General features: G+C 30.7%; 6 protein-coding genes across 7 annotated transcripts; 3 read left to right on the forward strand and 3 right to left on the reverse strand.

Moving 5' to 3' along the window:
- The first annotated feature begins 11859 nt into the window (after positions 1–11859).
- Positions 11860–17120, forward strand: LOC101255954 (uncharacterized). The gene is made up of 6 exons (XM_004250830.5): positions 11860–12593; positions 12687–12826; positions 13919–14271; positions 15248–15344; positions 15433–15720; positions 15873–17120. Exons 1-6 carry the CDS (start codon positions 12455–12457, stop codon positions 16848–16850), a joined length of 1995 nt encoding a protein of 664 aa, XP_004250878.2. The 5' UTR covers positions 11860–12454; the 3' UTR covers positions 16851–17120.
- Positions 17121–31741: 14621 nt separating this feature from the next.
- On the forward strand, positions 31742–37103 carry LOC101256249 (uncharacterized). Its single transcript, XM_069291174.1, has 3 exons — positions 31742–32048; positions 36108–36240; positions 36670–37103. Exons 1-3 carry the CDS (start codon positions 31888–31890, stop codon positions 36724–36726), a joined length of 351 nt encoding a protein of 116 aa, XP_069147275.1. The 5' UTR covers positions 31742–31887; the 3' UTR covers positions 36727–37103.
- Positions 37104–37773: 670 nt separating this feature from the next.
- LOC101256551 (protein NLP3) lies at positions 37774–40395 on the reverse strand. The gene is made up of 2 exons (XM_069291177.1): positions 39826–40395; positions 37774–38379 (listed from the first exon to the last, which is right to left on the reverse strand). The coding sequence occupies exons 1-2, from the start codon at positions 40199–40201 to the stop codon at positions 38006–38008; spliced, it is 750 nt and encodes a 249-aa protein (XP_069147278.1). The 5' UTR covers positions 40202–40395; the 3' UTR covers positions 37774–38005.
- On the forward strand, positions 40379–43551 carry LOC138339513 (uncharacterized). Of its 2 annotated transcripts, XM_069291176.1 has the most exons (5): positions 40379–40959; positions 41253–41356; positions 41747–42296; positions 42369–42979; positions 43098–43551. In XM_069291176.1, the coding sequence occupies exons 4-5, from the start codon at positions 42473–42475 to the stop codon at positions 43536–43538; spliced, it is 948 nt and encodes a 315-aa protein (XP_069147277.1). In that variant the 5' UTR covers positions 40379–40959; positions 41253–41356; positions 41747–42296; positions 42369–42472; the 3' UTR covers positions 43539–43551. The 2 variants fall into 2 exon arrangements, with proteins under 2 accessions (XP_069147277.1, XP_069147276.1); XM_069291175.1 differs by lacking the exons at positions 40379–40959; positions 41253–41356 and having other exon boundaries at positions 42174–42296; positions 42443–42979.
- Positions 43552–44458: 907 nt separating this feature from the next.
- Positions 44459–46544, reverse strand: LOC138339471 (uncharacterized). Its single transcript, XM_069291072.1, has 4 exons — positions 46467–46544; positions 45959–46383; positions 44867–45328; positions 44459–44790 (listed from the first exon to the last, which is right to left on the reverse strand). Exons 1-4 carry the CDS (start codon positions 46542–46544, stop codon positions 44562–44564), a joined length of 1194 nt encoding a protein of 397 aa, XP_069147173.1. The 3' UTR covers positions 44459–44561.
- Positions 46545–46725: 181 nt separating this feature from the next.
- On the reverse strand, positions 46726–48116 carry LOC138339624 (uncharacterized). The gene is made up of 3 exons (XM_069291474.1): positions 47786–48116; positions 47160–47673; positions 46726–47092 (listed from the first exon to the last, which is right to left on the reverse strand). The coding sequence occupies exons 2-3, from the start codon at positions 47364–47366 to the stop codon at positions 46754–46756; spliced, it is 546 nt and encodes a 181-aa protein (XP_069147575.1). The 5' UTR covers positions 47367–47673; positions 47786–48116; the 3' UTR covers positions 46726–46753.
- Between the last annotated feature and the right edge of the window lie 12832 nt (positions 48117–60948).

Below are 60948 nucleotides of genomic sequence, written 5' to 3' on the forward strand. Positions count from 1 at the left end.
AAATGACATTATTTATATATAAAATTTAGTAATCCATTAAAATATATTAATTGAGCACCCATTCTCTGGAGCAATTTTTGGGCTAAAAATACTTGAGCACCCATGATATTAAATTCTGGATCGGTCACGGATCATTGATAAAAATTTTACTCTTGACCATAGGTTTTACAAGAAATTCTAATTCAAGAATATCAAGAAAGAATTTCTAGCTAATCGTTCTTTATCAAGTTAGGATTTTTTATTAAAATTTGTGTAACGTTTAAAGTATATAAGGCTATCATAGTGAGGAACTTTGTTCTCTCTCACGCCTTACATCTACAATTTTAGTTAGTAAAATTAAAACTATGATTTCTATCCCAAAATCTGTGAATCTGAATTCCTTTATCTTTTTTTCGTTGATTTTTTATTTTATCATCAAAATTATGGTACTTCATATAATTAATGATCTTTGATTTATGATTTATGCATATTATACCACATGGACCCTTTCTAGCCAAAGTTATTTGAAAGTCTTGTCATGATATTTCATAAGTATTATTTTCATGAGAAAAGTAAGTTTTAAGATTTTCAAGAAGTATTTCAAGAAAAAAAAAATTGATTTCTAGTGCATTATTTCATGAAAGAAGTTTAAGAAATTATATTTTGCATTAAGTGCAAATTTTCAAGAGGAAAGCATAAAAAGATTTTTAGAAAGTTTACAGTTTAGTCTCAGACCAGATATAATTATATAGAAAAGACTAAATTCACTATATTCATAGATAGAAGTCGCATATATCAATTTTTTATAACTAGTATATTAAGTATATGATTTATGATTAGTATGACAATCGAATATTCATCAATGCTTAAGCAGTGCGACATCTAAATATGTCATCAATGTTTATGCAGTGTGACTTCTCAATTTGTCATCAATGAATAAATCTCAGTATATTTTCTATAGTTGTGAGCTTAGTCTTACCAACAGTACAATATACAAATTTGATCAAAGATTCACAGTATGATTTCAGTTACGATTTTCATGATATATTATAAGTATATATAGATTATTTGAAAGGATTATTTAGCACTGAGTGAATGAGGTCCTGAACAGCTCAAGTTCCAAAACTACGTATTACCATAGGATTATTCAATGCCTTAATAATGGTCCTCTAAATATTTTTGTTGTTAAAACTATACCGGATAACTATTTTCTCCATCTAAAATTTTAATTTAAATGCATTTTCTTCTTTGTATTCAATAAGTATTGCATGACCGAATAATTCAAGGAAGGGCGGACTGCGGGGAGGGTCCTTTTAAGTAGATGACTCGTCGGGCGGTCGGAGCGGGATGTTCATTCCATTCGACATCCCAATGCATGATATTTATCCACAAATGCTTAAAGAAATAATCTCAATTTATTTTTTCAGCCATTTAATCGAAAAATGCATGTTTGACGAAAGAAATTGTTCGTGTTTGTATAAGAGAACTATATTATAGAGTAGTACACACATCTCATGATCAATTTCACTTTTTACTGAATTAAAGCTATAACACTTAATAACTATCGCGTTTTTTCAGAATGACCATGTAATGTTATATTATATTTTGTTATGGATTTTTTTGCTCATTTCGTAAAATTGTATAAGAATTGAAAACTTTTTACAGTTTTCATAATTCGTGAGATTTTTTATATTTATAAAATATAAGTTACATGCTCAAATAAATTTTTAATTTTATATCAATGTGATTTCATATCACACGTTCGTAAAAATCATTAATTAAATTGCCTTTTTGAGAATTTTCCAATATATACTTTTAATTCATTTGTTTTCTCATGAGTCATGATGATTGAAAGACAAACATTGATCCACTCACACATAGCGTGTGAAGGCTGACATCTTTGTGTAGGACATAACACAAGGCATGCAAACTCCGTTGCTCATCACGTAAAAAGAAACTAATCATGCACAACTTTGTATGTCCGATTAAATTAAATTTGATTAGATTAAAATTAATAAATAAGTGAATTATTGACTCGTTCAATATCTTTTATTATATTTTTAATAGAATTATTTATAATTATTTTAAACTATAATTTCAAAAATCTCTCCTTTATCGTTAAATTTTATATTCAATCAAACATCTTTATCGAAGGAAATAAGTAGTAATGCATCGCAAAAGTAGATACCCTACTTCACTATATTTTATAGTAGCAAAAGAAAAAAAAAAGTAGAAAAAGGCAATAATTGGTTTCTTGTTCTTTACTTCTTCATTTTATAATGGGATTCATCTTAGCTTTATAATGGCTTTGCCTTTACGGTTTGTCTAATTTATTTTATAATATATAAAATAGGAAGGTCGGATTTGAATACTGAATATAAGAAAAATCTTGTTAAGTATTAAAATATTTTTCGTTTAAATGGATCTTACGTAATGTGAATCCTGATAAATCAAGATCCTAATTAATTTAAATAATATGAATAGCAAATACTAAGCGGAAACTAAAAAATAAAATAATTTAAGAGTACTATTTTGGTTTTGGACCACAATAAATTAAATCCTAGGATTCGAATAGAAGTAGTTGGCTTATTTGTAGATGGATAATATGGTAGAATAGGAAGATAACCAAAGAAAGATTCTTGGTCTAAAGAAAGTTAACAATTGGTTATGGTTTGTTAAGAATTTTGCCCCACATAAACTCTAAACCTTTAATCAATTTGAAGGGGATCTTTCCATACAATTAGTTGTAACTAATCTCCTAATTAAAGTGATCTTGTCCTTAATTTCTACATAGTGATGAGGAGCAAATTATTATGTTAAAGAAATACTTAAAAACTAACAATATATCATGTAAATTTATTTTGATAGAAAATGTGAAAATATGCCAAAGTAATATAGGTAAATAAATGTATATATCCTTTGAATAGTTTGTAACTTAATTAGATGAGAGGGATAATGCACAAATACCCCTTCAACCTATGCCCGAAATCTCACAGACACACTTATACTATACTAAGGTCTTATTACCATCCTGAATTTATTTTATTAATAATTTTCTACCTCATTTCGGCATACGTGACACTATCTTGTGGGTCCAACGTTGGTTGACTTTTTTTTTCAAGCTAGTGCCACGTAGGGTAAAAAGGGATAGAAAATTACTAATAAAATAAATTCAGGAGGGAAATAGAACCTTAGTATAGTATAATTGTGTCTGTGAAATTTCGGACATAGATTGAGGGGGTACTTGTGAATTTTCCCTAAATTATATGTTGGATATTTAACGTGTTTTGAGTATATCAAATTACAATGAACATGATCCATTTTTGGCATTTCTATTTATTGTGAAATGTGAAATGATTAAGAATTGTTTGACAATCATTAGATGATGAGATGGACTTTTGATGGTTACTATTTAGGTAAGAACTCATAATTTAAAAAATAAATAAATTTTGCAATAGCCTATTTGCTAGCAATCGTGGTCATAAAAACTACCATAATCCTAATTCATAGAATTTATATTAGTTTAGGAAAGAAGGAAGCTAAAATGAAGATAGTATTAGTAAGAAAGAAAATAAAATTTAAAAACTTTGTGAAAAGTGTTACAAAGTACTAAACGCTGTTAATTTTACTCTTAGTGGTATTTGGTCATATATTTTTTAATTTTTTTTTTTTTAAATAATCATCTGGTTATGAAATTTGATAAGATTTTAAAATTTGATCTTTAAATATTTTCATGCCAGCTTTTTGGACTTCCACTCATAAGAGTTCAAATTATTTACGAATAAAATACATGTCCAAACACAAATTCAAATTCCGAAATCACAACTTCAGAAGCTTTAGTTGTTCAACTTTAGAAGTTCAAAATTTATGAGAGAGCTTATTAAGTATTTAATTTGAAACTTAGAATTACCTTCTTTGACCTCTCTCTTTATTACCTTGTCATTGCTTTATTTCTATTTACATGAGTAATTTCATGCATCAACATTGCATGCTTCTTGCAACTATTAAAAAAAAAACCTTTTATAAAACACACCATTTTTTAAATTTATTTTTAAGAAATGGTTTAACAAGGAAATGATATAGAAACATGCTCCTAGTTTTCATGTTTTTAATTTATTCCATAGAAATGTTCAATAACACTTCTAGGAGAAAAGATTACTAAATGCAATCTTTTGTACTAGATGAAATAAATTAAGAGTATGTTTGGATTGATTTAAAAAAAGTAATTTTTAAAAAGTATTTTTGAAAGTGTTGAAACTTATTTTTAAAATAAATAGTTATTTATTTGAATAAAAGTGTTGCAGTTGGGAAAAAAAATTGTTGATGTGCTTGGCCCTTCAAGTTGTTAACATGATAAAAAGTTGATTAATTTAATTTTTTTTTACTTAAATTAAAAAAATAAAAAAAATATATTTTACATCCATAAAAAATAATAATAATAATATTTATACTAATACTAATAACAATAACAATAACAATAACAATAACAATAACAATAACAATAACAATAACAATAATAATAATAATAATAATAATAATAATAATAATAATAATAATAATTAAAAAAAAAAAAATTAAGGGCAAAAAGGTAATGTATCTTGTCAACATAAAATGACTTTTAAGCTGGAAAAAAAATACCCTCACTTAGTTTTTAGCCTTTGACTTAAAATAAATTATTTTTGACTTAAAATAAGTCACTTTTATAATTATCAAACACTCTAATAAGTCAAAAACTAACTTTTAAGTCAGTTTGACTAGTTTTTAAGTTAATCCAAACAGGCTCTAATTAAATGCAGTGTTCAAGATCAGATGTTCTATTTTGAAGAGAAAAAAATAACATTTATACTGGTCTTTATATCCAATCATGTGAATTTACTTTAGTTAAATGATAAATTAATTACAGTAATAATCTATTATTAACTAATCATATGATAAAGACATTTAATTTATTATAAATAGACACGAGCTATAGCCTATATATACAATTAATAATTGATTTGTAAAAACATAGTACAAACACAATTATTCTTCCATCGATTAGTCATTGATTTATCACTTGATTTTTTTTTTGCTTTTACAAAGAAATTAAAACTGGCATGACAAAAAGATATATACAAATTGAGTTATAAGATCTGGTCTAACAAAAACATAGGGTAGGAATGCTGTACATGAAATATCAGTAATTCTTAGGAAAATCAAACTTATTTTTTAAAAAAAATTGATCATCGAAACATGAAAAAAATTAGAAAATACGGAAAATCACCCTTACTGCTGAAATTATTTGTTTCTTATCGATTTTGCTTAGGTGCATGTAGCACATAGCCAGGTCAGCAGATAGTAAAGTCAGAATTTTTATTAATAAATATAAAAATGTATAATAAAGTAAATTCACGAAAAAGCCAAGGAATCAGGGGCAGAGCCAGCATAGTATTCTTAGGAAGTCAAGAAAAATATTACCAGTGACAGAACATACTATTAACTACAAAAAATATATACTTTTAGAGATACACATTTAATAACGAATTATTTTTCGTCACACTAGATTTCTAGTGACGAAGTATGATTTATTAATAACAAAATTATTTGTGCCTGGTAATCAAATTTGTTGTTGTGAATATTGACATGTAATATATACACATAAAAAATATATTTTAGTCTAACTACATAATGTAATTTATTAACGAAAAGATATCATAAACACAACTCAAGTGTGTGTGTGTATATATATCTCGCTCCGCCACTAAACTAGATATATCGAAAATGAAAAATGAAAAAAAGGCAATCGAAAAAGTGAATGATTGTGAGTGTGGAAGAGAACAAAAATTGTCGTGCAATGCGCGCAAGGAATGTTAATTAGTCATGTCAATATATTCCCTCAATTCCTTTTGTCACTAAACATGGCATGAACTACTCATCTACATATAATCATATAATATAAAAAAGACCCCACACCACTTATATTCTCTATATCTATACTTTGGCATGTCTTGCTACTTTTTTCTCACTTTAATTATAATTCTATGATTTAGAAATGAACAAGGAGAGGACAAATTGATTGCATAAACAATGGTTTAAATTGTACTATATGTATTTCTTAGGTGTTTTTTCCCTATAAATATGTGTCTTACACCAAATCATGTGTATATATATGATTAACTCTTTATTATTTAAGGGCCGAACTCACAAATAGATTTTTAAATTTATTGGATTTTTTCTTTCAGGTACCTTAACTATGTCATTTTTCTATTGAATCATTGAACCATCCATAATTTGTTTCTTTTAAACACGATTGACTGATTTTGATCGATTTTTCTATTGTAAATGTCTTCAATTGTGTTCGTATTGTAATGATTTTGATTGAAGTAATGAAGACAAACTGTGTGTTAATCTCATTTGTATTCTAATGTGTTCGAACGACTTGAAGTAAAACACAATTATTCTCGAATAGTTTCACTATTAATTGAACTAATGAGTTTCGGAACAACATATGTATCCTCTATCAATATCTCCACACCAGTCAATGGTGTTTAAAAGGAACAAATTTGGGTGGTTTAACGATTCAATAGGAAAATAGCATAGCTGAGGTACCTGGAAAAGGTCTCAACAAGTTTAGAGATCTATTTATGTATTTGGTCTTATTTAAGTAACGCATTAATGTTTATGTTTCAAAATTTAAATGTTTTTTGTAAATTCACTTTTTTCCTTGTTGTTTTGAGTGTCGTCTTTTTCTCTCATAATTAATTTCTAATGAATGATGTTTGTAGTGCTTTTGATATAGTCCTCACAAAATTTGATACAAGTGTCATTATAAGTTCAATTTTTGCATTAGACATGGCTTAATTCTGAGAATTAGCTGAGCAATTTTATTAGTTATTTGCAATATTAATTTGTTTTAAATATTTGAAATGCCAATATTGTCTATGAAGTTGTATTCACTACAATAGAAATAACTTTTAGCGGTATGAAACATTGACACTAATAAAGAATGGTAAAATCTTTACCGACATTAGTTAAGTATTATTAGAACCAATGTCGCTAAAGGCTTTAGAAACATATACAAAGAATGACAATTACTGCTAAAATACATATTTAGCGACAATTAAGAATTAAATGTCGCTAATAATCATTTTTATTATAGTAACTTTTGCATCAATATATCTACAAATGTATATATTTATGTTAATTAATGTATCTTTTTAACGTAAGTATTTCATCTCTAAATGACTATGCAAAACATTAATAAAAAATAACAGCCTTTCGTAATCAAGCCATGCCCTTATAATTATTTTTTTCATAAAAAGTAGAAGTTGCAGCCCATTGAAAATTGTTGGGTTGAATTGACCAAGTGGATATATTGATTTTGAGTCCTTTAGAGCTATTTTGGATCAATTTTGAAGTAAGATTTGTGGGAAATCTTATTAAAAATATCTTTTCGATAAACACTTATGGAAATTTTTATAACTTGACGTGTGTCAAAAATACTGTTTTTAAAATTCAATAAAAAAAAAACATACCACTAACTCAATACTCTCTCCGTTTCAAAAAGGATGACCTACTTTGACTTGGAACGAAGTTTAAGAAAAGAAAGACGACTTTTTAATCTTGCGGTTCCAAATTAAAGTTATGTCATGTGGAAAGTTAAAGTTAACTTTTACAAAAAAAAAAAAAAGTCATTCTTTTTTAAACAAACTAAAAAAGAAATAGAAATATTCTTCTTATATTTTATGAAAAAAAAGATGTATATATCTATTCTCTTATCCACTCTGATGAGAGGACTTCTAGATTATGTATGTCTTCTCCTTCTCTTAATCAGAATGATACATGGAAAATACCATATATGTAACCAGAAAACAACTGTCAACCATAATTTTATCATTTTGACCAATCATTCAAACATAACAGGAATAATGACTAATTAAGGCTAATTAAAGGATGCATTATAATTGGTAATAATGATTATTAATCATGTATAGTAAGGAGTAATATATGGCAGTGATGGATTGCTGCTATTAAGACTATCAAATCCATATACAATATGAACCAGACCTAGATAAAACAGATATTGGTGAAAGTTTTAAATTTAATGAACCAAAATCTCTTTTGTAAGCTCAAAATTTTATTCTATTGCATCATACTCGCATAATCTCTGTCGTTTGAGTTTGGATTCCTAAAAGGACCAAGTATGGGTTCATAGTTCTATTAGTGAACCCTGACTTCTTCTTCATAATATAATTGTTGCATATTGGATTTTGAACGGTCCAGATTATTTAAAAGGTGAGTCGATCTCAGGTATGACTTATATATGATCGTGTGAGACATGGTTCATGTGTTGTAAGACAGGGTAAGGACTGAGAGTCCGGGCTATGCATTCCATGTAATGTTTGAGGAATTATTATTTGTTGTTGACAACTTAGTTCTTAGGGATTTATTTCCGCATAATTGTTACAAATATTGAATTGAGTTTATGGAAGCTCAACTCTTAATTGTTTCCAAACTGTGTTCTCCATTTGTCCAGATGAACTTGATTTTATAAATAGTGTTGATTTTAGTTCTGGTATGGATGAGTTGATCTAAAACGTCAGTTTCATTTATTGGTTCAAAAAGGGTCGATCAGGGAGTTGATATGACAAGTTGAGAAAAATAGTAGGTTGATAGGGCTAGTGATGGCCAAGTGTTTGTTAAATATTAATGTGGCAGAAGAGTTGGACTATGATTTGACACTATCATACTCTTGTATTCATGAATATTAATATGGTATAGCAGAGTTAGGTTATGATTTGATATTATGATGACGCGTAACATAAAGGTATGAGATCAAGGTGCATTAGTTATGACATTTATCCGAGGAGGGTATGTGGGTAAAGACTTAGGGTGATATAGCTTTTTTATTGCATGTTTTCTTCTGATTGACTATATTATATTCTGAAGTAGGTTTGGGTCGACCGATAATGCCTACCAATATATGTTATTTATACTGATACTATTCTTGCTATGTTACTTGACATAGTTTGGTTGTAGGATCAATGATGTTTCATTGGTGAAGACGATGACAATCTCCAATATTTTTCATTTTTCCTTCCTTATGATGAGAGTTGTCTTATTTTATTATATAAATTGTACTCTTTTAGTAACTCTTGTACCTATTTTTTAAAAAAAAATCTTGAGAAGGATTTTTCAGTCATTTGTAAAAGATTGCCGTTAGAGTTGATGTCTTCATAAATCTATATGGTATTAAAAAAAATTCTTAGGATTTGATAATTTCCGCATTGTCGGTTTTGAATTGGATGATAAGAATTCTCTTATCTATGTGTTAGGTCATAACAATATTCAAACTTTTGAAATATAGTAGCACACAATTAAGCATAATTTTCTACTTTATTATTAAATAACATTGCTTGATTTTCTGCTTTCCCTAGATGAGTGTAATTGATGCTATCTATCACATTATTTAACTCTTCGATACATTTTTTGCATTAATATAATGAAAAAACTATCGAATTAGATATACGTTCATATCATATGAACTAATCTGATTTATACTTTTAAATAATTATCTAGTTTTTCATTTTTTTTTAACAATAATGTATATATTTGAAATTAGACACATTGAGATACATCACTCCTTAAAAATAAACTTTAAATAGAACCCTTGTTTATTTAACCACTTAATTTTGTTCCTACTTTACAACTTTACTCTAAATTAGCCCCCAAACTCTCCTTGTATCTCATCATGCATCTAAATTAAATCTGTTATATATGTGCATAGGTATATAATGTATTTATCATGTATCTGCAATATATCTATTATGTATCTATTGTATAATTAGGTATGCATTTGAGTTCCACATGATATATCTATTGTATATCTATTGATTCTTTCATGTATGTGTTGTTTATCTTGCAAAATGTATATGAACTTATGTATCTACTCACAACTTATTTTCAATAATATTGATTTAATTTTTTCATATTTCCAGCATACGAATGTCATTGTGTATCTCATAAATCTCAAAATTCAAATAAAAAGAAATGACCATTGAAAACGAAATTCAATACGGAATATGTAAAAAGATTTTGATTCTCGATAAAATGTAAAGAATTTTAAATTTCTTTTGGATCAATGAGATGGTAGATACTCTATGATAGTTATAGACGTGATACACATAATTAGAGATATCTTTTAGACATATATCGTAGATACATTTATCTGGACGCGCTAGATACATATACTAAAGTTCAAAATATGATAATGATTAGGGAAAAAGATAAATATACCCCCTAACTATTGTAAATGGTATACAAATACCCTCCGTCATACTTTTGGTACATTAGTGCTCCTATCGTCCAAAAACTAGAACATATATGTCCTTCACTCTGATGGAAGACTAAATAGTAACATGTGACAATCTTATCCCCCGATTTTATATTTAATAAATATCGAGTCCGCGGATAAGATTATGAAACGTGTAGGTCCATTAGTTTAAAGAATATATATTCTCTAGTTTTTAGACAACACGAATATCTATATCTCAAAAGTATGACGAAAAATACCTGTTTATCATTTACGATAGTTCAAGGATACATTTCTTTTCACTAATACTTATCATATCATATATTATTATAAGTGGAAAGATTTTAGTTCAAAGTTAGATTAAGAAAATGTCCTTCACCAATTTTTTAAATTAAAAAATCTTTTAATAATTTTTAAAATTAAATTAATAATGACAATTAAACTTGACCAAATAAATGATTAGATGTTACAACTTATTATTTTTAATTTCTTAATGAAATTGATTGTTAAACCTTTTAGCTTCTACCACTAAACACATTCATTCACAACCTTTCATGTACTTAATTTCTCCCTTTATAAATTGAATAAAAAATATTAATCCACTGCACTTTGTGTTTCATCATTTAATAGTTCTTATGTACATATTTTTTTTATTGCTCACTATTTTTCTTACTGATTTGTGCCTTTGTTCATTTTTTATTTTCATGATTGTTTGAGACATCTGATAGTTCTCATGTAATAGTTTTTTATTAATACTTCTTTTAGAGAAAATTGTATATAATATCAAACTAATTACCACAAATAAATAGAGTAGTTAGGGTTTGATTTAATTGTGCTCCATAACAAACGTTTGCAAAAAATTGTCAGACGCCTTTCTCCCAAATATCTCGCTCGCCACTCTCCTCCAAATCTCTCTCACTTTTTATACAAACACAAGTGTATAAAAATTGTTTCTAATTGTACAAAGCAGAGAAAATTGTATGAATACATATATTTTTTTCTCCTCTCTCCCCTCTTTCAGATCTCGCTCGCCACTCTCCCAAACCTCGCTCGCCACCCTCTCCTTTTTCACTTATACAAACAGAAGCGAAATGTATAAATTGTGTTTCAGTTTGTATAAAGCGTGAGAAAATTGTATATACACATGCAAATATATATATTTTCGTCCTATACACTTATAATTATACAATAACCTCTGCCCAGTTTCTTTTGCATTTCTCTCTTTCTCGTTTTATACAATTTCCAAATTGTATCTAATTTCTCTCTTTCTCGTTTTATCCAATTCGATTCAATTGTATATTCCTTGTCAAGTCTCTTTTGTCTTTCTCTTTTTCTCATTTTATACAAATTCAAATTGTATATAATCGTTCTATACACTTATAATAATACAATTCGTTTTATACACTTCGTTTTATACACTTCGTTTTTATACAGTTCTCTGCCCAATTGTCTTTCTCTTTCTTGTTTTATACACTTCGTTTTATACATTTTGCTTCAACTGTATATGTAGCGAATTATACAGTTTCTATGTCTGCTATGGAGCGCAATTATGCAAACTTTGCTATAGCATATAAATATAATTTTTTTATTTTTTATATGTGAAAGTTGCCCTTTCTTTTATTGGTTTGTGTCCTTCATTCATCTTTTTATTTTAATGATAATTGGAGTATTTATGTCCCAAAAAAGTTAAGCCTTGGGGCTTAGAATTTTTGAGTGATAATTCTAATTGGTAAAAATATTGTTTTAGCCTTACAAGTTGTCATTATCTCCCAAAAAAATTATTGATATTTAAAATCTAGGCAGAAAATAAACACTAAAAAGAGTTTATTTTACATACACAAAAATACATATAGGAGTACTTTAAACAATGTTGAGCAATTTTATATCGACAAGAGTTGAACGTATATAAATTATAACAATAACAAAGGTCAAAAGTGCACGACACATATCGAGAACTAATAATATAGAAAATACATGGAAAGACATGTAATTATTTTTATTTTTGAAACGAATAGCCTAGTTGAGAAGTGCAAATATCCATAAGAAAGAAAATAGAGATACCTAGCAAAAGAAACGTCCAATATCGTTTATATATATTTCTTTTTTTTTTTTAACAAAAGCCAGTAACATAAAAGTCTCAAGACGAAAAATCACAATCCATTCGATTTGGGAATTGCTTCAGAAATGGCTCCGAAGCCCAAAGAGAAAGCAAAGGCATCTGCAGTAGCCACCCCTGCTATAGCAATTGAAGATCTCTTCACTTCGCTTAATCGCCACATTCAACGATCCGAGTATGAGCAAGCCGTCAAAGTTTCTGAACAAAGTAAGTTCCTTTTCGAGTTATAATTTCATCGATCTGTATTAATCCAATGTATCGATCCAAAAAAAAAAGGCATTTGATGATTTTTGTTTGAAGTTCTTGCGGCTGCGCCTGGAGATGAGGACGCGATACGGTGTAAAGTGGTGGCGTTAGTGAAAGCAGATTCTATAGAAGAAGCATTGGTTGCTATTAAAGACTGTAGCAAAAAGGGTTCTGTTGATCTTAGCTTCTTTAAGGTAATAATGAATCTTTGAACTATATATATAGTTTAATTTAAAGGTGACTTGAAAATAGGCATTATGAACCAACATATATCTAGGGATTTTGGTTGGAAAATTGTGCAAAAGGCGAGTTAAGTATGACAGAAATCTTTCTCCTTTTGCACAATTTTCAGCTTCTGATCGGGGTGTGAGTTCTATGTTCAACAATCTGCTGGCCCTACTAAATCCTTGCTCCTTTGAGTTTCAATTTTGCCAAAATCCTCTCAATTCCATCTAGTAATGTCCTTCATGTTCCTTAGCTTTTGTTTGAATATAAAATTTGGGGTGCCCATTACTTTATAAGAGTTCCACCAATGTTTCACCATATTTATGTGAAACCATCAGATTATAGCCACATATTCTCGAATTTAAAATATGAGGGTGATGCTACCCAATACCTGCTTTCCATAATAATTAGCATATGATCTGAGAACACCTTTGGCATGGTATGTTACTTAATGGCTTTGAACATTTCACTCCATTCAGGGGAGATTAAAAGTCTGTCAATTCTTGAGGCTTGGGAAAGGTCCTCCACTACTGTGCTTCTGCAGTAGAGGGTCAATCAACTCCAATTCTTATGATGTTTGAGGAACCCCTCATGGCATGTTGTTATCAAAATGTATGTCGTTAAGCTAGTTTGGATACTCTTACCAAAGGTCGATTTCCCAGGATGTTAGAGGCAGCGATTTTCTAATCTGATAGTCAGATATTGTATACCTGAATGATATTATTACAACTGAAACATCCTTACGGCTTCCTCCGAATAGCAATTCCAACTAAGGAGTAGGAACTAGGAAGTATAATAGGAAATATATGAGCAGTTATCAGTCCCTGATCTTGTCTACAGGAGATAGTTAACCATTTTGTAAGCTTCTTTTCAGTGTGAAGTTAGCTTGTATCGTTCCTGCACCCGTCTTTATGCAAATTATTTACGTATATTTGCCTTTTGTTAACTCTGTATCTCCTCCACTTGATGAAAAGAAAAATAATTTCCTTTCTCTTTAGTTCTGTATTTTGTTTCTCTCATTAACATTTTTCCTTTTTCATTGTCATGCTTTCTTTGAAAAGGCATATTGCTTATATCGGCAAAATAAATTGGAGGAGGCTTTAGAGTCCTTGAAGGGGCAAGAAGGAAGTACTGAGTCAATGCTGTTGGAATCTCAGATTTTGTATCGATTAGGAAAGATGGGTGCATCTGTCGATATTTATCAAAAGCTCCCAAAGTCTACAATCGATTCCTTGGAGATAAATCTTGTTGCTGGTCTGGTTTCTGCTGGAAGATCTTCTGAAGTGCAGGGAACCCTGGATTCACTGAGAGTTAAAGCAACTAGCAGTTTTGAATTGGCTTACAACACTGCCTGCTCTTTGATTGAAAGGGAGAAGTACAAAGATGCGGAACAACTGTTATTGTCAGCTCGAAGGCAAGTTTGCCTCTATTAAGCTCTTCATAACCCCATGAAAGAATTAGATTCAGTTAGTCCTGACTTGTTTTATTTGTATCTATTTTATCCATTTTCTTAACAGTTGATGATGCACAATCTATGACTAGTAAAAAGAGCATCAGATATTTCCTTGCTTGGAAGTTATTTTGGAGGGTTTAAGTTGGCATCAAGATATACTTGATTTAGCTATTGATATAATCTTCTCGTTATGAACTTAAGGAGAATCTAAGCATCTTTTATCCTCTTATTTGGGTTTAACTTTTTGTTGGCTTTTTAACCATTTAGTAATGATAGACTGACCGTTTAGAACTAGTCTAATTGAAAGATGTGCCATTGCCGTCAAAAGTGCTTGTATGTTGGGGGTTAAAATGTCTGCAAAGCTGCTATATCTACTTATTTGTCTTATGTAAATGGAGTTACAGTTCTTTATACAAGAAAGTAAGTTTCTTTAACAATTCCAATTATCAGAATCATGCAAATGATGCTTCTGTATCTTTGTTTGGTTATAATTGTTACTTGCCTTTTCTATCAAATCTTAATGTCTTCTCTTTTGGTTCTTTTTTTTGGGGGTGGGGGGTGGGGGAATAGAGGGGGCATGTTATATGAGGCTTTAAATCATTAGTTGTGTATATTGTGGGTTGATTTCCTCTCTAGATCTTGTAGACAGTTGAATGCAGTTTATTATTTGCTGCCAGAGATGTTGGGACAAACTGGAATATCTATTTATGAGATGTCACAAGGGACAAACTGCATTCTGGTTTATTCATTTGGAACAATAGTAAAATGAAATTTTCTCTTCCTTCGTCTTTTTATAGTTTATGTACGTATAGAAGTCTCAAATCAAATGGGTGAAATCTTCCACTTTGGAATTCTCTGTGAAACTTCCAGTTTTTGCATGAATAAATGAGAATATAAAAGAAAGACGAATATCTTATTGTGGACATTGGAATTACAGAATTGGTCAAGAAACACTTATGGAAGAGAATTTAGCTGATGATGATGTTGAAATTGAATTGGCTCCTATAGCTGTTCAAATTGCATATGTACAACAGGTAAATTATCTTATGACATGAGTTTGACTAGCCTTCTTTTGCTTTGATAAGTTGCAATTATGCAAGTTTTTTTTTTTTTTCTCTCCAGATTCTAGGGAACACCCAAGAGGCTGTTGCATCGTATACTGATCTTGTCAAAAGAAATTTGGCTGACGAGTCTTCACTTGCGGTGGCAGTAAATAATCTCATTGCTTTAAAGGGTCCTAAAGATGTCTCTGATGGCCTAAGGAAACTTGATAAACTAATAGAGAAAAGTGATGGACCAGAAAAGTTCCAGCTTGCTCGTGGACTAGACTTGAAGCTCTCACAGAAGCAAAGGGAAGCAATATATACCAATAGGGTGCTGCTGCTACTTCATTCTAATAAGATGGATCAGGTATATTATATGAGATTTACATTGTTTGCAATGGTTCTACTTTTAACATTTGATGCATTAGAAACAAGGTGAACCATGATAGACATCCAACTGCTATTGTTTATTCCCGGAGTCTTTTCCAAATGTTTATTTTTTTCATTGGATTGTTACAGGCTAGAGAACTTGTTAGTGCCCTACCTGGGATGTTCCCTGGTAGCTTGATGCCTGTACTTCTTCAAGCTGCTGTACATGTGAGAGAGAACAAGGCTGCTAAAGCTGAAGAAATACTTGGACAGTATGTAGATAAGTTTCCTGACAGGTCCAAGGTTATCCTGCTTGCAAGGGCTCAGGTTGCTGCAGCTGCTGGCCATCCGCAGATTGCAGCTGATTCCTTGGCGAAAATACCTGAGATTCAACACAAGCCTGCAACTGTTGCCACCATTGTTTCTCTCAAGGAACGGGCTGGAGATATTGATGGTGCTGATGCTGTGTTTGATTCCGCAATCAAGTGGTGGTCAAATGCCATGACTGAAGACAATAAGCTCAATACCATCATGCAGGAGGCCGCTGCTTTCAAGCTCAGGTATGGAAGGAAAGATGAGGCAGCACGCCTTTATGAGCAGCTAGTGAAAAGCCATGGAAGTATTGAGGCTTTAGTTGGATTAATCCAGACTGCAGCCCATGGTGACATTAAGAAAGCAGAAGCTTATGAGAAGCAGTTAAAACCACTACCTGGTTTGAAAGCATTAGATGTCGACAGTTTGGAGAAAACTTCTGGTGCCAAGCATGCCGAGAAAGGTACAAATGCTGGTGTCACTGAAACATACGAAGCGAAGAGTAAGGATAAGGCAAAGAAAAAGAGGAAGAGAAAGCCAAAATATCCGAAGGGGTTTGACCCAGCTAATCCAGGACCTTTACCTGATCCAGAGAGGTGGCTTCCCAAGAGGGAGAGGTCTAGTTACAGACCAAAGAGAAAGGATAAGAGAGCAGCTCAAGTTAGAGGTTCTCAAGGTGCAGTGGCTAAAGAGGCAGCGAGCAATAGCGATGCAAAATCAAACCAGCCAGCTAATCCAAAAGGAGCCTCTCAGCATGCAGGCAATGTGCAATCGAAGGCTTCATCCAAATCTTCCAGGAAGAAATCAAGGAAGTAATCCAACAACAGATAACCTATGTTTCTTTGTTATTGTTTCGGTGGATTCTTTTTTCCTGATTCGTTTAGCATTTTTGTTGTACAATCCATTTATCTATGGGTAACTTTTTGTACTTTTCATACATAAGGTTGTAGGTGAGGGGCATTGTTGCTTGCATCTGAAGTTAACCTACCTTAATCAGATTTGGAAAGGTCTCATTTACTTAGTTCTGTTAGGTCTAAACTATTTAGGACTGTGGCAGCAATGGATGGATGAGCTATTATTCTGTTACTTCTTTTTCTCCCTTTATGCTCTGTTTTGGAAGCAATCGTTTCGTACCATGGTAGTGTTATTTTTGAGGAATAGTATAAGTACCTCTTAGATTATGATCGAAATCCTAGAGAATCAGACCTTAACTAAATTAGGTCCTACTACCTTGGATTTATTATTATTTTTTCTTTTTGTAGTTTTGTGCATTTTTTTTGCTTGGGTGACATCCAAATATCTCCCACGCGCCTCAATCGTGTGGAGTTGTAGAATGTGCCACCTAAGCCAAACAGTGTATAAAGTTATTTTAAAAATGAGTTCAGAGTGGTAATAGTAACTTAGTTTATTTAAGGTGTGTCTCTGAGATTTCGATTATATTAGTTTATTTAAGGTGTGTCTTTGAGATTTCGATTATACTGTAATGGTGCTTGTGGAAAAAAATTTACCCGCATCGGATGTTTACACCAAATCAATACAATTTTCATTATTATGTTATTTTGTTGAAGTAAAACACATGTCAATTAATTATGGTTGAGTGAAATAAATACTAAATTTAAACATATGATATATATGTATTGACTTGATATAAACATTCGATATCGATAATTTTTACGCGTACTTGTGCCTTTTCCCTTTTTTTTTAAATCTCATACTTCTTGCAGACTAATCTGCTGGGGATGTGTATTATTCCCTACGGAAAAGGGCCTAAAATACCCTTGAAGTATCAAAAATGGTACAAAATTCTACCTATTAGCTCCAAAATACCATTTTCATCCACCTATTGACTTCAAAATATCCTTCTCATCCACCTTTAGGTTCAAAATTGACCACTTATTTATATATTTAAACTATTTAAATAATTTTTCTAATACATGGCGCTCAACTATTTTTATAATTTAATTTATTAATATAATTTATGAATCAATCTATCACCCATTACTAATTAAACCACACCCAATTAATAAATCCGCCCCATTACTAATGCAACACCAGAAAACTATTGCCAATGAGTGTTTCTAAAAATTTGAGGCGAAAATATCTATAGAAGTACATTATCATACATTCAAGTTCTCAATCAAAACATATTATAATTCAAGTGTCTAAAATAAAATTACCGATAAACTAAAAAGTATTGACTATGTTCATCTTAATTATTCATTCCTCTCAATTATGTGATGTTACTTAATGGATAACTTTTTTTAAAAAGAATATATTAAAGTATTTAAAACAAATAATAATTTTTTAGAAAATTATATTTAAAAGTACATAGATTAATTCGGGATGTACTACTTCTTTACCTTTAAACATAAAATTCGAATTCAAGCTTCAAGAGAATCTTATTGAAAGTGTCCTAAATAATCGGCTCAACCTAAATTCAATTGGGGCTTTAATTCGGACTAAATAAGTTTGGATGTTATTTTCAGGAATTTGTAATTTCGTCGTGTTTTAGTAGTGTTTAGGGCGATTTTGATATTATAATTTGTTTTATTAGTTGGGTGGGGTTTAATTAGTAATGAGTCGGTAGTGGGTTGATTTATAAATGACATTAATAAATTGAATTATATCTAGTCGAGCGCCAACTACATAAAAAAAATAGTTAAATAGTTAAATATGAAACCGTTAAATAAGTGGTCAATTTTGAATTCAAAGATGGATGTCAAGGGTATTTTAGAGCCAATAGATGGGTGAAAATGACATTTTGGAGCCAATAGGTGGATGAAGGGTAATTATGTACCATTTTCAATATTTCAAGGGTATTTTAGACCCTTTTCCGTATTTCCTACGTGGAAGGAAGTCTATTTAACTAGAGAACGTTAGCCTCTGTTTCCACACTTAGTTCTGTGAACTTAGAATAAAATTGAAAAAGTATTCTCTTACTTTTGTAGAAGGAACAAATATCTTTATATTAATAAGATAAATGATTCTTGGTGATTGTTGCAACTAGCCATGGACAATCGATAGTAAAAAAAAAAAAAAGTCTGGAACAAAAATCTACAAGAATATCTGTCTGCTAGTATGGAAGAACAAGTGAGATTGTACTAAACCATCAACTAACTTTTTATCTTAATTCGTATTTTTTTTTATTTTTTAACGTTAAATCATTGGTAAACTAAAGTTGCATCACATTTTCTCTAATCATTTCTCTTCAATATTTCTTCACTATATCTTTGTTTTAATTGAAATCATTTCTAGCCACTCTCACAACTCTGTTCTGAGATAATTATGCCTGTCCTCTTCGCTAGAGCTGTTCAAAATCGAATTGTAACTGATAAGCCAATTGCAAAATGGATATTGGCTTATCAGTATTGGATTATCAAATTAATGATTGGTCAATGAATTAGAATTTTATAGTTAGTGGGTTGTCGATGCGGGGACGACTTACTTAATTTAGTTATTGGATAACTGTTAACCGTTAAGAATCATTCTAGTAACATTTTTACCATAAGTATGTGTATTAAGCAAATATTAAAGTGCTTGCACCCTCAAAATTTAGACTTTCATATGTGTATCACTGTGATTTACAATTGCTGAATTACCAGCTTAAATAGGGCTAAACAAATTATTTTGTTTGATGAAAGATTAATCTAAATTCAGAGTGAAAGTGAAAGAAGGGAGCATGAAATATTGAAATCAATACACCTTTCGATAATCGCCTGTTGATTCCTAATCAGATACTAAATCAATCGATAGCTTAATGGTTTACTAGCGAATTTGTATATTTAAAATTTGATATCTAATAAGTCAAACGATTAAACATAATTATCCATCCGATTTGTTCAATGAACAACCTTACTCTTCACATGTTTTCCTCCATTAGATGTTTTTTGTATCAATTTAAAATTTTCATTAAAGCTAAATTTAAGTTACGGTAGTTGGATATCATGAATAAGAGACATTCCTCTCCATTATTTGAAAGCAACAATTTTCATACTTATGGTTCATTTCGACAAATTGAACCTTGAAGTCTAATTTGAAATTAGATTGATTTAAAGTTAAAATTTTGTTTGAATATGCAATTTGAATTTTTATATTGTATTTTTTTTCTCTCATAGACATAAATCCTCCATAATTGGTGAAAATTATCTCAATTTCTTCAACTCTTATGCAACATTATCAAATGAGCAAATCATAGTTCATAAATAAAGTATCAGAATGACAGAATATTCTGACGTATTGAATTAATAAATCACACGTCTCTATGTTCCTTTTATAAATAAATCTTTGCAAGTACATATAATATCAAATTTTCAGATACACATAATTTTACAAAAATTCATTGGTTCAATAAATCAACAATATCAATATTAACTATTCTTTAATAAGATATTCCTTCATAGTGTAGACTCTTCAGATCGAGTGTAAGTCTTTTTTTTTTAATAAGATATTCCTTCGTAGTGTAGACTCTTCAGATCGAGTGTAAGTCTTTTTTTTTGATAAAATATAAGTTTATGAATCAAGTTTTTTGTTTATAAAGTTTTGTAATCACATAAAAATATAAAAATCCTATATTTTTTTTTGAAGAATTTAAACTTTTATAAACAAATACTCATTTAAAATCAAACTTTGAAATTAGATTTTAAAATTTTATGGCAAAACTTTCCTAGTATGAATTCTTGCCTTCTAGGCCTTGTGCCTTGCAAAAACTCTTCTTTTATCTTATTTCATTTTATATGACATACTATTATTAAATTTCAAGCAATTTTCTCTTCATAATTAACTTCTTTAAATATGTTTCTAATTTAGTTTAGTTTAAAAAACCAAGTAATTTGGAGTATTCATAAGTTACTAAAGAACTTTAAAAAATATTGTCTAATCATTCACTTTCAATAAATTAAACAATCGATTTTATACTTCAAAATTTTCTCCTCGAAACTAGAGCCGTCAATATGGGCTAGGCCAGTTGGGATGGATTGGTCTAACCAGGGATTTAATAGGGTTGGACTATGATTTTTGGAGCTCATTTCGGAAAAGAGCTTTTAGCCAAGCCTGAATAAGTCTGTTGACTGCAGGTGCAACCAACGGGGCCATCGACGGACCGTAGATTAACCCACGGTCTGTCCCGTACATTCGTCAATGGGGTCAGAAACCCCCAAAATCTCAGGCAAGGAAAATTTGGTTAAGTGATGATCGACGGACGGACCTACGGTGCATAGGTCAGACAGACCACGGTCCGTAGTCCGTGACCACCGATTGACACCCCATTCACCCACTCTCTAACAAGAGCCACGAATGACCAATACGGTCCGTAGATGGACCTACGGTCCGTAGGACTGACCGAAGGTGAGAAATAACAGACAATTAGGGGGAAAATGCAGTTGGGTCAACTTCAAATGATCATAACTATCAACACAAAATAAATGAGGTGTCCCATGACCTACCAAAAGATAGATAATTGAATTAGCGTTCCATAACCACCAACCTTGCTAGAATCCAACCTACGAGTAAATAGTTATGCCCGTTTCTATAAAGGCCTGTCAAACAGGCCCAACCTACAGACCATCAATGGAACGACGGACCGTCTGTCCAGGTCATCGTTTGGTCCGATAGCAACTCACCCAGAGGTTTTTTTATCTTTTCCCACTTCATTTAAATCCTAAGATACGTCTTTTTGACCTTGAATCATCAGATTTTAGTCAGTTTAAGCCTAGAAACATAACAAGAACTTACCTAAGTCAAAATCATAAATAAAAAAAGTTAGAAAATTAGAAGCAAGAGAGGAGAAAAAGCTCAAGAACCCTAGTTCAAGAACGCAACAAGTTTCCAACAGTTCCAAACTCGAAACCTAAGTGTTTTTTTCGTAAATTTAATCACCAGGTATGTGGGATTTCACCGGTGGGTTTCTTTCACCCACGGGTCCCTAGTTTTCAGTCAGTTCTTGATTCTCTTATCATGATTAAATGTAGGGTTCCTAGAATTTCAGCAGAACTTCATGATTTAGTTAAAGTATGTTCCAAATATTATGTTATTACTTAGATTATCCCATGAATTTGAGAACCCTAGCTTTGTATTTCTTTAGTTCTTGAATTACACATGCTAGGTCAGATATTTTAGTTATGCAGTTATACATGCTTCAATTTTTAATGCATTATTATCAGATTAATGTTGCATTTTCAGTTTGCATGTTCAGTTTTGAGCTATTCAATATTTACAGAAAATTCAGACATAATCAATTAACTACATAAATCAATAAGAGTAGCATAATACCGACTTGGACTAGGGTTTAGCGTACCCAAATAGTCCTAAAACTACTAGCCAAGTAGGTTGTAAGTTCCCTTTGTGGGCAAGCAGTTTAGTGATCACGCCAGCATGCCTTTATACTTTTGGCAGGGTTTATTGGGTCCTCTCGATGGGGCGTATATATCGAACTCCACATTTAACTCATGTGGTTTTATTATCGGTTATTAGTAGCTCCCACAGCTTAGTCAGACTCTCTTGCATTGACCATTTATCAGTATACTCAGTATTCAATTTCAGCATGTTATAAATTGATCGTTGCATTCAGTTAGCACTGAATTCTCTATATCATGTTTAGATTATTATACTTGCTTTTGTGCTTGTTCAGTTATGTTTTATTTCAGCTTTATTCTATCGCACATGCTCAGTACCTTTCAGGTACTGACGCATACATGCGTTACATATTCTCGTGATGTAGGTTCAGGTTCTCAGCATCCAGATCACGCATAGATCGATTTCTGATCTCCAGATCAGCAGATTCAATGGTGAGTCCTCATTCTCCGAGGACAATAGTCATGAGTTTCTTTTCAGTATTTAGTCTTTTAGTTTCAGGTTTTTCTAGACTTAACTGGGGCTTGTCCCAGTATTTCTAGTCCAGTTTAGAGGCTATTTTTAGACATAGTTAGTTTGCTACTAAAGAAGATCACAATTAAACTACAACTAATCTTTCAGCTAGCAAGACCCAACGACAATCTTAACCCATATTCGCTAAGTCACACCCCAAGAATTGGCTTTATTAGACAAACATGTATAAGACATAGAAATTTATACCTAAATTAGTTTGTATTCAAATGGGTATGAAGATTTAAATCTTCTTACAAGACAAGAATGAAGAATCGAAGAGACCCAAATAGCTTAGTATTGAGTTAATATTTCTTTTGTATTAAACTCATCGTTTTCAAATATCTCAGTAATAAATTATGGGTATTCCCCATCTTTTCAGTTTAAATTATGATTTAGCTTCCGCAACTGTTTGTTATCTTTAGTATGCTCATGATCATGCCAGCAAGGTTAGCTTGGGATCACTTGTGGTCCTAGGCTCCTTGTTCGCGTCTCGGGGTAGCTCAGTGCGTGACAAGAAATATTGGTAGGGCCGGCCAGTGGGCCAATAAAAATTAATTAAAAATATAATATAATATTAAAATTTAAAATTAAAGAGAGTCCAAACTCAAAACAATTAGGTTATTATTTTATTTAGATATTAATCTTTTACTTGAAAAAAACTTAATAAATATTATACAGATAATTTTATTTGTGGATTTGATTAAAAAGTAGTAACATTAACATCATGTAATTTTATTTTTCAATATTTATGATAATATTTTAAAATTATAGTATATAATTTAATTTAATAATTCTAAAAATAATATAATTTTTATAAAAGTGGGCTAGCCCGGCAAGTTGAAGCCCACGTACTTGTGGGTTGGGCCGATCGTTTTCTGGCCCACACCAAAAATAAGCTAGCTCGACCTGACCCTTAAAATATCGAAGCATGTATGAATTAGCCCGAATGAGATGGACTAGCCTATATAGATAGCTCTACTCAAAACATAAGGAGAACTATTATTAAGAGAAAATGAAAAAATGATCCTTTGTACTGAATAATTGTTATAAAGTATTTGTATTATAGTGAATGTCTATCATGTGGAGTCCTTTTTAGGATATGGTTAGAAAGTCCTACTTGGGGACCAAGTTAGATTTCTCCTATAAATAGAGTGCTCCTCTTCATTGTAAATTCATTCATCAAGAGAAATAAAAAGTCTTCTCTTCTTTTCTCTCTAGTTTCTTCTTCTTATTCTATAGTTTTATAACACGTTATCAGCACGATACTCTAATTTCTCAAAAGTGAAGGTTAGATTTGAAGAATTAATAAATGTATTATTTATTCTTTTATTTTTAATTTTAATGGCCAATCTTACAATACTAGAGTTCACTGCCCTTCAAAGTTCGGGTAGGAACTACCTCTCATGGGTGTTGGATGCTGAAATCCACCTTGATGCAATGGGTCTTGGATACACCATAAAAGAAGAAAATAAGACATCAAATCAAAACTGTGCACGAGCAATGATATTCTTGCGTCATCATCTTGACGAGATTCTGAAAATCGAATATCTGACAGTTAACGATCCACTTTTTTTGTGGAAAAACCTAAAAAGAAAGATTTGACCACTTGAAGATGGTCATACATTCAAAGGCACGATATGATTGGATGCATCTAAGACTACAAGACTTTAAGTCTATACATGAGTACAATTCTGCCATGTTCAGAATCACTTCTCAATTGAAATTACGTGGAGAAACGATTAGTGAGATTGATATGATGGAAAAAACGTTCTCCACTTTCCGTGCCTCGAATGTGCTCTTGCAGCAACAATATCGAGAGAAAGGTTTCAAAAAGTATTCTGAACTAATTTCTTATCTTCTTGTGGCCGAGCAAAATAATGATTTATAATTGAAAAATCATGAGAATCGACCTACTGGATCTGAACCACTTCCTGAAGTGAATGAGGCGTACGCCCACCATGCTAGGCGTGGAAAAGGTCGCGGTCCTAATCGTGATCGTGGACGTGGTCGTGGACGTGTACATGGACATGTTTGTAATTATGGTCAAGAACGTAATTCTATTCCTGACATTAATCATTCATCAAATAAAAAGGAAAAAAGAAAGGATGAGAAACGTGAAACAACTAGGGAAGGTTGTTTTCGATGTGGTGGAAGAGGTCATTATGCACGTGATTGTCGTACTCCCAAACACTTGGTTGAGTTTTATCAAGAATCACTAAAGAAGAAAGAGAAAAATTAATTTTATCTCTGAAAAATCAAGTTGATATCACACACCTGATGTAGCAGATTTCTTCGCACATCTTGAAAGAAAAATAGATCATTTAATTGGTGATGGTTCTGTGAACATTGAAGAGTGACATTTTTTTTGGTAGTATTTATTAATAAATTTCATGTAATGATAGTTGTTTGCATGAGTATTAGTATTTTAAATTAGTTTAGTTGTTCATTAGCTTGTTCCTTAAATCTTAATTAAATAATATATATTTTTCATTGATTTATTTATATGATTCTAATATGATAGAGTTAGTCAAATACTAAACTTTATCACGTGTTTGTATTATATTAGGTCTTTAACATGGTCTAATGTTAAAAACATAAATTCTGATATTAACTAGGATTTATCATGTGTTTGTATTTTATCAGGTCTTTAATTTGATTTAATGTTAAAAGCATGCAGTCTGTTATTAACTAGGATTAAATAATAATTTTATTTTATTTTCCTAACAACTCGTTTTTGACTTAGAGGAAGCAATAAATTAAGGCTCAATTTCTAATATTTCATTATTAATTTATTCCTTTGAATATATTGTACCGTTTTGATAGCACTAATATTTAATATAAATTTATTCTGTGTATGTCATTTCATGTGAAGATATGGATAATTCTAAGAATATATTATCGAAATATGAATATATTTGTTTGATTGATTCTGGTACAACACATACGATATTCAAAAATAGAAAATATTTTTCTCATTTAAGTATTGGCAAAATAAATGTTACTACAATTTTTGGTAGTACTAATATGATTGAGGGTTTTGGAAGAGCCATTGTAATTTTGCCCAAGGGAACTAAACTCATCATTAATAATGCTATGTTTACTCCAAAATCTTAGAGAAACTTGTTGAGTTTTAAAGATGTCGGTGAAAATGGTTATCATATTCAATCAATGGATGAAATAAATCTTGAATATCTTGGTATCACCAAGAATGTCTCTGGGCAGACATGTGTTATAGAAAAGTTCCATGCTTTATCTTCTGGCTTGTATTGGACAAAAATTAGTGCAATTGAGGCACATTTTATAGTTAATAAGAAGTTTACTGATTCCAATACATTTGTACTTTGACATGATCCTCTAGGACATCCTGGGTCAACAATGATGAGACGAATTATAGAAAATTCGAACGGATATCCACTAAAAGACCTAAAAGTTCTTTTAAATGATGAATTTTCTTATACTGCTTGTTGTCATGGCAAGTTAATTGTGAGACCATCACCAATGAAAGTTAAAATTGAGTCCCTTGCGTTCTTGGAACGTATATATGGGGATATTTGTGGACCTATTCATCCACCTAGTGGGTCATTTAGATATTTTATGGTTCTAATAGATGCTTCTTCTAGATGGTCTCTTGTGTGCCTATTGTCATCTCGTAACTTCGCATTTGCAAAATTATTGGCACAAATAATAAGGTTAAGGACACACTTTCCTAATAATCAGATTAATTTCATTCGTCTTGATAATGCTGCAGAGTTTTCATCCCAATCATTTAATGATTATTGTTTAGCAATTGGGATAAGAGTTGAACACTCCGTTGTTCATGTTCATACTCAGAATGGTCTCGCTGAGATATTAATTAAATGTTTGCAATTAATAGCAAGACCATTGCTTATGAAAACTAAGTTGCCCACTTCTGTGTGGGGACATGCAATTTTACATGTTGCAACACTTATTCGTCTCAGACTGACAAGTTATCATAAGGTTTCTCCATTGCAATAGGTTATGGGTCAAGAACCTAATATATCTCATCTAAGAATTTTTGAAAGTGCTGTACATGTGCCTGTGGCACCACCCAACTGCACTAAGATGGGCTCTCAAAGAAGGTTAGGAATATATGTTGGGTTTGAGTCACCCTCCATTATCCGTTATCTTGAACCATTGACTGGAGACATGTTTACTGCTAGATTTGCAGATTGTCGGTTTGATGAGACAGTTTTCCCAAAATTAAGGGGAGAGAATAGTGAAATAAAACGAGAAATTTTGTGGAAAAATTTATCATTGTCTCATCTTGATCCATATCTTCTCCTTGAGAACAAGAAGTACAAAAGATTATTCATCTGCAGAAAATTGCAAATCAAATGCCAAACGCATTTACAGATTTGAAAAGGATTACTAAATCACATATTCCTGCAGAGAATGTCCCAGTTCGAATTGATGTTCCTAAAGGACCATCCACTAGTGTCATAGCTAATGAGTCAAAAACACACCTAAAGCGTGGTAGACCATTGGGGTCTAAGGATCAAAATCCTAGAAAAATAAAGATTAAATGTCAAGATGACACTATAAAAGAATCTCATATAGAAGTTCAAAATTTGCATAAGTCTGATATTCATGAAAGAATCAATGAACTTGAAACTCAACAAAATAATGAACTATCCATAAATTTAAGAGATGTTGAAACTAATATGAATCGATCAGAAATAGTGGTTGATTATGTCTTTACATATAATGTTGCAACATATATCATGCAAGATAATGAGGATCATGAACCTCAATCTGTTATAGAATGTCGATAACGAAATGATTGGCCAAAATGGTAAGAAGCGATTCAATCAGAGTTGAATTCACTTGTCAAGCGTGAAGTTTTTGGACCTATAGTTCAAACACCTAATGGTATTAAACCTGTTGGTTACAAATGAATTTTTGTGCGAAAAAGAAATGAGAAAAATGAAATACAAAGGTATAAAGCACGTCTTGTGGCACAAGGATTTTCTCAAAGGCCTGACGTCGATTATGAAGAGACATACTCACCCGTTATGGATGCAATAACATTGCGTTATCTCATTAGTTTCACACTCCATGAGCAACTTGAGATGCATTTGATGGATGTGGTTACAGCCTACCTTTATGGATCACTTGATAATGAAATATACATGAAAATTCCTAAAGGATTTGCGATGCCTAAATCATGTAATTCAAAATCTCGATAAATGTATTCAATTAGGTTGCAAAGATCATTATATGATTTAAAGCAATCTGGGCGCATGTGGTATAACCGTCTTAGTGAGTGTTCAATTAAGGAAGGTAAACAAATGATGCACTTTGTCCATGTGTCTTTATAAATAAAATAATATCGAAATTTATTGTACTTGCTGTTTATGTTGATGACATAAATCTTATTGAAAATCCAATAGAGCTTCAAAAGGCAATTGATTATTTAAAGAACGAATTTGAAATGAAAGATCTGGGAAGGACAAAATTATGTCTTGATTTACAAATTGAGCATTTGACAAATGGTATTTTTGTTCATCAATCTGCCTACACAGAAAAAGTGTTGAAAAGATTCTGTATGGATGAAGCGCATCCATTAAGTACTCCGATGGTTGTTCGTTCACTTGATGTAATAAGGATCCATTCCGACCTCAAGAAAAGGATGAAGAAATTCTTGGTTCTGAAGTACCATATCTTAGTGCAATTGGTGCACTAATGTATCTTGCTAATACTGATATGGGCTTATTTTATTCTATTAATTGTAGCCCAAATCTTGTTGGTTATGCTGATGCAGGATATTTATCTAATCCACACAAAGCTCGATCCCAAACAGGCTATGTGTTTATATGTGGGGGGACTGCCATATCTTGGAGATCTACAAAGCAGTCTATTGTAGCCACTTCATCTAATCATGCTGAAATAATAGCTATTCATGAAGCAAGTAGAGAATGTGTGTGGTTAAGGTCTATGATACATCTCACTCGAGAGAAATGTGGTTTGAAATGTGATAAAGTACCCACCACTTTATATGAAGATAATGCATTATGCATAGCACAACTTAAGGGAGGATTCATAAAAGGAGATAGAACAAAGCACATTTCACCATATCTTTATTTATACACATGAACTTCAAAAGAATGGTGATATAAATGTACAACAGATTTGTTCAAGTGACAATGTGGCTGATCTATTCACCAAGTCTCTACCAACTGCAACTTTCAAGAAGATGGTGCACAAGCTTGGAATGCGAAGATTCAAGTCTTTGGATTGATGTTCTCATTAGGGGGAGTTAATACTCATTGTACTCTTTTTCCCTTACGAGGTTTTGTCCCACTGAGTTTTCCTTGTAAGGTTTTTAATGAGGCAACCTAGATGCATATTAATAGATATGTGTACTCTTTTCCTTTACTAGAGTTTTTCTTTTCTTAAAGTTTTTTTTAGTAAGGTTTTTGACGAGGCACTTCATCTATGAATTAGACATTCAGGGGGAGTGTTATAAAGTATTTGTATTATAGTGAATGTCTATCATGTGGAGTCCTTTTTAGGATATGGATAAAGAGTCCTACTTGGGGATCAAGTTAGATTTCTCTTATAAATAGAGTGCTTCTCTTCATTGTAAATTTATTCATCAAGAGAAATAACAAGTCTTCTCTTTTTTTTTTCTCTAGTTTCTTCTTCTTATTCTATAATTTTATAACAATAATTTTCATTAGCTAAGTTTTAAAAAAAATTTTCTACCACCTTCCATTTTTATCAAATATTTAACAATTTATGCCTCTTAAATTTGATAGAAATAATGAAAAAAAGATTTATTTTTAAATATCAAAAAAGTCTTTATCAAAATGCAACACAAAGTCGCACCACAAAATAAAATAATTAAAAAAATGCAAAAATCACAACTAAAAAAATCCATAAAATTTTGAAATAAATTAAAGAGAAAAGACATACAGACACCATCAAAGTTGTTCCGTATTTGCATAAAGACACCTTAACTTTTAAAGTGTCCTATTACCCCACAGAACTATTTAATTTCTTTGTAAATGGACCATTTTGACCCATTTCGTAGTGTGAGTTGTTACCACGCACTTGAGGCGCGTCATCCATTATTTTTACTACCATGGACCAGTTTAAAGGTGCCATGTGTCATTATTATTCTTTATTATTAATTATTTTATCAATTTTTGTCATCTTCCCCAAATTTAAACCCAAAATAATTATTGTTAGCCCTAATTTTTCAATTTCATAGTTTTTTCCATAGCAAAATCAATGTTGATACTCTTTGTTTGACCACTTCATCATCTTCTCTAAGAAAATAAGACACCACTATTGGCGAGAAACTTCTGGATCAATGAAGAATGTGATTTTCTTGTTCAATAAATTCAAAGTAAACACTTCCAAGCTATGAAAGCTCTTGTCTGCCACAAGTTGGTCAATGGAACATTATGAACAAGAAAATGGTTAATGGAGGAATTGTTGTCAATTGAATCTGCAGTAACTTTTCTTGCAATGTGCAAGAAAGTGTTATCCATGAGTTTTGTTCTAAGTTAGCATATGAGTTATTTAGGTCTGAGTTTTGCTACCAAAAGGATTGCAACTAATAGCAATCCTACATTCAAAATTTTGTTGTCACCTAACTCCATAGCTGAATAAAAAAAAAATCCGAATGAAGAAAAATTAATGAAAATTTCTTGAAGGTGCAAGCAAAATAGAGAAGAAAAGAAATGGAGAAGATGACTTCTCTTTAAAGAATAGGGTCGGGTCGGGTCGGGTCAGGTCGAACAGGGATTTGAGCAACTCGCGCCACTACATAGACGAGAAAATGGGTCAAAATGGCCCATTTACAAAGAAATTAATTAGTTCTGTGGGGTAATAGGACACTTTAAAAGTTAAGGTGTCTTTATGCAAATACGGAACAACTTTGATGGTGTCTGTATGTCTTTTCTCTAAATTAAAATAACACAAACTATGAAAATTGTATCTCTAAATTTGAGGTGCAATAATCACCTCCTAGTTACATCAAATCTAAAAAAGTAAAATTTTACGGGATTCGACTTCTCTTAATTTCTTTTTTTTTCCATTTTTTTTAAGTTTTTATTTGGATTAGTGAAACATGGCATAGATTAAAATAAATGATTAAGATTTAATTTTCAAAATAAATCTCTAACCATAATTTAATTAATAAATACATTATATATTAAATATTGATAATTATTATAATATAACTATCTTAGCAACATATTATCTTGTCCATAAATATAGGGAAAAAATTCTCTTCCTAAATTTCTTTTATACGTAAGATTTTTTTAAATTTTCTTTTAAATAATCTTTTTATCTAATTAACTGAATAGAAGTATAGAAACTATAATTTAACTATCATATGTACTGGTATCACCGTATTTGTAATCTTATAATGAAATTAAAATTAGTTTGTTAAAATGATTTGATTATCTCTAGGTAATTTATTAATCACGGATTAATATGCTTTTAACAAAAGATTACAATAAAATTATTAAATAAATGAAGAAAAAAAAGATCCTACGAAAAAAAGGAAGAAAACTTTTCTTTTCTATATTTATGGACAAGATAATATGTTACTAAGATTGTGAGATTATAATAATTTTAATATTTGATATATAATGTATTTATTAACTAAATCATGGTTATAGATTAACTTTGAAAAATTAAATCTTTACCATTTATTTTAACCTATGACACGTATCATTAATCCAAATAGAAACTCAGGAAAAATAGAGAGAAAAAAATGAAAAAAAGCCGAATCCAATTTTACGAATATTTAAGAAACCAAAAATATTAACTTTCGACAAACTTAAACGTCTAAGCTTGCGTATACTCGACTCTTTCTGGTCATGTTCTCAAACATTCACTACGTTGGGGTCCATATTGCAAAAATGGGTTAACTTAGCGGGTCATTTCAACCCGACCCGACCCGAGTTGAAATAAATTACAAAACAGTGTGTTTTGTCTCTCTTTTGGGGGGTTGAAAATGGCGGCATCATTCAGATGGGTGTTACAGCTCCACAAGGACGTACCAAAAGCAGCAAGATTTTACTCAGAGGGCTTGGATTTCACCATTAATGTCTGTACCCATAGATGGGCTGAGCTCCAATCTGGGCCTCTTAAACTTGCTCTCATGCATTCATCAACGTATTCTCTCTCTCTCTCTATCTTGCTAAATGTCTTGATTTATCATCTAATCAGTTTATTCTGGATGAAAATGTGTTAAATTTCACAGTTTGGGTTATGGGGTTAGGTAGTTTACTGTGCTTATAAATGAAATTTAGTGTTTTTATTTATAGATTTTCAGCCTTTTTATTCATTAAAATGTGTTCTTTCCCTTGCTAATTGTGCTTGAATACTCATCCAAAAATGTTATTATTCAGAAAGATGTGTTGAAGTTGTCATTCTTTGGGTTTAAAAGTTAGGATCTTTTAGTGTTTCTCTACTTTCAAGCAGTTGACTGTTTGTTGATTAACATGTTATATTGTCCTCATTTTGGGTTCTGTCATTGGGTAATTTACTGTGTTGTAATGGAAGAGTGGTTTTGGACAACTATAGTTCTCATTTCGCCTCATATCGAATTGGTGAAAATATACATTTTAAATTTTTTTTTCATCAAAGCTCACTTAGTTTGAATTTCGGGAAGCAGTTGGAATGGACAGTTCATTTCTTAGGGTGCTTTAGGTATGGAGGGAAAATGCTTTTTAATTTTTCTATGTTCGGTTGGTCAAAATTTTCTCAAGGAAAACACTCCTTAATAATGAGGAAAATGACTTCCCTTGTGGAAGTAAGGAAACATGTATCACAAGTGGCATCCACAGTAATTGTGGCCTCCCCACCCTCCAACACACTTCATCTTTATCCCACCGGCTACATCCCCACCATCCTCCAAAACAGTTGGAAAAATGACTTCCCTATTGGAAGTATGGAAAACATGTACCACAAGTGGCATCTACATTAATTGTGTCCTCCGCCACCCTCCAACATACTTCATCTTTATCCGAGCCGGCAACATCCCACCGTCCCATCTCTTGTAGTATTTGTCTAGATTGTGTACAAATGCTTTTAGAATAGGATTTTTTGCTTACGTACCAAATAAAAGAAAATATGTAAGAAACCTATTTATTTTTCTAGTGAACTTTTCGAAAATATTTTCCATGAAAGCCATTTTCCTTCATATTGAACGCACTCTAAGAGTTAGAAGGCAGCTTTGAGGAACAGTTCCTGTATGCATATTTTGGAGTATTTGGCTTGAGAGAAATAATAGATGCTTTAGTGTGAAGAAAGAACATATGTCTTAAGAGTCATTCTTGCGGTGTAAGAAGAAAATAATTACTGACTTTATTTCTTTGTCTGAGGTATGAACTCCATCGACCTATACAATCAACAAAACTTCCGTGTACTACAATAGCACCTTCTTGGAACATATTTGGTACAAAATTACATTTATCATATGTGCCAAACATCTTGGGACATTGGGAGTATTTCTTTGGGTGGCTGCTGATGGGTGATGTAACAGGAAAGGTCATATGAGAAACTCTAGTTGCTCCCAATCATTTCTTGAATTTCAGGGACTATGAGTATGTTCTCGATGCATCTGTAGAGGTCTTTCCCTTGTTGGATGTCCATCTAAAAAGTAGTTTGAGGGTGCTCAAGGTAGTTGATTGTGTTCTTATCTTTGTTTTTTTTGGTTGGTATTTAAGTTATCTGGAACAAAATTTCGATTGTTACTTACAGTTGGTGGTTTTCTAGAATTCATATTGTCATCTTTTCAGGGCGTGAGGTTTTATATGTGTTTTTCCCCTAGGTAATTTTATTTTGAATACTCAGCTCACAGTGGGTTGAGCTGCTTTAACAATCCACTTATGCCATAAATATTTAATTGGGTCTCAAGATGTATCGAGATTCTCATTTTGGTATTGGGAGTTGGACAGTTCAGCATGCTTATACTAATTTTGTAGTGTAATTCATACTTCGTGGCTTTGAGAACTTGCTCCTCTCATAATCTTTTTAATAGGAAGTAGGGTGCTTAAAGAAGTTACATTAATTATTTGGATTCAAATTCTCACTTTGCTACCTAATACTAATGCGCTAATAATTTGCTAGTGGCATCCATGCCCTTTTAGATCATTGGTTAATATCTTTTCAAAAAGAGGTATTTCATTAGTTATAGTTGATTGGATTAGAAAATCTTTTACCTTTTAACATCATAGTGAGTTACATGTGCTAAGCTAATTTTTCCTTCTTCTTTTTTGATCAGTAAAAGATAAATATATAGATAAATCAAGTAAGTGGTCAGGAATTGTTGGGCTCCAATGCGGGTACCAGACACCGGGTGGGAATCCCAAAAAAAGTAAGTGCGGACGAAAATGTACAAAACAACAACACTACAGGTTTTGTTATGTGCTAAAAAAGCTAACATGGCTCCTACGACATTAAATGTAGCCATGTTGTACCGAAAAGAGAGTAAGAAAATACATCTGAATTTAACTATGGACACATATTCTTTCTTGTTCTCAAAGATTCTAGTGTTTCTTTCCTTCCAGATTGTCCACCAGATAGCTGCTGGAGTCGCATTCCATAATCTGATTGATGCATTTCCTAGACCTTTTATGTGTTAGCATGACAAAAAACTAAAGGTAGAATAGGGCATTGTCCATTTTAAGGCCTAGGACGTCAGAGAAAAGTTGCCATAATTGGGAGATGAATGATCAATGAGGAAGATGGTTGAGTCTTCTACCTGACATTTGCAAAGCGCATTATTGGACCTCTTTTTTGCAGATTGCACTACGTTAGGACAGCTTCTCTTGTTACCGACCAAGTGAAATAGATGACCTTGGAGGGGGACTGCACTTATCCAGATTCTTTTCCAAGGCCAGGAAGAGTTTAAAGAACTATTACCGGAGAGAAATAGATAACCTTTTCTGACCGTGAATCTACCATCAGGAGCTCCATTCCATGGCAATGTATCAGGCATATGAACTTGAATGACATATGAAGGAATGATTCTGGCAGGAAATTTGTTTGTGAGGAGGAATGTCAAATTTTGGACTAGACATTGTAAATTATGTCAAGCTTGGGTTCCAATCATTTCTTAGTGATGTCAACAGGTACTCATTGAAGCTCCTTCCGGAGTAGCATATACCATCATATTACCAATCTGACATTATTCTGGTGTTCTATTGAGGAATTAGACATTGTGCAACTCTGACAAGATAATTAGAGGTCGTTTGGTAGATTTTAGTAGAAAAAATAATGCATGCATTAACTTTGTGTATTATTAGTACCTTATTTGGTGAACTTTTTAGCCTATGTATAACTAATGGTTGCATTAGCTATACACTCTACTGTGTAGTGAGGTGTGTATTACTATTACTAATATCATGGATTTTCATGTTTTAGTAATACAAAGGGTTTCAACACATGCATTAGAATGATTAATGACATGACTAGCCCTCAAATCAATTGTAGAAAATGATGCAAATCAGCTCACTCAAGCTTATTTGGAGTAGCTGATACTAATGCTGGAAGTGGGATACCAGACAGAAGACACATCATGGATCAGATTCTTAAGATGTAGTGAGTGTTCAGAAAGTCTAGGGAGATCTAAGTTTTAATCACATCCATACGCGCTCAAGTGTTAGAACATTCCAGCCCTTCTAATGCAACTATGAACCATCTACTATATGTACAAATGCCAGTTCAGTGTGTGTAAGGATGATTTATCGTTTGGTAGAGTTTGTACTTGTCAAGATAAGGTCAAGTTATGATAATCCTCAGCCCTTACTGAGTCACCTTCACAGTCCTGGATATGCCTTAAGCTTAGTTTGTTTAGTTTGCATTCAGATATATGGTAGCCTAGTTTGATATCCTTTGCTTACTGTACATTCTGCTGCTATATTAGCCATTGCTCCTTTATCCAATTATCTGTCTCTTAATTAGTTCTCAGGAACCGAGATTTGTGTGATGACCCTATGAACTTTGTTCTTTTATCAAAACTTTATGCAGTTACAGTCACAATGTTCCAGCTATTACTTCAAGTTCTAGTCTGCAGCTCAAACTCATACATTAACTATGATAATTGTCTGTCTTCGCTTACTGAGTAAAATCACTTCGTATCAATCGGTCACTTTTTTCTGTTTTGATTTTTTTTTCTTGTTATTGAACATCATACAACTGGTTAACTGCTAACTTTTAGTTTTACAGCGACATTGTTGTGCAGAAGGGATATTCATCCCTCCTATCCTTTACAGTTGGTGATATAAACAATTCGGTAACCAAGCTAATGGCTTTAGGGGCTGAGTTGGATGGTCCTATCAAATATGAAATCCATGGAAAGGTAACCAAAATTTTATAAGGTTGCTATTCTACTTTATTATTTCTTTCAAGTTTTAAGCATTAGTATCACTGTTATTGTGCACTAACAATCATTATTGAATAATCAGAACTATTTTCTCTAGCTGCTAACTGTGATTTCTTTTTCACCAATTAGGCATTCTATTTTTTTCCTTCTTCCCTTTTTAGCCGAGAAAGTGATAGCAAATTCTGCTTTCAACTAGCATAAAATTTGAACTTTGATGTGCTTCTCTCTGTGGAATGGTTCATATTTATGTGGTTTGCTTGTAGTTGTTGACTGGCAATCTATTACTGGTCTATGCTTGTTTTTTACATATTGATTCGGAATTTTGCTGTGCAATCAGCATCAGTTTCTCCCCATCATTTATGTCCATGAAAGCTGACTATCGCATACTGTATATGGTTCGCGTAGGTTGCTGCATTGAGGTGTGTGGATGGGCATATGTTGGGTCTTTATGAACCCTCCTAAGACTTCTTTGAGACGACTGCTTGCAGATTGCGACTTGTATTACAAAGGGAAACTGGATGCTTGACACAAGTTTTGCATAAAGAGAAATTTGACCTCTTTTTCATGGAGGTAAAGCACAAGAAGATAGAGGAGATAGTGATTACTCATTAATCTACCAATGGTTTACAGCAAGAGACGACCCTTAATAAAAACTTAATAGATTGAGAGATATACGGGTACAATATCATTCTGATCGAAAAATGCAAGTTCAATGTGAGGAGATTGTACGTATGATATGAAAAAATTATATTAAAGTTTGATTAATTAAAGTTAGATGAATCAATTACTTAAGTGGAGAACAAAATAGCTTTGCAATAATTTATTATGCAATTTTATAATCTTTTATTTTATTTGATAAAATTGAATGAATAATCAAAGTTATTTTTAATAATTTTACAACTCATGAGATTCTTATGTTTATGAAAAAATGTACAATATAAGATTTCATTTGTATGTCGAAACAAAACTTCAATTTCATCTCATGACTTCATATTATGATATTACTTGAAACAACATTTGAACATCATTAAAAAAAAATTAAATTTAAGTTAAGAAATAAAAGAAAAAAGAACTATGTATTTGTTATAAAAAATGTTTTAAAACTCAAATGAAACAACTCAATTTTTCTTATAAATAAATAAATATGTTACAATAATATCCAAGATAATATATTGCAAACAAATGAGTAACCTTCTTATTGACTAGAATTAATTAATCTTTACTTTTATAAATTTATCATATTATTATGTAAAGCTATAAACACCTAATAATGCTATACATAGAAAACAAGTCGTAGGTAAGAATTTTAAAAAATCTAAATTAATATAATCTTTATATATGTGTATATATATTTAAAGCCTCTTGTTATAATTGAACTTTATACAATTAATTTGTTTTTAAACGTCTCACTCCTTACTAGTAACACCACCAAAACCTTGATCCCACAAACAAAACATAAATGTGGCCACAAATGGTCCTATACAAAGGCAAAAAGTGAGTCATAATAGATACAACCAACACAATGTAATGATATTAATCATCCAAACAAGATACAAAAGATCAATCAAACAGTGATAAAGAACAAATCAAAACATGACGCACACTGTTTTAAGCCCAGTGAAGAGCTCCAACACAATATCCAAACGATACACAGCACAATAAGAAGCAAATAGGATGAGTTTGGTATAGAGAATCAGGACGAGGGGAATGAGATGATGACAGGAGATTTACTCAAGCAATACTATTCCTGTTGTTGCTGCAGCAATTGCTCCTTTAAACGAGCAACTTCTCCCAGTGACTCAGCCAGGTTAGTGCGCATAGTCTCAATTTCAGTATGGAGGGCATCATTCTGTTCCCTGGCAATATGGAGATCATTCAAAAGACTGGCTACTAGGTCAGTAGCCCTTGGAGGAGCAATAGGAACCTGGTCGTTGTTATCAAGTAACCTCCCGTCAACAACAGTAGACATGTTTTTCATGTTATGAACCAAATGATCTGCCACAACCGGTAGAGAAATGCCTTGGTTAACATGGCCATCAACCTTTCTAGTCTTATGATGTGGCCATCTAGGTATATCACACGTTCTACTCATTCGTTTCAATGTTGATTTACTAACTGCAAGTCCAGAAAAGTTCTTTTAGTGAACCTATGCAAATATCATAACTTTATATATGATCATATTGCATTGTATGAAACTATAGAAGCAACGCAATACTGAGTAGAGATAGGGTAAAGTATAAATTAGAAATAGTAAATGATAAATTAAGAGAGGGAAATATTGAAGAGACAACATTGATCATTGCACAAAATGTTTCTTTTCGTTTTACTCCCTCTATAACTATTTAGTTGTCTAACTTCCTCTGTAACTATTTAGTTGTCTACTTTTTCTTTTTTCATTTTACCTATATGATACTTTCTTTGTAACTATTTAGTTGTCCACTTTAGAAGTGACACACATATTAAGAGCCTTTTGGCTCAGCTTAAAAGCTGGTCAAACTGACTTAAAAACTGGTTTTTGACTTATTTAGCTGTTTGACAATACTCAAAACAGCTTATTTTAAGCTAAAAAAAACTTATTTTAAGCCAAAAGTTAAAAGCTGGGGTAGGGGTGTTTTTTTTTTAGCTTATAAGCTATTTTAAGTTGACCACATTTTTATCTTTTTGTGCTTACTATTTTTATACAATCTCCAAATTACCCATATAACCCTAACATTTCTTTCTTCCATTTTTCCCTTTTCACGTTTGACATAACAACTTCAGCACTTTTATCCAAACGCATAACTGCTTATTTTAAAAATAAGTTTCAGCACTTTTAAAAGTACTTTTTTAAAGCTGCTTTTATTAAGCCCATCCAAACGGGGCCTAAGACACCAATGACTATTATAGGTTAGTTACAATTTACTCTTAACTTAAAAGATTATGCAATTCTCAAAGTATAATAAATGTATTTTCTGATTCCAAAAAACATGCATTACAACTTAGAAATTTTCTTGAATTAAATAAGGGCATATTAGAAAAAAAATTATTATCCTTTCTTGATCTGTTAAAATGGACTAAGTAAATAGGGACACATAAAAAAGGAAAAATGATCAAATATGCCCCTAAACTATTTGAAAAGGTTTAGATATACCCTCCGTTTAAAATTTGGTTCACTGCTGCCCTCGCCGTCCAACTTTTGGTCCAAATATGCTTTTATGGGCGTTAGTTGTCATGTTGATTTATGGATCGGATTAGGTGTGTATGAGTCCGAATATCTTTTCATTTTCATATAAATGTTATGTGGTAAGGTCAAAATGCCATGACAATTCCATGTGGCATTTAAAGAAATAAAAATTAGTTGAATATGTCTAACATAGCAACTAACGCCCATAAGAGCATATTTGGACCAAAAGTTGGACGGCGAGGAAATCAGTGAACCAAACTTTAAACGGAGGCTATATCTAAACCTTTTCAAATAATTTAGGAACATATTTGACCCTTTTCCCTAAAAAAAAATATGAACAAATAAATGGAGACAATAATACAAACATGATTATTTAAAGTAACAATAGAACAAGTTACCATTAAGATGTTTAGCAGCTTGTTCAAGAGTCATGCCAAAATACTGCTGTTCCAAAACCTGTCGAGTTATCCCATAAGTTTTTTCTATCCTCTCTTTTGCAACTTTTTTCTTTGATTGACTAATTCCAGATCTATCAATATGAACATTCGATTGCGAATCAGCTTCATGGGCAACTTGTTGTATAAAAGAAGCATCAAGTTGTGCTGGTTCTTTCGAAAGCCAATACTCATCAATTTCAGAGGAATTGAGCCCAACATCATGGTAATTGAGTTCTGGTTGGGATGATGGAGAATCAGAAAATGTTATTAATTGTTCAAGTTCTTCGAAAATTTCGCTCCTATAATCAATGCAATTTTGTTTGGTGCTAGTGTACATATCGACCTAAATGTACACCCAACACACCAAAAAACAATAGTAAGATTGTGAATTCTAGTTCTACTTCCTTCTCTTTCCAATTATAAGATTGTGAATTAAGGAGCAAAAATATGTGAGAGCTTTTATTAATTAAAAAACACCACAAATATTATATTGAGGGTTCAAAACTCTCTCTGCTTACCCAAACCTTTGACATTTTCTTATCTTTTTTTTTAAGTATAAATTTAAGGAATCCCATGGTGTAATTCAATAATTACATTCTGTCCCGATAAGTTTAATAATTACAAAAAATCCCTTAAAATTGCTGAGCCGTGATACTTTAGAAAGTTGTGATACATGGTAAATGATACATAGTAACTTAAAACTGTTAAGAAAAAATAGGGGATAAAAACGGTAAATTTAAAGCTGTTACTAAAACAACTTAATTTGTGGTAACAGATCATTAATCAGCATTAAATCAGCACTTAATTGGATATTAATTTCATAATTTGAAAATCAAAGATTGTATCAGTTATTTAGAAAACAATTGGAGCTGCCGAAATTTTTTTGTTGTTGCAGTGGGTTTTTGGAGATGAATACTTCGATTTTGATGAGACATTCCGGAATTTGGGTGAACGAATTGCAGTATGAAAATTACAAAATTGATGGAATCGTTGTTGGAGATTCAATTTCGTTTTCTAATCTCAAAGCAGCAATTGCGGCCGAGTTGGACATTGATGTATCAAGGAAAGAAATTGAAATTCAATACATTGTAAAAGGTAACTCCTGTCCGATGAAACTTAAGAACGATATGAGTGTTAAACTATATTTTGAACTGAAAAAAAACGAGCCTGGATTTTCAATATATCCATTATGTATTGACACAATTGAGAAGAATAGTGGTACTGTACATAACTTTGATGGAAGAAGTGGAGAAATAACGTGTGTAGAAGGCACAACAAATGATACACACGCTTTGGCAATAGTTGAAAATAGCTTATTTGAGACACATGAAAATTCAGAAGTTGTAGTTGCAAATGTTATAATCAATTCAGATATTGTTGATGTGAAGACAGGTCAGATATACAAGGATAAAGCAACATTTGTAGATGTGATGACAAAATATAAGATAAAGAACAACTTCAACTGCAAAGTGAAGAGGTCTGATCAACAAAGGTATGACAGTATTTTGATATTTTAATGTATCATGTGTTGTTTTATAATTAATTAGTACATGAAACATTACTGTTCTATATGAAAACCTGCAAGTTTCATATGTTATTTTATAATCTAATGTATCATCATTTCAGGAATTTATTTTTGATACATTGAAATAAGTATATTTGATACTTGAAAGTACTACTACTGATATAGTAAGGACTGTATCATTTTAAACAGTCATATCACAAATAGTGGATAAATTTCATTAAAGTTTGATACTTTTCTTAAAAATTGGTTGATACTTTTTGTGTGATTCATTGTTTGATTACTTTAAACATTATTGTTGAATATATTATATATGATGTATTTGATATGTGTATTAATATGCTTAAAAAATGTACGCAGCTATGTGTTGGTATGCTTTTCAGACAAATGTGGTTGGACTATGAAGGCGTCGTGCAGGAAAAAATCTGATATATTCATTGTTAGAAATTTCAATAGTGAACATACGTGTCCGATGAGGGAGAGGGTATAAACCAAAGTCCAAGCAACAGTGTGATTTGTAAGTGGAGTGACAACTCTAAAATTGATCAATTATAAACGAATTTATACACCAAGGGATATAATTGATGATATTAGAGAATATTACGGTGTTGAAATATCTTACCAGCAAGCATGGCGTGCTAAAGAACGTGCACTCTCCATGATTAGAGGAAAACCATCTACTGGATATAGACGGATGCCGCGATACATACACATGTTAAAAACTGTGTATCCAGATTCTTATATAAGAATGCATAAGACTGAAGAGGATGAATTTATGTATCTGTTCATCGCCTTAGACCATTCATTAGGGGATTTAAATACTGCAGACCAGTAGTTGTTGTGGATGGTGCACATCTGAGTGGAGCTTACAAAGGGACATTTGTATCAGCAAGCACACTTGATGGCGCAGGTATTTTTTATTTATAGTAATGATGTCTTTTTATATTTTAAGTATCAAATAATATAATGTGTGTGTAATCAGGTTGCATATTTTCATTGGCATATGGTGTTGTTGACACCGAAAATGATTGTTCGTGGAAATGGTTTTTCGAACAGTTCAAACATGCATTTGGCGATAGAAAAGATATGTGTGTTGTTTCAGATAGAAATGAGAGTATCATGAAGAGTGTAAGGATTGTGTTCCCCGATGTACCTCATTATGCATGCATCTGGCATCTTTGGAAGAATGTATGTGGAAACTTCAAAAGGAGCAGAAAGGCCATAAGTGATCTATTCTACTCTATGTCCAAGGCATATAGAAAGGAAGATTTTGATAAGTTGATGGCTAAGGTTGATAGAATTGATCACAGGGTTAAGGAATACCTTGAATATGCAGGTTACGAAAAGTGGTCAAGAGTTCATGCAACAGTAAACAGAGGTAGAATGATGACTTCAAACATTGCAGAATGTATCAATGGTTGTCTTGTTGAAGCACGCCAATTAACTATATTAGAATTCTTGGAAGAGGTTAGAATTCTTTTTGGATCTTGGCATTGCAAAAACAGAGAAGTAGCCTCATACACAAAGGACACATTAGGTAAAAAATTTGAGGAATTGTTGATTATAAACGCGGCTAAAAGTTCAAAAATGGAGGTATGTATCATTATATGATACTTTATATTATATATATCTAATTCTGTGTATCATTATGTTTTTTTTAACATGATTTGATTTTTAAAAGTTATATATTTAAAATTTTTAATGTACACAGGTTGTTCCATCATCTGAGTTTATTTTCTCGGTTTATGAAAATGGAAGAAGATATATTGTTTGTCTTGAGCGGAAAGTATGTTGTTGTGGTAGATTTCAACTAGAAGAGATACCTTGTTCACATGCAATCGCTGTATTGAAAAAAAAGAATGTCACCGATATGAATCCGTATTGCTCTGATTATTACAAGCCTGATGCGTTGGCAAAAACATATGAAATTCCAATGGTGCCAATGCCAGATAAGAAAGATTGGTCAGATCCTAAACACGTGGTAGCTGAAACTGTGTATCCACCTAGATACAGAAGATCATCTGGACGACCAAGAAAAAGAAGAAGAATGAATGCAGATGAAAAGATTTCGGTGAACACAAACTGTTGTGGACAATGTGGACAAGAAGGGCATAACAGAAGAACTTGTACTTTCTACCCAAAAGAGAAGTGAATTTGTCGTAATGTTTCTATGATATAAAGAATAATTTATCACGTAAACATTTTAATGAATTTCAGTTTTAATTACGACTGCAAATTGAACACTTTGTGTTTAGATAAATAAACGTACAAACATGTGGTAATTACATTTGAAGTCGTGCTTATGATTATAAATACTTTCTTATTATTGGTGTTGATAAAAATACTTGAGTCAATATTTGTTTTGAATATATAAATCTTATGCTACAGTAAGATAACATAATGTACATGATACATATGGTTAATCTAGTGTATCATGTACATTTATTGTGTATTTTTTTTACACATTGTTTATATAAAGTATTATGTACTTTTAGTGTGTATCATTGGTTTGCACAATGATACATCTCCATTAGATAAAAAATACAAATATATTGTTAATGTTATTGAGTACTTTAGAATGACTATAAATCATGTATCATGTGAATTTATATAATTTAACTTGTGTAATGCTTTTTTTGATATGCTTTTATTGAAATATACAGTAAATAACTTTCCTTTAAAAAAAATAATAGCAATTCATATGAATATGCTATTCAATTTACCTAAATATCTTGTAAAATTTAAGGATTAGAGTGTAACATATTGTACATTATGCATACGGTTTGGCCAATGTATCAGTTATTTTTAGTGTGTTTCTGGTACATATGTATCATTTGGTTTTGGCAGTGTATCATCTAGATTAAATAAAAAATTTAAAAATCTTTATGTCTATGTTTGATTATAAATACTTTGATTATACTTTATTAAATGATTTAAACCTGGTTTTGTCCGTATATTTATTATGTCTATTTTTAATTAAAAATTTAAAAATCTTTACGTCTATCATTTGATATTTATATCTTCAATATAAACAAATTTGTTACGTAATGTGAAAAAAAATATTCATGGAAATTGACAAAACCAAAAAAATAACATTAAAAAGGATAAAAATAGTTGTTCAATAACATATAAAAATAATAAATATAACATTAAAACATTGTTTTATCATGAAATGCTACGCTATGTGAACTAAATCTTCTTCTGGTGGTGGTGTGACTACGCCCCTGGATTTTGGTGGATCATCATTGTCGCTAACATATCCGCACTTAGCCTTCTCACTTCCATAACTCCACAGCAATGCTCCATATCTTTGACGCAGGTAATCAGGATTAAAATCAGCATAAGATATATTGATTTGGTCACTGATATACTCGGCAAATGCAGTAACATATAACCCACAGTCTCTACAAAAAATATAGAATAAATTAAAAACTTAATGATACATTAAAAAGGGCAAATGAAAAAATTCTTGATACTTACAGGCTATCGCTTTCCTGTGTAGGGATGTCTTGTGTAAAGTCTATCATGAAAGGAACTTGAGGCTCCAGAAGTGAGCCATTATTGTTGTCTTTATATGCTTGACAATCAGCAAATTTTGTGCGTTCATTTTCTTCAAAAAATCCACTGTCAAGTAGGTATGAAGGAAGCATTTTAGACAACATCTTGATCTCATGAGGAATTGTTTGTTTCCTTGTGGTAATTGATGAGTCAAAAACCCTTATCAACCTGTTTTTCAACTCAACAACAGCCAACACCCAATGGAATTGTTGATCACAGTTAATTGGGATGTAGACCTCATCTACAAGATGCCATGGTAAAGAAGCTGGTATTCCAAACCCTTTGATGATGTTAATTATTGACCTCTCATGTACAGATACAACTGAAGCGCGATCAATATGTTCTTGTGTAGTAAGACTATCATAATCATCGTCCATGTAATATCTATCATAACAGTTTTTTACATGTGACATGAACAAACAGTGGGTTGTTGTGTATCTGTATTGATCCATGCTGCAAAGTTTTGATTTTTTACGAAGGTAGTAAAAAATCACATCGATGTGCTATAAACAAAATGAAAACAGAGTAAGAAATTATTTACATCTAAACAATATAAAAAAAGAAATATAATTATGTGAATATAGTATGATACTTTTGCAAATTAAATAGTATGATACTTACACATAATGTATCATTGCTAATTAAATAGTATGATACTTATAGATAATGTATCATGATGTTATAATATAGTTATGACTGATACATATTTCATAAATAGTTTAATATTTTACCTCATCAGACCAACACTTGTTTGGCTATGACATGGCATAAAACCAATTCTTGTTCATTGGAAAAGCAACAACAAAGTTCATCATCGTAAATCCAAAAGAAGAAGATCTTGATCTGTATTTATCGTCCGATGGGTTCCTGCATATATGATACATAAGTTTTCAATGTATGTACATGATACATAACACTCAATTATTTACAGTTTTTATATAACAAAGTATCATGAATTAGTTGTATATAAAATGATTACGCCTAACACTGAGAAAAAAAATGTATAAAACCTACTTATTGTTATGATTTTTTAGAAGCCCCCTCAACAACCAATTCATGTAATCCTCAATCAGTTTCGGCGAAACTTTATCTGCAATGCCACATCCTTCGAACGGGAAATGGAGTCGAGCCATATCCTTCAATTTCTCTTTTCCCTTTTCGCTTGACCCAAAAGAAGTACAATATGGAGATTGAAACATTCTCGAAGGCATTCTATTTCTATGCGCAGGAGTGACTGCATCAGTTTTAACAGCAATCTCCGTTATTGGAATTTCAGTGGGTAATTGACTGTCGGTCAACAAGTACTGGCTGCTAGTTATATTCTTTGGATCGTAAGAATATAATGGTCTAGCATTGGTAGCATCTTTACCCAAATCTTTGATAAGCGCATCTATTGCTGCTTGAGTTGATGGCGATATTGTTGTTGAAGTTGAAGAATCCTGTATAATATGATGTAATGATTTTTAGAATAAATTTGTGTGTAATGAAATTGTGTGTCATAAATCAAAATTGAAAAATGTACCGATGAATCCGTTGTTGTTTTTTCGGGCAACACATGAGGGATGTTGTGATGAACATTGTCGTCAACGGCTTGGTCCATGATATGTTCATTTAAATCTTGGTGCGACTGATGTGCGTCACCATCCTGAATATGCAGTTTTGAAATAAAAACTGTTAATATAATTTGTGCTGATACGTAACATTGATAACAATCACATGATACATAGTATTGATTAAATATGTATGATACATGACAGAATATAAAATGAGAAAAAAAAATGATCATGATACAAAGCATTGACTATATGTTCATGATACACAACATACCCAATGTATCATAAACATTACCTTTGGATCACTGACTATTGGTTCACCCTCATTTACGACAACACCAACACCATCCACATCGACATCCCCTGCATCGTCGACGATATAATGCTCACCATTTTTACCAGAAAAACCACCACCATCCTCAGCTACACCACCCATATCATCGAGATCAACCGGTATTTGCTGAGATGTTTGTTTGTCAGACTGAAATGTGCTTGTATCAGCCTGAAAATTGATGTTCTCTTTGCTAATAGATTGCATCAGCTGGGAGTGATTTGCTTTTATCAAAATAATCAATTCCTCAAATTTCTTGTCAACCTAAAAATTGTAGATACATTTAGGATAAATAAAAGTTTGTTTAAAAATTATAAAATAATTTACTTACGTAAGTTTTCAAATATCCTTTCAACTCTTCAATATGAGGAATTATATTGTTGACATTCTGTGAATCTGCATATCCATGAACATCAGCAGCCGGGTTCTGAGAAACGTCTGGAACAGAACCATGTACATCAGCAGCCGATTTCGGTGACACTTGTGGAACAGAACCATGTACATCATCAGCATTCGAATGTTGAGGCAGACTTGACATGGAAACATGTACATCATCATCCGGTGTCGGAGACACATTTGATTGATCAGGCTGTTTCTGTTCTGACACCTTCTTTTTTTTGAATAATCGATTTTTTTCTTCTTTTTGGCGGTGGTGGAGGAGATGTATCAGACACTCTAGAATATGTCCTCAATAACTGTTCTGGCGGTCTTGTGGAGAAACCATCTAAATCATCTTGCTCGTTTGGTTGTACTAATGGTATTGATGTAGAATGAGCATGTTCAACTTGAGCAATATCAAAAGCTTCATTTTCCTCTGCTGTTGGGACAATGTTTGAACATGCATTCTAAATGTATCACAAACACATAAGATAATTTAACTGTTAGATACAGTAATAATTCATAATGTATCACAAAGACATAAATAACAATATTCCATATACAAAAATAAAATTTTACCTTTTGGAAAATGGTGGACATAAGCATTTCAAACTTTGCCTTTTCGGACACAACTCTCCAATTGCATATTCTTGGGATGACATTGCGTTCTCTCACAGCTATTTCTGAATTTAAATTGGATGCACATTCGTATATCCAAACATTTAGTGCATATGGCATCCCATATAATCGGTACAACTTTTTACTAACGTCAAAATCCTGTCTAAGTGAACCAATTAGTTTGGAAAATGATAGCTGACCCCAAGGAAAATGTTGATATCTACCATCTTCAACCATTAGAAAGTCGACAATAGATATCGCTGTGTTATCAATAGTAGCTAATACAAATGTATTAATAAAGAACAGTATAGACATTTGGAGTGCATCCTGATTGCTCTCCCAATTATCCATCTTAAACCTTTGAACTAGTTGATGCTTTGTAACACTATTGACTGCACCAGGGAAATACTTTTTAAAAAGCATACAATTAGTTTGTTCTGGGTATTTGAAATCATTGGTATTTCCTCTGACCTTAAGTCCTGTTAATAATGCAAAATCATCTATACCAAATTTCAGGACACACTCGTTGGAATGTCTAATATGCAACACATTAGGGTTGCTTTGTTCCAATTCTAAAAGCAATAAGCACTTAGTTATTTGGCCCTGAAAATTACATTTAGAGATGTCTAAAAAGGGTCCAAAAATTGTATCTTAAACATTTAGATAACATTATCCCCCACATATTTTTCAAAGTCCTTTAGGAAATTGTTGTTAAAGTTGACAGCAAACCTTATGGGATGTGTTGGTATCTTTTTAATCTTGTACTTCAGTGGCTGCAATTTGAAAATAAAACCGCAAATTAAAACGATATAGAAATATAACTACTAAATAAAACAACTAATAACTTAATGATACATGGTTTCAATTTTCAGAATTTCATGCTATATGAAAAACATGTGATACATGTCTATAACATGTATCATTGAATTAAATAAAACATTATAACATGTGATACATGTCTAATACATATATCATAAACAGCGACTAAACAACATACACAAAGAATCTATATGTATCATCAACTATATCTGATGAAGCATTTATTAAACTTAATGAATGATACATTATAACAAGTTTCAAAACATGTATGAGTAAATCAACTAAACAACTAATACCTTACTGATACATGATATCATACAGGAATTCATACTACATGCAGAACATGTGATACATAGCTACTACATGTATCATTACATTGACTAAACAATGTACACACAGATTCAACATGTATCATCAAGCACAGATTATACTTTACTACATTTATTGAATGATACATTATAATAATTTTCAAAAACCTAATGATACATATAAAATATTATGAAACACAACAAATTCACGTATCAGTTGACCATCTAAAACACTATACACCCTTTTTAAAATGTATCAGCAAGCACACTTGATTCCTTAAAAATTTTACTAATTTAAACAACACCATTTTTAAGTACCAAAATACTAACCCGAGACAATGTAGGCCTAACAACAGTGTTTGCTGCTTCTTTTTTCCTTTTTGGTTGTATTTTTACAACATTTGATGTTTCGCCATGATCTTTGTTTGAATCCTTTTGAAGATTCATAGGATCATGCAAAGACTTTTTCCTATTTTCTTTCCAATTATCATCACCGGAATCATATATCCTTCTATTAATTGACGGATCCATTACTATGAAGTAATAGAACAATTAACAAAAACGAAAAAGAGAAGAATATACGAATTGATGATGGATTAACTATAAAAAGAGTCTGCGTTCTTACGATTCAATATTAGGAAGAAATAGTCGAATATGGATTAAGAATAAAAAGAAGAAAATAGAAAAATCTGCTGGGTTGAGAAGATTCAAAGTTATGAAGAAATAGTGGGATGAAGACGATTAAGGAAAAAAAAAGAAGTGAAAGGTGACTTTGGTAAGAACAAAACGGTAGAATGCAGTGGAAGTTACCCTACTTCCATATTTTTTGAATTTTGAAATTCAAAATTTCAAAATTTGTTCTTTTATTTAAATTTAATTAAATTTAATAATTCAAAATTAAAAAGCTGATTAAAAGGTTGAGTGTTTAAATGAAAAAAATTTAAAATTCAAAAACTGATTTAAGAGGTTGAGTGTTTTAATGGAGAAAAAATAGGCATTAAAATTGGTAAATGTGTATTATAGGAGAGAGAGTGTAATGTATCTAAAAACTTACACTAAAATAAAAAAAATAGGGAATTATGTAATATTTTAAAAAAGTAGGAAAAATTGGAGAATATAAAAATTATAGTTGTGTATTTAAGTTATTTTTCCTTTTTTTAATTAAGGGTCCAAAAGTACCAAAAAACACATTAAAAAACATGGGAGATGCATTTATGTATCTACTCATAATTTGTATCTTTTAAATAAACAGTATTGGTTGATGTGGAATATTATTTTATTAGGAGGTATTGATAGATGATATATATATTATTTCAGAACTTATTTAGTCCAGTTGATAGTGAAAATGTTCGAGAATAATTGTGTTTAACTTTCAGTCATTTGAACACATTAAAAAACAAATGAGATTCACACCGTTTGTCTTCATTCCTTCAATTAAAATCATGATAATAAGAACATTGAAGACATTTACGATAGAAAAAATCGATCAAAATTAACCAACAATATTTATTTAAAAGGAACAAATTATGAATGATTAAATGATTCAATAGAAAAATGACATAGTTCAAAGATAAATTCTCATTCACCTCACACACCATTTTACTTTTACTTATCAAAAGAAAAATGAACTTATTGCTTATGTACCTGAATAGATACCACTCCTTCGTGAATTTATTTTAAATTGAGATTTTTTTTCCATAAAAAATATGGACTTGTGCAAATGTGTACTACTATATATAAGGTGATTTTAGATAGGTTTGAATATGTATGACAACTACGATAAAAGTTCAATTATAAAAGAAAGAGAAAAGACATAATGTGACACCTAAAGTTGTTTTGAATTTTTAAAAAGATACCTAAACAATGCAAGCATCCTATTACCCTCTTAAATAATTCTGAACTGATATTATTACATCATTTATTGTCCACCTGGCATGTAGAGTGTATGCACTCTCTTAAAGAGCGGGAACAAACAAAAACCGAATATAATCTTATTTTTACAAGTATTTTGCTATAAAATATATTTTCTTGTGTTTCTTATTATTTTAACTTTTTTTCTCATTATTTTTTTTTCTTTCTTCCTTGTTCTTCAATTTCATCTTAATTGAAGCTCCTCACTTTAAATGTCACTTTTTATCACAATTTCATCTTCCCTTTTTACTATTATTAGTTTAATAGATCTCTTTAATTTAAAACTATATCTAAATATTTTATTATATTCGAACAATTTAATAAGCACATTAGATTTCAAGATGATTAGTAGGTATTATTGAGTTTTTTAATCCAAATTTTAATTAAACTTTTTCAAATTTCGGAGAATTATGATTCTTTCAAAATCATCATTTCTAGTTTTCAAAGTATATGAAAATGAGCTGAATTAATAAGATGTTTAGGAAGTATCATATAGTTATTGTTTTATCCGATTTCAATTCAGTTCTTTCAATTTCCGGAAATTAATTTATTCTTTTAAAATTATTAATCTAATTTTGAATTTATATAAAAATGAGTAGTTGATGATACTTCAAAATTTTTAATTATTTAAAAAAATAACTAATTTTGTTATCAATAATTTAGTAAAGTATAAATAATAGTATGAATAGAATTTCACTAGAGAAAGAGAAGAAAAAGAAAAGAAAAGAAAAAAAAATATGAGTGATATTCAATTTGACATGGGGGTGGGAGGTGAAGAAAAAAAAAGAAAATGATGAGAGAGGTAGAAGATTCAAGCCAGCCTTGAGGGGGCACTTGACCCTTTTCTCTTTAAAATAAATCAAAATTAAAATCCAAAAAATAAGAGAGAGAAACAAAAAAAAGATAAAGGAAAAACTTAAAATGAAAAATAATAATATATTTTTAATTAAATTAACACATGTCATGTATTGATTGGTGTGTGAATACATTTGCTTCTTAAAATTTAGGGGAGATCAAAAAATGGTATAATAATACTGGTTCATAATAGTTTAGTGAGGTAATAGGACAGTTATAAAGTTAAAATGTCTTTTTAAAAATTCGGGACAACTTCAATGATTGCTTTATGTCTTTTCTCTATAAAGAACCACTTTTTATATCTAGATCTTCTGATATTATTACCGTGATATCATAAAATTTGTAATATGTGTAATTATGAAATTCTTTCTTGATCAACCCCTTTCCCCATCATTCTTCAAGAATAAGGAAGATCATTTTTAAACTTGAATTTGTTCATTTCGAATCTGATTCGTCTACTTCATATTTGTTTGATATGAATATTTTCCTCTCTTTTTTCGTTGGTACATTTAACATAAACTTACCCAATTATTTCTGATGCGTGGCCTTTTCAATAATATATAGGAACAACAGATAACATTTCTAGGAATTGAAAAGAAATACTTACAAAGAGTTGAACATTTTTTTTATACAAGTTTTTTTTCCTTTTTTTTTTGTTTACAAGTTGTTTGACTTGCGTTGATGCTTGAGACTTTGTTTTTAATTATATTTAGATCATCCCTCATACTACAACATACGAATTAATCAAATCCTTGCAATTGGTGTTTTTATAACTAAAATTTCTAGCAACAATTTATTTATAAAGAACAAGCAATTATTCTATTTTGGTTGAGAACAAGTTATTTCAAAATTAATTATTCGAAGTTTAGTTATTTTTGGAATAAGTTATCCCACGTATATGAGATAATTTTGTTCTTCCAAATTTGACAACTAAACAAGACACCAAAAATTTATCCCTGAATTTATTTTTATCGTTCACACCAAACGACCCCTAAATATCATGACAAGATTTAATATAACCTTAAAAATTAAATAGGAGGATTGTTTGACTAGCACGTCATTTATCAATTGTTTAATTTTTATCTATGTATATACCTTTTAATTCTAAAATATTAAGGTCAAAGTTGAAAAAAATTAATTAAATCTCTGATTGTTTAAATTAACAACTATCTAAGGTATGAGAATAAGTTGTTTCCACTACATCAACATGTCTGTTATTTGAAATTGATATTCCGAATATCCTTTTTGTCAAGTCATGCTTTTGTAAGAAACTTTTAAAATAAGAAAAAGTCTCCTAATTGTATTCGAAAAAAGAAAAAAAAATAGCCATTAACTAATGTTTGGAGTGCGATGATTAAATTTTTTGATGTCAAGTAAATAAATTTGTATATAAACATCGTATCAAAAATATCTTTAGTAACAATTGGATAATAGTTTAATTACGGTTATATATAAGAATAATTAACGTTCTTCGTAAATGTTTCTAAAACCTATAGTGATATTGAATTCAATAATAATTAACTAATGTAGTAAAGATTTCTTAATTAATTCATATATTTATCAGAAAAGAGTCAAAAATACCCTTGAACTATTAAAAATAACTCAAATATACCCTTGAAGTATATCTCGGCTCAAATATACCCTTACCGTCAAACTATAGGTTCAAAATTATCCTTCTTATTAACAGAATCGGTTAAACGCCACTTAGATGTCATGTGGATGTCACATGGCATGCCACACAAGCCAATAGAGTTCCACTCATGTCAGTTACCCCTAATTTCTTTCTATTTTCTCCATTCTCTGTAGAATTTAGAAACGATTTCACTGAATAACATAGAATCCCTTTTCCTCATTTCTCCGTTTTCTTAGGACGATTTCACAAAATACATAAGTTCTAAGGGAAAGGGGTAAGTTTCTAAATTCTAAGGGAAATAGAGAAAATTGGGGGAAATTAAGGGTAAGTTTACTTTTTACGTGGCATGAGTGGAACTCTTTTGGCTTATGTGGTATGCCATATGGTATCCACATGGCACCCAAATGACGTTTAATAGATTCTGTTAATGAGAAGGGTATTTTTAACCCTATAGTTTAAGGGGAAGGGTACATTTAGACTATTTCGAATAATTAAGAATATTTTTAACCCTTTTCCGTATATTTGTTGTATTGAAGTCATTTCTAATCAATATTGCTAACTTCAAGCTTCTAAGTATTATTCTTCAATGTATATACCCATCGAGTAACGGTAAGGGTAGTTTTACATCCAGACTTAAGCGGAGGGTTTATTTTTTACTTCCTCATATTTTTATGTTAGACTTCAGCAATAAATTAAATTTGCATACTCTCTAATACAAAATTAATCAAATATCAATGAGTATCTTTTATTGTTTTATTTGTATATATATTGAATTGAATTTCGTAGAAAGACAATTAATAGTATTATTGTGGAATGATGAAAAATAAAAACATTTCCTCATGAGAAAAGAAAAACATTGGAAAGAGTAGTTATTAACAATAATTATATCTTAACACTAAATGAATTAAAATTTGGATATATAAATTCTCGTTGAACATGTTACTTCACTGTTTAGATATTTTTGTTAAACATAATAATATTTAATGATCCTATAATATTGTCAACGATTTTCTATTATTTGCTTCAAAAATCAATAACATCTAAATTGTATGTGAAGGATCTCAAGCACATAATATTTGGTGTAATTGTTTTTTTATAAATTATTTTATAGCATAATATATAAATGTTTTCTTTAATTTGATTTCGTTTTATATTTATGACATCTAATATTGAGTGTGTATAACAACACAAGTAGATATTTAAACCTGTATAAAGTTAAATACGTAGATACATGAGCCTTATGTGGTTCGAATTTTTCAAATTTCAAACCAAACCATTTGCATTGCATTTTTAAATTTATACACCAAATCAAACTAATAAAATTCAGGGTTTTCAACCTCGGGTTTTTCTCTCTCCATTTCTTTTGGATTTTTCAATAAAGTATCATACAAACAAATAATTAAGTTGCGCTCCAAATATTTCTTCAGTTCTATCAAAATACAACTATCTAAGGTGTTTCTTATGAAAATAACACAAATATGAGATGAGTTATGACACTAAAATATTCAACAAAAAATAATAATGAAACCACATAAAATAAATATTACAAATTAATAAGTCATAATGAAAATGATCAAAATTTAAAAGTACGAAATCATGCTAAAATAAATCTAATAAGCATTAATTACATGATTAAATATTAAAAAAAAAATTAGGTTAGGTACTTTGAATGCTTAAACCAAAGTAAAACTAAAAAACAAACATTCAACATTATTGTCATTCTTAGTGTTGAATTAATATTTTTTTAGTATTAATATTGATTTGAATCTTTATTAGAGTTACTAATATTTATGAACTATAACATTCATTGGACCATTCAAAATTGAATAAACTGCCTTATTAGGCATACACTACCACCATATATACTAAGAATAATACCTCTACTTTCAAACAGTTACATATATTACCATTTTTAATATCTTATACCATGAATGATTGAAAATACAATCAGATATCCACATTTTTTAAAACTAGAATAGATTAATTATCTTTATATTTAAAGTCCACAATTAACGTTTTAATAGCAATCAAATATCTTTCTCTCACATCAACCTCCTCCAATCTCCAAGGTAATCAGTGTCTCTCCATAACCCCCCACACCCGCCCGCAATCTCCGACGATGAGTTTGCTACCGACAGCTCACCTCACTTATGACATCTAGTCACCACTAGGATCTATTGGCAAGATGAACACGACGATGAGTGCGAGTCTAACCTGGTATCGATGTATCCTATATGAAATCTGTCATCGCACTGCAATATCAGTCAAATTTCATCTTCAACGCTGAGGGTCTTCTTCTTCAAAACTTTATTAATTGGAGGGATGAAAAATTGAAATTTTTGATGGCTCTGACGGAGGTTCGTCGAATCTAGGTGCCACGAGTAACATAGACAGATCAAAAGGTGAAGCAAACACAGCCGCGGTGAAATGCCCTGACCAGCCACTAACATAATCAGAATGTTTTAGTAAGAGGAAATTTGAAACCTAACCAAATCAAATATAGTCAAGTTTTTTTTTCAATAACAAATCAAGTCAAACCAAATCAACTATTTTTTCAATGTAACTTAATCTATAATTTGATTTAATTTTCGATTCGATTTCGTACGCCATCCCTAGTGAATGACATAAGAAACAAAAAAAAAGCGCATTAGTCCCTCAATATTAATTATTAAAACTTTTGTAAGAGTAATGTTTTTAACAGCTCAACAAATTATTTGAGATACGTACTTGATTAACAAAAAAAATATTAATTGCATAAAGGTAAAATGGTCTGATATACCTCTCAACTTTATCAGTTGGAGCTGATATACCTCTTCTTATGAAAATGACTCATATATACCCTTACCGTTAGACAAATAACTAATATATACCCCTTTCGTTACGAAATGAGCTCATATATACCCTTCATCTAAAATATAAGTGAATTAATTAGTTTTAATGGTCCTTCTAATTAACAAAGTTCAAGCTATATTTTAATCTTTTTCATACATAAATTATTTTTTGATTTTTTTGATTATCATTATTAGAGTTTCTTATTCTTATTTTTTTGTTTCATTCTTAAGTGTAAAGAAAACAAATTTTAAACTAATTTTTTTTGGTTGTATTATACTCCCTCCGTTTAAAAAAGGATGACATAGTTTGACTTGGAACGGAGTTTAAGAAAATAAAGAAGACTTTTTAATCTTGTGGTTCTAAATTAAAGTTATGTCAAATGTACCAAAATGCCTTTTAATCTTGTAGTCTTAAACACGCCACGTGGAAAGTTAAAGTGTTGCAAAAAAGGAAAGAGGTCATTCTTTTTTAAACAAACTAAAAAAAAAAATTAGGGACATTCTTTTTGAAACGGAGGGAGTAATATTAAACTATTTCTCGGCTATATTGTAATTTAGTTTTTGTATTTGTAAAACAAACGAATTTGGGGCATATATGATAAATTTTACAAGAAAATTAGTGAAAAAATAAATTTGACCATCAAAATAATAAATTTAAATTAGTAGTTGAAACAAAAAAGTCAACAAAAAGACGTATGACGAGGATCAAATATACCCCATGTGGATTGTATCTTTTTCTTAAAAAAAATTAAACATTAAAATTAGTATTTTGAGTTCCTTTAGAGGAAAAGGGTAACCATTGTATAATGTTATATATGCGCTACTCTCATAACGAGAATCATATCAATTTTAAATGAAAAAATTTAGGGGTAAATCGATTTCTTTTCCCTTGTATAAATAATAAAAAGTATATAGGATATAAGTGCAAGTGAAAGTTATTAGGGACTAGGTAATTTAAAGTATTAATCATTACAAAATCAAATTCGAATTCACATAATAACCACCTTTTGTTATGTATTTGAATTTTTTTAAAAAAAGTAATACATGACAAATTCTAATTCACTAGAAGATCCTTTTTAACATGCTCCCATTTTGATTTAGAGTCTTGATCGAAGATTTATTTTACTTTTTCCATTTTGACTTAGAGTTTGGATGGATTTTTTTACACTTTCTAGGAACTCTCACCTTTTTATTCTCTAAATGATTCGAACTCACAACATTCTAACTGGAAGTGAGGAATGTTTACCATCAAAGCAACTCCTTTTGTCAATTGAATGATGAACGTAATAGGTATCGACTTAATCTGAATGAAATTTTGTAAAAGCTTTACAAAATTATTATTAGCCTCATTGTTATAAATCAAGTCATTAAGTATTTTAAATAAACTCCTAAATTCAATACTCTCGTTATCCGAAAAATATTTTAAATAAACTCCTAAATTCAATACTCTCGTTATCCGAAAAATATTTTAAATAAACTCCTAAATTCAATACTCCCGTTATCCAAAAATACGCTTTTTAACAAGCATTTGTCTCATTGCTACTGAACGATAAAATGAATTTTAAAATTTATTAACATTCTCTAGAAAAAATATGGTTAATAATCTCATAGATACTGAGGCCATGAATAAAGACCATAAAAAGAGCTTGGCTTTTATGATTTTTCCAATTAAAATTTCTCTAATTGAATGTGATTCTCAATTTCTCAAAATACTTTAATTAGAACATGCAAGATATAACCTGAGTCCGAAGTTAAAAGGGCAAAACAAATTGCTAAAAATTCCGAAAGGGCATATAAGTTTTTTAACAAAATGATACCGTGATTTTTTTTTATCTCACTACGAGTGCAGCATTTTTCAAAAAAAAAATTAATGGAAATCACTGCTCTATCATTTTCTTAAAAAAGTTAATAGAGGCAGGCATTTTTGTCCAATATTTGGTCTGACCCTGTAACATTTGTTAATTTTTTTTTTGACAAATCGCTGCCGTAGCAACTATTAAAGGAAAAAGAATTTTTTTTGGATGATATCGCTGTCATGACAACGATTTTTGTGTTTTTGTAAAAAAATTAACATGTCAATTTTTTCAGAAGAAAATTACTCCGTCATGAGCGATTTTGCCCACCAAAAATTTGAAACCTAACCAAATTAAATATAGTCAAGTTTTTTTTTTCCAATAACAAATCAAGTCAAACCAAATCATATATCGATTTTTTTCAATGTAACTCAATCTATAATTTAATTTAATTTTCCATTTAATTTTGTACACCATCACTAGTGAATGACATAAGAAACAAAAAGAAGAGGATTGTTCCCTCAATATTAATTATTAAAACTTTTGTAAGAGTAATGTTTTTTATAGCTCAACAAATTCTTTGAGATATGTACTTGATTAAAAAAAACAAATCATAATTGCATAAAGTAAAAATGGTTTGATATACCTCTCAACTTTATTAGTTAGAGCTGATATATCTCTTCTTATGGAATGACTCATATATATCTTTATTGTTATACAAATGACTCGTATATACCCTTACCTTTAGACAAATAACTAATATATACTCCTTTCGTTACAATACAAGCTCATATATACCCTTCATCTAAAATATAGGTGAATTACTTAGTCTTAAATTTATATTTATATTTTGACTTTTAATATTTTAAAAAATCATGTAGGGCTATATATATATGATCCTTCTAACAAAGTTCAAGCTATATTTTAATCTTTTTCATAGATAAATTTTTTTTGACTTTTTTTATGATCATTATTAGACTTTCTTACTCTTAATATTTTCGTTCATTCTTAAGTGTAAAGAAAACAAATTTTAAACTAATTTTTTTTGGTTATATTATAATATTAAATTATTTCTCGGCTATATTGTAATTTAGTTTTTGCATTTGTAAAACAAACGAATTTGGGGCATCTATAATAAATTTTACAAGAAAATTAGTGAAATATAAATAAATTTGACCATCAAAATAATAAATTTATATTAGTGGCTGAAACAAAAAAGTCAACAAAAATACGTATGATGAGGATCAAATATGTCCCATCTGGATTGTATCTTTTTCTTAAAAAATATTAAACAATAAAATTAGTATTTTGACTTCCTTTTGAGGAAAAGGATAACTATTGTATAATGTTATATATGCATTATTCTCATAACAAGGATTATATCAACTTTAAATGCCAAAATTTAAGAGTAAATCATTTTCTTTCCCTTGTATAAATAAAAAAAAATATATAGGATATAAGTGCAAGTGAAAGTTATGAGGAACTAGGTAATTTAAAGTATTAATCATTACAAAATTAAATTCAAATTTACATAATAACCACCTTTTGTTATGTATTTGAATTTTTTTTAAAAAAAAGTAATACATGACAAATTTTAATTCACTAGAAGATCCTTTTTATCTTGCTCCCATTTTGATTTTGAGTCTGGATCAAATATTTTATTTTATTTTTTCCATTTTGATTTAGAGTTTGGATGGATTTTTTTTACACTATCTAGGAACTCTCAACTTTTTATTCTCTAAAACTCACATCATTCTAATTGGAAGTGAAGAGTGTTTACCATCCAAGCAGCTCCTTTTGTCAATTGAATGATGAATGTAATAGATATCAACTTAATCTGAATGAAATTTCCTAAAAACTTTACAAAATTATTATAAGAAAATTACCTCATTGTTATAAATCAAGTCATTAAATATTTTAAATAAACTCCTAAATTCAATACTCCCGTTATCCAAAAAATACGCTTTTTGACAAGCATTTGTCTCATTGCTACGGAACGACAAAATGAATTTTAAAATTTATTAACATCCTCTAGAAAAAATATGGTTAATAATCTCATAGATACTGAGACCATGAATAAAGACGATAAAAAGAGCTTGGTTTTATGATTTTTCCAACTAAATTTTCTCTAATTGAATGTGATTCTCAATTTCTCAAAATACTTTAATTAGAACACATAAGATATAAGTTGAGTCCGAAGTTAAAAGGGCAAAACAAATTGTAACAAATTCTGAAAGGACGTATAATTTTTTTTTAAAAGCAAAATGATACATGATTTTTTTAATATCGCTGCGAGTGCAATGTTTTTTTTTTATAAAAAATTAAATTGAAATCTTTGCTATATCGTTTCCTTAAAAAGTTAATAGAGGCAGGCATTTTGGTCCAATATTTGGTCTGGCCTGCAACATTTATTAATTTTGTTTTGACAAATCGCTGTCATAGCAGCAATTTAAGAAAAAAGATTTTTTTGGATGAGATCGCTGTCACGACAACGATTTTTGTGTTTTTTAAAAAAATTAACACGTCAACTTTATCAGAATAAAATCACTCCTTCATGAGCGATTTTGCCCACCAAAAATTAATGTACCCTTTTAAAATTTGTGATATATTTTTCCCTTTTGACTTCGGACTCGAAATAAGCTAATTCAACAACCTTTGTTTAATTTCTAGTCAAATTCTCATTAGCAAAGATCAATTGAATGGACCCCTAACCTCTGTTTATCTTATTAGTTAAGCACTAATGACCAAGAAAACAAATGTTGTAAGCTGCCATGCCAAACATATTTTGTTCACATTTGAATTAGTAAATCTTAAGATAAAATGTAGATTTAAGTCACTCAGAATAAAACAAATTTAATTCAATTACCAATAGCCACAAGTAGAGTTGTCAATATGGGCTAGGTTCATCGGGACGATCTGACCTAACTCGGAATTTAATACAGTTGAGCTAAAATATTTAGAGCCCATTTAAGAA

This window comes from Solanum lycopersicum, chromosome 11, assembly GCF_036512215.1.
Source record: "Solanum lycopersicum chromosome 11, SLM_r2.1".
Lineage (NCBI taxonomy): Eukaryota > Viridiplantae > Streptophyta > Magnoliopsida > Solanales > Solanaceae > Solanum > Solanum lycopersicum.

Excerpts from the sequence above, each read along its gene's own strand:
- LOC101255954 (XM_004250830.5), top strand. The coding sequence starts at position 12,455 with ATGGCTCCGAAGCCCAAAGAGAAAGCAAAGGCATCTGCAGTAGCCACC. Across the intron at positions 14,272-15,247 it reads CTGTTATTGTCAGCTCGAAG|AATTGGTCAAGAAACACTTA; the intron begins GCAAGTTTGCCT and ends TTGGAATTACAG. Across the intron at positions 15,721-15,872 it reads ATTCTAATAAGATGGATCAG|GCTAGAGAACTTGTTAGTGC; the intron begins GTATATTATATG and ends GGATTGTTACAG.
- LOC101256249 (XM_069291174.1), top strand. The coding sequence starts at position 31,888 with ATGGCGGCATCATTCAGATGGGTGTTACAGCTCCACAAGGACGTACCA. Across the intron at positions 32,049-36,107 it reads GCTCTCATGCATTCATCAAC|CGACATTGTTGTGCAGAAGG; the intron begins GTATTCTCTCTC and ends TTAGTTTTACAG. Across the intron at positions 36,241-36,669 it reads AATATGAAATCCATGGAAAG|GTTGCTGCATTGAGGTGTGT; the intron begins GTAACCAAAATT and ends TGGTTCGCGTAG.
- LOC101256551 (XM_069291177.1), bottom strand. The coding sequence starts at position 40,201 with ATGTACACTAGCACCAAACAAAATTGCATTGATTATAGGAGCGAAATT. Across the intron at positions 38,380-39,825 it reads AGCTGCTAAACATCTTAATG|TTAGTAAATCAACATTGAAA; the intron begins GTAACTTGTTCT and ends CTGGACTTGCAG.
- LOC138339513 (XM_069291175.1), top strand. Across the intron at positions 42,980-43,097 it reads CTAAAAGTTCAAAAATGGAG|GTTGTTCCATCATCTGAGTT; the intron begins GTATGTATCATT and ends TAATGTACACAG.
- LOC138339471 (XM_069291072.1), bottom strand. The coding sequence starts at position 46,544 with ATGGACCAAGCCGTTGACGACAATGTTCATCACAACATCCCTCATGTG. Across the intron at positions 45,329-45,958 it reads CTAAAAAATCATAACAATAA|ATATTACATGGACGATGATT; the intron begins GTAGGTTTTATA and ends CTGTTATGATAG. Across the intron at positions 44,791-44,866 it reads ACACAGGAAAGCGATAGCCT|AGACTGTGGGTTATATGTTA; the intron begins GTAAGTATCAAG and ends TATTTTTTGTAG.
- LOC138339624 (XM_069291474.1), bottom strand. The coding sequence starts at position 47,366 with ATGTCAAGTCTGCCTCAACATTCGAATGCTGATGATGTACATGGTTCT. Across the intron at positions 47,093-47,159 it reads AAGGATATTTGAAAACTTAC|GTTGACAAGAAATTTGAGGA; the intron begins GTAAGTAAATTA and ends TACAATTTTTAG.